This window comes from Macrosteles quadrilineatus, unplaced genomic scaffold (assembly GCF_028750875.1).
Source record: "Macrosteles quadrilineatus isolate MER2022 unplaced genomic scaffold, UCM_ALF_1.0 Scaffold_9__3_contigs__length_116548681, whole genome shotgun sequence".
NCBI lineage: Eukaryota > Metazoa > Arthropoda > Insecta > Hemiptera > Cicadellidae > Macrosteles > Macrosteles quadrilineatus.
Window position 1 is genome coordinate 107,627,952 of NW_026542602.1, and position 72,089 is coordinate 107,700,040.

The following is a 72,089-nucleotide window of genomic DNA, read 5'->3' on the forward strand; positions in this document are numbered from 1 at the left end:
GGTCTTCACCTGCATCAATTAAAGCTTGTTTAAGGCGTGCCTGAAGGGCTGATTTAGTTCCACTAGTATCATGATCTCGTTCTTCTAATTCTCTCCTAAGATCAGCTACTTTTAACTCATCAAGTTTCACACCTTTGAAAGCCATTTTTATGCCAAACAGTTAAAATAATTTTACAATAAATGATTTTTTCCTTTGTAAACAAATTTTCGACAAAAATTACTAATATGTAACAAAGACCTCGAATCTTAAAAATATCTAGTACAACTAAAATTAAACTCAAGATTTTACAATTAAAATCGCCAAAATAATGCCGCTTTCTGACACCAATTGTTGCGGGCTTAACAGGTTCTTTACAATAAAAACTTGGCGATTTTAAAATAGCTATTTTATTTACACTAATATTTTGTATTTACAATAATTACAATTACCTAACACCTAACTAACCCTATCTAAACCTAGCTAAAACCGAGGTAATTTACAATGTTTCTACTTACAGCTAGCCTCTACAGGATTTATCACTTCTGTTACAATACTGTCACTACACTGTCACTAGAGTTACAACACTGTTACTCTCACTGTCACTACACTGTCACTGCCACTAGCACTGGTCACTCACACCGGCGTGCCGTCGCTTCGATGATTCTCGGAAGACTTAACTCAACTCAACTGCCGTGTGCCGGAAGACGGTCCCTTATATAAGTTTACCGTGGAACATTCTGGATGCACCTAGTAGCCCAAACAAAGCTGTTTACAGATCACCGTAGAAGCTTCTGGTGGATGTCAAAGACCCTATTGACGTAGTCCGTTGACATGGGTCTATTGTCTTTCACTGGCACGTAGGGAGAAACCCGTGTAAACAAACAACCCTTTTGAGACGGCGCCTGGCTATTGTTGCGCGGGGCTCCTGACTTGTAACAATAACCTAACCCTCACGCGGCAGCGTACTCCAAAGAGTGGCAGGCGACCATCTGTTGCATATGCTGATAAAAATGGCAGAATATCAATATTTACATTAAATTAAATATTTTAATTGATATTAAATGGAATGCCCAGACTTTCAGGTGAACGAAATGGCAAACAGTTAAGATGTCATAGTGCTAGAGCTGAAAGGTTATTCGTTAGATCATAAAACATATTATGAAGGCTTTAACTGACTCTTACTGTTCATTATCATAGAAACTTAAATAAATAATTCTTAGTGCTTCGCTGTCAACCGCTCATAAAGTGCCTGTGTGGTGATCAAGTGCCTTAAAAGTGCAAGATTTCCCTGTTGCAATCACGATTTGTCACAGGTAGGGACAGTGTTGCTGTACGGAGTGCCGATAGTCTCGCTGGTCATAGAGAACCAGGAGCGACTTTGTCTGGCGCAGATCAGCAACACTCTGCTGAAGGAGTTCAGCTACAACGAGATACACAACCGTCGGGTGGCACTGGGCATCACCTGTGTGCAGTGTACCCCTGTACAGCTGGAGATACTACGTAGAGCAGGAGCCATGCCTGTGTCGTCGCGACGGTGTGGCATGATCACTAGAAGGTAGCACTTCCACTGGTGAATATTATGTTAAGATTATGTTTGAATCTGGTTTCTTGTAATGGCTTGTAGAATCAATGGCAAAAGAAGTCTTTGCTTTCATACCCAAGGTGCCCTGTAAGCAGCAACAAGAAATTATCAATAGGTTTTATGGGCCAAAAAGTAGCTAAGATAACTAATTATTTTTTTCCAAAAACATTTTTTTTAATTTTATTTGTTATATATTTATTAATTTGACAGTTTTTTTATTTGTTTTTTTTTTTCAAAATTAGGCATTACAACTAGTTAATATGTCTTTAAGAAATTCATGTGAATTCAATTAGCAAATAGATATTTGCTAAACAATATTATCAATACAAAACATTTTTTACAAACATTCTATGATATGGACATAGATGGAAGTGACTAGTTTTTCGTATTATACAATATTGTAAATATATTTTACGACCTTTTCCTTCAGGGAGGCCGAGAGGCTCTGCAAGAGTTTCCTGGGAGACAACACTCCGCCCAGACTGCCGGACGACTTCGCGTTCAGCGTCCACCACGAGTGCGCCTGGGGATGTCGTGGAGCATTCCTCCCCTCCAGGTATAACTCCTCCAGAGCCAAGTGTATCAAGTGCACCATCTGTGGACTGTTCTTCTCCCCCAACAAGTTCATCTTCCACTCGCACCGCACCGGGCCCAACGCCAAGTACGTGCAGCCCGACGCGGCCAACTTCAACTCCTGGAGAAGACACATGCGACTCAGTGGCAATCCTCCGCTAGAAGTGGTCCACGCCTGGGAAGACGTCAAGGTAAAAGTAAATATGACGTTTGATTTGATTATTTGTTGTGACAGTAGTTATTTGTTACATTGCAGTTATAATTTTTTTGAGTTGTACCTTTGTGTTTCATTAAAATATGGATTAAGCTTTACCATTAAAAACGTTAGCAAGTTTTGGTTTAAGGAATTAAGTATTTAGTAGATAATGGTTGGACCAATAACGAATGTTAATTAAAAGGATAGCTTAAAAACTGGAGTATTTTGTTCACTCATTATTAATGCAATTATTTTAAAACACGTAACTTAGAAGATTCGGATATCTATTATATTATTAAAGTGATACAATCAAATTTTATGTAAACGGTTAAGGTCATTTACTAAATAAAAATATAGGCATATGGTACATAATAATGAAGCTTAGAGTGTGTTGAATTGCCGAAAAGTATTGATGTGGACGAATTTCTTAAGGGCTCTGTCCCACAGGCTGATTTCCAAAGGCCTACTCCTGGCATGTTTCCAAAGTTTAAATAATGATTTAATTGAATTTAGTTAATGAAACAGATGGTCAGTACAATGAACTGGTGTTTGTTTATTTACTCGAAAAAGATGTTTGTGACGCTTAATGTAGATCGAGGAGGGTTATGTTTGGGTTTAAAGTGAAGTTGTATACGTTTTGTAAAGTACTGCTCAAAGTTTCATTTTGTAATTTATATAGTAAGCTAAAAGAGGCTTGACCAAAATTGAAGAATTATTGTCAAACATGTCATTCATGAAGCATCAATATGAAGCGATTGATGCTATTGCTACACTAAGGTATGTTGTCATATTCTATTGGATCTATTAACATCAAAAGTAGGGGTTTGAAAGTAAGTAGGTAGGGTTACACTTTTAAATCAGTTTATATTTTGAAACTAAATCATAGAGTTGCTGTATTATAAAATACACATCAGACCACTTTAATAGCTCTCTAGGTAAAATTTTCTTTCCGTTGCAAAGCACGGGTTTAGCAGCTTGTCTTTATTGAAAGTACGAACAGCTTACGACTACGAGCTAGGACTTATGTCTAATACTAATATATAAAGGATAGCTATAAATCAATTATTTCTTTTTCCTGTAGCTTTGCAATAATGTTGAAGTATTTTATGCTACTTTAGGATCAAAATGTGAAATGTATTCAATCTAAAGAGTTTGATGGAATAATATCTTTTATACCATTGACTATGTTCTACTCAGTAGTCATATTTTTTATACAATTGGAATAGGATAATGAATCCATCTGGGAACATCTTTAATCGAGATCCATGTAATATTTTACATCCAAACGTTGCAGGGGTTTATATTATTACAGTTTTTTAATACTGTAGCTTGTATGTAAATATTTTGGAAGCTCTACTCTATACTGATATGTTTCTTCTAGGCAATGTTCAACGGTGGCACCAGAAAGCGGCTACTCTCCTCCACCTCCAACCCCCAGAGGTCACCTCCAGTCAAGTCTCCAGGCGCGGACCCCTCACCTCCTCCCTTCCCACTGCCTCCACCAGCACCCACCCGTGTCCCTCCCTTGCCGATCGTCATGGACTACGTGTGGCACAAGCACCCTCTGTCACCGTACTCCGCACTACCCTGGCTGGGTCTACCCCCGACATCGCCCCTACTTCTACCCCCTGGGGAGGGCAAGTTGTACCCCTCGGCCTTCCACCCCGTGTACTCCGCTCCTCGCCACTCCTCTGACACCAACGACGACGAGGAGACTGTGGACATAGAGACTTGTCCTGAAGATGAAGTGAAGCCCTCCTGGAGCCCGGGACGTCCACGTGAAGAGGTTAGATATCTTATTTAGAAATCATGGTTACAACCATTTAAAAGGGGCAGTAAAAGCCCAAGTGTAGATATTTTTGGAAAACACACTTTTGGAAAGCGTAATTACTTAGCCTAGTTGCTGGCCTAGTGAATCTACAGTAGAGTAGCCATAACTATATAACGCAGTAAAAGAAGCATGCAACAAACCTACTTCTACACAGTAACACTAGTATTGAATGACTCAATCAAGATACGTGTATGTTTTGTCTAACAACCAAACCACATCATACAAATCAGTATTAAAACTGATACTTACTGCCAGAGTCCTTCAACATCAAATAGTCAAAGTAGGTTAATCGCATATCCAACGTCAATTGAAAAATCAAAACACCATAGAAAAATCGTGTAACAATTTGTAGAGTTCGTTTCTCATTTGTTTTATTATTGCCAAAATTTGTCTTGATAATATATCCAACAATTTGCCCAAAACATGTTATATACGAATATGAACAATTACTTCTGTTGTTTAGTTAACATTTTCCCCCTTAATGCACTCCAGGCGATTTGTGAAATTTACGCCAACGTAATTTGTACTAAAACTGTTTAAGACACTTCGCACTTTATCTTTAAAGACATGATCTGAAATGCGGAATGGTCTAAAGAAACCTCCAAATGGAATACTTTACACCTTTACCTCACTGAGGAGCCCTCAACCGAACCTAAACCTTCTTTACCGAATTTTCCTCAAAGAGATAACATCTTGGGAGAGTGCAAACTTTCTAAGCTGAAATTGAGTTTGGCTTTCGTTTGAAGATTCGATTAAGTTTTTCACAGTTATGTGAAACCCCTTCCCTCGGATAAGATGATAGCGTCTTTATCACACCACTCTTTTGCTAAATTAAATTAATCATAAGTGAGGATATTAAACAATCTGATAGATGAATACTGATGTTAAAAGTATTTAAATTTTGCTGCTGAATATAAGAAATTGTTGATTGTAATTGCGTTTGTTAAATTCGGTTTCTATATTTGATAACTTCACCTGAACTCTATAAGTACGATTAAGCGAGAAATTGGCTTTAATTAAGTTGATGCCAGTAAAAATTAATTTCCTGTGGGGTAAAACTAGAGAAACTCCACTATACCCAAGTATCCTTTACTTCTTCCACTATATCTAAGTATCCTATGGTTCTTCCACTATATCTAAGTATCCTATGGTTCTTCCACTATATCTAAGTATCCTATGGTTCTTCCACTATATCTAAGTATCCTATGGTTCTTCCACTATATCTAAGTATCCTATAGTTCTTCCCCTATACCTAAGTAACGTATACTTCTTCCACCATACCTAAGTACCCTATACTTCTTCCACTATACCTAAGTAACCCGAACTTCATCCACTATACCTAAGGGGAATTATTTTAAAACTTTTGAAAAACGAAACCTGGAAATTTAAAAAAATAAAATAAATGTTACGCCCCATACGCTATCCCTCTCACAAGTAGGACAGAAGGCGCCGTGCCCTTCATATAACCATTCTACTCCGAGGGCGTGTAATCAAAAACATACCCTCTCGGGAATGAAGCCCTGTTGAGTCTCAACAATAGCATTTGTTTGCGCTGAGTTTAATCCGTGTCAAGATTCTATGAGGGGTTATTTCCCGTGTGTTTTCTTTGATACTCAACCATTAATAAGATACTGTTTACCAAATCAACCAGATTTTTACGGGTGTAAATAGGCCGCCAGTTTGTAAAAACGTTGGTCCTGATATTGGATGTAAGATAGTGTATTATTTTATAAAGTGTCGGATATGGTTTTGGTAAAATTAATGCTATTTGATTAAAGAGTGTTACATTGTTTTAAATCAAGATTAAGGACAAAACGACAGAATTTGCGAGATTTGTTAGGATATGAATTATTCTGAAAATTGCATTAGTTACGATTGGCTGGCATTTCTAGTCAAAGCTATGGTTAAAAACATACGGCATTACTTTTTTTTAATTACATATACAGCATCTCAATTTGGTATTATGTCGGTTACAAATTCCAGTGCGTGCTTATAAGTTTGTGGTGTCGGAGTTATTATATATGTGTACCTTATCGTACTCTTTACTTTTCAAGTACATTGGAAGGCAACATAGTAGTAATGACAGAACAAACATTACCATCAAGTCTGTTATATCACTTGTAACAAATTAGTGAATTACACATTACTTACAGCAACCATCACAGAATATCGCGTCAATGCTATTCCTTTGGGACCAGTTGAAAAACTTTTAAAGGATCGTTTAAAACTAAAGTAAGTTCTGCATACTTAGCATTCAATCCGGTTTGTGGGTCCGATCTTAATCGCTTTTCTAGAGTTACGGCGTCTTTAAGATAATGGGATATTTTATATGCAAAACCGAGTTTTTTTTCAAATCAAGGGATGTTAAACACCGAATGTTGTCCCTCTGTTGCCCGATAATGATCAGTAACATCAACAGCATCAGAGTTTTGTTTCAAGTAGAGTGTTTTTCGAGATATTTTAAGAAAATATATACAACCATCACCACTTTAACATGTCATTATTGTAAAGTTTTCAAACATCTGATTGTTCAAAATGTAACAAATGGGAAAATATGGCTTTAAATTAAACAGAGTAAAAAAAAAAAACAGTTGCAAATTTAGAGTAACTAGTTAACCGCCCGTGCTCTGCCACGGGAATATTGTCAGCAATAAAAGAAATAATAATTAACAATTATTGTTTATCTTTGTATTTTATTTAGGGGTTGTTTAATTTTTACATGAAACAGAACTGATAGTTTGCCTGTATAAACTATATTATGTTAATCAAACCGATATATTATTTTAACCAAATGAATGTTTTATATTAATTCGAGTTTCATTTGAAAAATAAATAGTATACAAACTGGGCAATGCTGATAACCTAATAAGCAGCTATTTATGCTATTTAGATAATTTGCTCAAGTATATTCCTATATTCGTAGTTTTTTTTCATTACATTTGTTGTATGGAATAAAGATAGTCACTTTTAGCCTACATGTAAATCACGCATCAGCAGTTGGTCGTATTTCACGAATCTTTGACCCATACTGTGAGTAAAAGCTGTGTTTACGTAGTATATATAAAGTTGGGCATATGCCTACTTTGTTCAATGTTAGAGGGTATTAACGGTCCAATTTGATGGAAAAGGAGTCGTGGATTTTAAAACTATGTAGACTACCACTACCAGAAAGATGTTGATTCAAGTGAGACTTAGAACTGGCCATTTCAAATGCAGATTTGTATTATATTTTACTCAAATAGTTTTTTGTCTCCTTTGACCCTTAATACTTTTTTTATAGTCGCTGTTGATAAGATTTTCCATAAACTCAAAATGTTGATAAGGAGTTCATTTTACCTTCCCCTTGTGACAACATAAGGAAAAAATATTTGTGTCCCAGTTAGTCTGTTCTGACTAAAAATTCATAGATTTGCAGTAGGCTACTGACAAATCCAATCTAACGACCCCAATTTAAAAAAATTGGTATTTTTTAGAAGGGACTTCCTAAAAAAATAGTGTGTAGGCCTACTCGAAAAAATATAGTGAGGGTAAAGTTCACTGATAAATTGTAGTTCCAAATATCCCAGCGTACTCTCCATCTCGAGAAGGTAAAATGTGGACGTCGAACACTTATCTTGAGTAAGATTAATCACTTACGATAAAATGTTTGTATGTTTACCAATCATTAGCAATTATCTGTACAACTTGCAAGCGGATTTCCCTATGATTGTTCTGGTGGCTATAGAGAATAAATTATATTGATCAAAACAATAAGTTTCCGTCCCCTACTATGGGTGTTATTTCACATTCCATACTCAAACTTAAACTCAATTACCACTTTCCTTCAGATCACTTTGCAGGAAAACTAAAACATTTTTGTGTCCCAGTTAGTCTGTTCTGACTCGAAATTCATAGATTTGAAGTAGTGACAAATCCAATCTAACGACCCCAATTCAAAAGAGTTGGTATTTTTTGTAGGGACTTCCAGAGCACATTTAACACCAACACTGCTCTTTACCTTTTTAGTTCGATGGTTCTCTACATTTTTTTTCGTTCGGTATGTCTCTTTACGCCCGGTTAATGATTACCTTTTCTTTTTCTTTTTGTACTTTTCACACCCTGGGGTTAATGATAAAGTTTTATAACGCTATAATGACCTGAGTCAACATTGCCATTTACACATCAAGTCACATACTTCTTCACCAGAACCGAATGGTAAGTCACAGTTTCTCAAGCAACTTCCCTGTGTACTTGAAAAAAAAAATCACTGATACCTATATTGTAGTTCCACGTATCCCAGCATACTCGCCATCTCGAGAAGGTAAAGTTTTGTACCACTGAACGTCTAACGCTGATCTTGAGTAAGATTCGTCACCTACTATAAAATGTTTGTATGTTTCCCACTCATTAGCAATTATATGTACAACTTGCAAGCGGATTTCCCCATGATTATTCTGGTGGCCGTAGAGAATAAATTATATTGATCAAAACAATAAGTTTCAGTTCCCTACTATGGGTATTATTTCACATTCCATACTCAAACTTAAACTCAATTACCACTTTCCTTCAGATCACTTTGCAGGAAAACTAAAACATTTCAAAACTAAGTTAACCAATACACTTTCCTTGATCAAAATCGTGTGTTTATAAACAGAAACTCCAAGTTTAATAATTGCATACTAAAAGTGAGGTTATAAAAATAATAACAAATGTTTGACAAACATTAAACAGCTGACGAATAATTTATAAACTGTGTATTATATTCTTCAATAAGAATTGTATTGACTCGACCTTTAAAGGGCTGTAGGTCGTAGCCCTTAGGAAAAACGTTAATTCTAAGGAAGTTTGGCAAATCTACACACTATCCCCTTTAATTTGAGACATAAATCTTGTAGATCGGTCCAGTAATTACTGAGAAAACAGTGTTACAACTGTGTATTAAATATATAGATTAAGAAGAACCATTTCCAAAACCCATTATGTATTAACAGGCCATATAAAATATACATTTCAAACAATTCAACATATGACTATGATTTTCAATCAAATATAAATGTTTAAAAAATAAAATGAAAGCTCAATAGAGCAATGGGGGAATTGCGGCACCATCTTCAAATTGAATACTACGAATTTTTCGTCTAGTTCCCCGTAGCCTAAGCGAAACCGCTCGAATGATGGAAAGCTGGCTTTGGATCCTCAACCATCCGATAATTTGGGAGTATGGTTTTCTCCATTTTAAAGCCAGGGCTTCGCTTGTTCTCCTCTGAAACGCTTCATATTCTTTGTGGGGGACTCCTTCCGTGGAACATATTAATGGTGTGAAGCTTCCTCTGATGTCTTCGGCTGCTTTGTCATATTTATTGTGTTTCTGAACAGCATGGTTTCGAGATATTGTTCCCCATTCTTGGTTGGCGTAAGAGGGAGCGTCAGCATTAACAATGCGATTATCAAAAAACGCTACTCTCTCAGCCTCCCAAATACCATTAACTTTAAAATCAGCTTTTAAAGCAGGCACATTGTTTGCAGGGTCAGCTTCTCTCATAATAGGCTCGACTTCAACCCCTTTCCAGGCCATATTTGCTATCGCAGCACAGTGGTCTCGATGTTGATCATGCCCATGTTTGATCAATCCTCCTTTTTTACAATTTAAAGCATGGGTAAGATTCATAGGTTGATCACAACCATCACATCGTACTGGTAAATTTCTTAGTGTGCGGCCATAGCGAATTGACAAAGCATCTCTGAATTGATCCGGGGACAAATCCGTATGATCAGATGCACATGGTGTCACAGTTAACCATTGGCTAAATTAAATTTCCAAAACCCATTCATAAATTGACTTATTTATATAGATAAATAAAAGTATTATTTGTTTGACAATTTTAATTGTAAATAACAATGCACATTTTATTTCAACACACACTTTACTCCCTGGATCGTTCTATTTAGGGTTAAAATAAAGCTTTTCCTCAAAGTTAGTTCTGTAATCTGGCAATCTATATAATTAATACGCGACATGAAACTTTGTCGGTTGAACTCCTCCGCCATTTCTTAACCGATTTTATCCATTGACGTCTCATTGGAAAGAGCGTGTCACGTAGATTTGCAAACTGACCTTACATTTTTGAAAACGTCCCTTGGGCTCTGCCCCAATGGCTTTGAAAGTTCCCATGTTATCCTTATGGAGAACATAATTGTTTACAATTTGATCAGCTGTATAATTTAATTGCTGTCATTTATTTTTCGATTCAATGAAACGCATTGAGTACATTTATTTACTATTTGAGATTGTGTAAACATAACCTCCAAGACGGATCGTGTTAGTATGGTTGTATCTCAAATTTGTGTATTTATCGTTTTTTTGTGTCGCTATGACGGATCGTGTTAACATGATTGTAACCTAAATTTGTGCGTTTATAGTTGTTTTGTGTATAATAGTAGCTATAATTTGTTTATTTGTTGTTTTTTCTTTTAAATGCCTCCGACGCGACGACAACGAAACATAGACAGGAGGCGTAATCGTGATAACGACTGCAGCTACAGAACAGTGGCGTGTAATAGCACAGAAAACATACCATAGTAGTATGTTTTCTGTGGTAATAGGCTTAACTCATCACAGTCAGCACCTGACCCTGGACAATCTCAACTATTAGGTTACAAATGTGCCCTAACACTACCCCAAAAAGACTTTTCGTTCTCAATTGGCCCTCTATCAATGACCTGTGTTGCCTGTACATCGAGGCATTTTGAGAAGGAGAAAACCGGCTGGAATGCTTTAGGTTTTATCAATAACGAAGATAAACATGGTCTGAGTTACTCACCGGTAATCTTTGAGTTGACTCTTTTAAACTAATTGTAAATATGACTGTTATTCGTGTTTTAAAACTCCTGTAATACTTTGCAATTGCTCGAATTCGAGCAACATGTACACTAGTTACTAATTAATACATGTATGGTTAATTGATGATGGTTGATGATTCAATTTATTACTTATCACATAATATATTAATGATTTATTATATAAGTCATAATTTGTAATTTTCCATCGTAATACAATTGAGTTTTTTAATTATTGAAATAGAAGATTTTTCGTATATTTTTATACTTTTGATTTAGTTTTAACACATTGAAGCTGTTGTACGAACAAAAGCTTCATTCTATTCTCCGTGATTATAATAGGCATTTACAAAACAAAAAACGATAAAAGTTCGAAATCGAATTATAATTTGTTGCCCAATTACGCCCCTCAGACTACTCTTATCGCGGTCCATGGTTTGTTATATTTATTTACTGATTTTAAATCTACTGTACTGTTGAACTGCCAATTGCAGAAAATCAATATACTGAACGGTTTGTTAAAACTGCAAAAAGTTGAAACTTACATATTCGCTTAAAAAAAAAAAAAAAAAAAAAAAAAAAAAAAAAAAAACTAGCAAATTTAATTCAATAAAAGAACACTGTTAAAAATTTAGTTAATAATAGTTAGAACAAACATTTCATTCTACAAAATTTTCACTCAACCATTATTATTATTTTTTTTTATTCGTTTGCTTAAAAAATGTTTGAATTATGTATGGAAGACGATGTCAATAAACAAGCGCAATGGTTTGAACTAACTTTTTTTTGCGATTTATCTAAATTTGCATGAGTTTACATGTCAGTAGTTATGATTTTTACACTTTTAGTATTGGGTTACGTTATGATTTACTTCTGGTAGATTTATTGTGTTCAAAACTGAATCAAATTTTTTCTTTGTATCATAAGAACGCTTTTTGTATTTATCCGTTATTCAATTCTTGCCTGTTAAGATTTATCTGAATGCATCAGTCAAATGAAATCAATGTGGAGTAACTCTCATTCTACTAAAAGTATAAAAATATTGTATTGAAAGTTACAATATTATGAATTGAAAACGAAGAAAACACTACTGAATATTGTAATACTCGATCGTCTGAGCTATTTTCATAAAATGTTTAAACAATAGATGCAATCACTTAGAAAATTGACCAATCGAAGGTAAATACCAGCCAGGTTATATTGTGGTGATAATGTAAATGTGTTTGTTTGAGGTTAGGCGACAATCAGCTGTTTAAACAATCAGCATTGACAAACAGATGACAGCAGGAAGACGTCATAATGTTGATCCACTTAGGGTAATGGCCCATTGTCGTATTACAGTGAACAATGCCATTTACTTACCAACGGTGAACGAATACTTGTAGATGAGGAAAACTAGCTGATTTGTTCAAGAAATATGTAGTTCTTATGTAATGTTTTAATGTATGAATTCTTGTTTATTTTTCGTTAGAAGGATTGAGAGGTAATTCAAATGTGTCCTTTCACATTTTTTTTTCAATAGTATTGGAAGTTAATAACATTATAACTTTTAATCCTAATTCAAGCACAAGCACCAATAATTTTTACGGCTACCCTATCTTTACCTAACTTCTATGGAGATAGAGAAGATATTTACAGGGGTTCACAGGTTTTTCCGATAACTTGTTTAACTATCAACGGCCGAAGCCTCGAAGGTACGCGATGTCATTTTTAACAATAAACTATGAAAATATAAAGAAAACTTTATAATCCTCATATAAAAAAGTGAGATCGAAAAAATACAAATATCATGTCGTTCATTATTTCTTTGAGAAATTGTATCAGCCTGTTGACATAAAACCAAGTGAGCTTCACATTTACGTTATGCTTGTTATTGCTCAGAGAGAAGCGTCTTTATTCAAACTTGACAATCAGATTTGACTTTTAGCCGGAACAAAATGCCAAAAACTGATTAATGGGGGCCGCTTATCCTCTCGTTTTGTAATTACAGTAGGATCCCTAGGGACGTCCCCCATCCCTGTGGAGGAGGGGTAAGGTCCGTACTTGACATTTCTCTGGATTAACATTTAGTTGCTGCAGGAGCGACAAAGGTCGACTGTTATGCTTTAATCAACTAACAGCCCTATTACCGTAGCTCTGGATAGTTATAGGACAAGCTCTAAAAAGTCGTCTTTAGTAAAAGTTATGGTCCATAGTTCCTTCCTGACTCTTACTTACTTACTTACTTACTTACTTCTTACTTCTGAAGTCTTCTCCGCAATCGGGTGATTGGGGAATCGTCAAGATTCATCTGTTTGGTTCTCGAAGTGAGTCCCGTTATCTAAGGTGTTGAAAAGTGTGTTCCTCGATATACTCTGCTGTGGTGTAGTAGGGCCTATTGATTAAATATTGTTTAAGCTTGTAAATAAATGTGTTGTGTTTGTCAATGGCTTTTATAGAGTTCGGCAGTAAATTATAGAAATATGAACCAGTGTACAGTGGGGAGTTGCTGAATTTTGTGAGTGTGTGTTGTGGAAGATCAATGTTTGCCCTATTTCGTGTGTTGTAGTTGTGTTTATCTTGTCTGAGACTGGGCGAGGAATTTATGGCCAGGATGATGGTTTCCAGAATATGAAGTGAAATAACGGTGAGGATTTTATTTTGGACAAAGAAGGGTTTGCAGTGTTCCTGATAATCCAGCCGCAGTATAGTTCTGATGGTTTCCTTTTGAAGGATAAGGACTTTAACAATCTTGTTAATAGCTGCTGATCCCCACGCCGCTATTCCATATCTCAGGTGTGATGAGAACAGGGAGTGATAGGCCACCCACGCCGTTTCTTCATTTGTAATATTTCTGATTCTCCTAATTACGAACTGCGCAGACGTCAGTTTTTTACAGAGATAATCAATGTGGTCACTCCAGTTTAGGTTTTTATCAATGAATACACCGAGGAATTTTGTCGAGTTCGAGTTTGTTATGGTCGAGACTGGATCTGTATCAATTCCTGTGCCATGTCTATTGCTGGGCATGAAGGTTATATGTACTGTCTTTGTTTTGTTGATGGTTAGGCTCAATGTGTCACAGATTTCGGTGGCTTTGTCCAAGGTTGAATTTATTGTGTTACTATTGTCAGTTTTGGGTTGGATGGGGGTGAGTATGGTAGTGTCATCGGCGAATAGAATACATTTCTGTTCAGGGTTTAAGGAGTCTGGAAAACTGTTGATATATATTATGAAGAATAGTGGACCGAGTATCGAGCCCTGTGGGATGCCTATTGTACTTCTTCTGAGGGAGGATTGTACACAAACTATCGAACTGAAGCGTTGGTGATCTATTTCAACATATTGGTATCTGTCTGTAAAGTAGCTGTGTATCCATTCTAGAACTTTGTCTTTAATTCCAAAGGTTTTTAATTTGTTGAAGAGGATTTCCCAATTTAGATTATCGAAAGCTTTCTGTAAGTCCAAAAAACTCTTCTTTGGTGTTTTAAGAATATGATTAAAAACCTGAAAATTGTGTTAAAAGCAAATATTTTCAAGTAACACTGTTTAAGGTTTTGACCTCTACTTCTTTATTTGGGGGTTTTGTTTGGAATAAATCACTTTACTGCCACAAAACCGTAGAATAAGTAGATTCATCGTAAACATACGTCTATTTTCTCTAGATTGACAACTTTCCTAAAATTTCATTGGTCTATGCCATTATCGATCGGAAATAATCAACCATGTAGTTTGCTTGTTGTTGAGCAAACAAAAATGTGTAATTTACAATGTGATATACGCAATAAAGTAAATAAACGCTATCAACAAACTGACACTTTCTCCTATTATTTTATTAACAACCCTTAATGTAAGCGGTAAGAGGTGGGAGTAACTATGATTTGTTATAGGTAAAATCGCAAAAACTGCAACAGCTTTTAAGCCGCAATTTTTGTAGCATTGGGTTTTTTGTACCGTTTTGTAAGTTTAGAACTGATTTTGTTATAACCCAATTTTCTGTTATTTTATGGGTTTGTTTGAAAATTTGTAAATAAAAATAAATAAACAATGCCTGAAGGTGTATGGGTGTAGTACCCACAAATTGGATTTAATCAAAATTGGACTACAGGTGTGGTCTGGGGCTCCGTACATATCCATGTACGTGCACTTTTGCACACACTTAGACATCTCTTCGAACCCCACTTTTGGGTTCAGGGGGCCCAAAATGGACATTTCCATTCCAAATACGAACTCAAAAATATTCACACAAACAATACTTTTTCCATTATACTATGTATAGGGGGGGGGAATCCAGCCTTAACTAACACCCAATATAAAACTGGTTTTATTAATTTAAAACGTTGAGTGGTCTAATCTCTCCATTAATCTGATTAACTCAATGACCAGAAGCAGGTGTCGGGTGGTAATATCCCCCCCCCCTACACACACCGGAAGCTCTAAGTGCCCATAAACAATCAGACAGTTGCCGCATCAATCAAGTTATTGCTTTATCTTTATGTTTCCAATCATGGTGTCGCCGACGCCAAAATGTCAACATCGCCCCTAGACACCGTCGCGGTTCGGCGCCCGCTCTTTAATCAAAACCCCTCACTCACCCCTCCCCCCACCCACCAAATACGTACTTTGTGAGTCGTTAAGAGTTTTTTAACAGACTGGCTGCAAAATTATTACTAGAGGAAACAACTCTTTAAGCTAATTCATCTGTCTTAGTTGAGGTAAGAATCGTGTTGTTTATTGACATCCTGGTGTAGGAAGAATTTAAATAAACAAATAACAAAATAATAAATATCGGAAACGATACTCAAAAGCTAGAAAATTGCATCGTGCATTGGTAGTGTGTATTTACTGTAAGGAAATGTTTTGAATAGATATCAAACCTGTGTAAAAATTGACGCTTACCTGCTGGAATTATAATGTAGTAATGTTCAAGCCAAATAGTGGTTGAAGCAATGGGAGTGATTGGATGTTAAAAAACGTCAAACATAAGATATTTTGCACTCGCTAGTAACGCTTCAGAACCTAGTTTGTTTGATATGAAGTTTGTTCGAAATTATTCGAAATAATGTCAAGTGAATGTCGATGAATCATAATATTTTGCCTTTGTACACTTTCTAGGCAGTTAGGCATTACATCCAACCCTAGGGTCCAGGTAAATTAAAGCTTGGTCAGTATCAAATTTCTACAAGCCGTCTCACTCATACCATGCTCATAATAATTATTTAAGCGCAATTGGGTCAATCGCCTCTGCCTTACGTATTACGTAATAAAGAAGATAGAAATACTATGTCATATTACTAGATCGGGTTTCCCAGTCAAAGCTGTTTTGTAAACTATATTTCTACAATTACACCTTATGCACAACACTTCATAAGCCTTTTTTAAATTCTGTTCATTTCATTTCATTTCATTTCATTTTTATTAAACTGCAAACACCATTTTACAAGAGGGTTTAACATAGATTACATCATACATTGTGCATTAAACATACATACCAACGACAGAGCCATTTGAAAATGAGAGAAAAACAGTTACCAGCTTAAACACAAAATCAATAAGACAATCGATAGAAAAATCAACAATAAATAACAATAAAAATAAATAACAATAAAAATAAATAACAATATAAATAAATAACAATATAATACATAACAATATAAATAAATAACAATCCCGTTATATTACAAATTATTACATTACAAGATATTAATATTCGAGAAGATAATCAAACAACAATAGAAATACACAAATAATTGAAAGGAATATATCATTAAAAACTATAGAAAACAACAACAAGGAGTAACAACAATTGATAAAGATTTAAAAAAATTTAACAGGGATTAAAATATTAAGAATGAAAACGATCAGTGATAAATCTCAGACAAAAAGAAAAACTTGAATTGACAGAATAATATTGCTTGGCAGTTGGCACTTCCTCTCACTGATTGTGTGGCCCTTTAGAGGCACCACCAAAAACACACTCACTTCACTGCACATGTGGCACATGTTGACACAATGATTAACATATTCCTAAGAATATGTCTAGAATTGACTCTTTGTATAGTTTAGTAGATCCCTAACGCTGATTTCATAGATTGATTTAATGCCAAGTAGTCATTAAAGTCCAATAAACTTCAACATTTTTTAAAGTTAATTCTTCATGAAACTCTCAAGATATTGTTTACTTCCCAATCAATAGGCACAATCGTCAGTAGCCTAGAGGATGAAGGGATTATGGCGGGGGGGGAGGGAATAATTTGAGAAAAGAAATTGTAAACAAGACGAGCGGCAGCTGTGACGTGCAAACAAAAAACCAATAACATCGCTTGCAATATTGAGGAGCTGCATGGCGGTGCAGCGAAGCTACATGCATTATTAGTGTTGAGCCGACAGACGAGGATTCTGGTGATTACATCCTGTGAATCCAAACTAAACACTGGGAAAAACTGTTACTGTCGCTGGTGGAGATGAGTCTGTGTGGTGAAAAGTTACGTCGAGAAGGTATAACTGGCCCAAAACCATGGAACAAGAGTGACACCATTGACATATTTTTGTAATGAAACTGTAATGGTAATGGAACTTGAGTAGCTTAAAATCGTCAAAGATATCATCTTACCAACCCATTAGAATATAGCAACGTAACTAGAGCACATGTAAAGACTAATCTAGTCAATACACTTAAAAAAAAAAAAAATTAAACATAACTAGGAGTTCAAATTGCAGTAGTTGTTTTTTATCGTGCATCTGTTTTAATTCTATGTATTCGTATTTCAAAGTGGCGATTTTTATTGGTTTGCAATGCAAATAGCATTTCAAACATTTCAGTAATGAAAAATTTCACGTAGCAGACTTATTTTATATGTTTATTTTAATTATAACAACAAGTTGAGGGACTGCAACTATCTTGAATTCATATCAAATTTATGCAAATACTGCAGTTTTTGTCGCTGAATTTCGACCATTGTTTTGGCATCTTGGATTTATATAAACTGTTGCTAATGTTCCAAGACATGTTTCACGTTACAGCAACGTAGAGCACCGCAAAATATAATGGTGGTATCAAAACGTCAAAAAAAATTTTCTAGTGCTGTAAAACAAATAATACACACGGGATCCAAGGTTTATAGTTCTATGCATCCAACTCTGTTCAACCATTAATTGTATGAAAACGTTTGTAACACAAGGAACTTACCCCTGTATTTTTGCTCTAACAAGACTGTTGGTTCCGTTGGGGCTGTTGGACCAACAGTGTCGGTTCACGAATCCTTCTTGTACGTTTGTTCCATGCATAACCTTCTGATGCATTTTACATTAGACTTGTGTGATTTTACAACATAAGTCAATGTCAATATTTCTACCCAACTCAGTCTGTACACCCGTTTTTTAACCACTGACGTCTTTGATCAACAATAATTGATTATTCGCTTAAAGCATTAGGTCGGTGTTGCAAGAGACAGCTTGGCCACGTTGGCATCAAACAACGCCACGTGTGTTTAAACACCATTTATCAATCCAAGATGGCGGCCGTCTCCATACAAACAGTGGCTTCTGTCATTAGATAACGCCACCTACCTGTCAACACCCTACTCTGCTTAACAGCATATTGATTGGAGGATATCGAAGTGAATCTATGTTAATTACTCTTAGATCAGAGAGACTGATTGAGTGGTTGTTACTTAAGGAAACTGTTTCTATCTATATCTAGGAAACTGTTTATGAAACATTGGGAACACATTTTTTTCATGGAATTGATTTATACATTTGTAAATCAAGTACATACAAAATTGTCTTACAGCATAGTGTTTGAACCCATTAAAACAATATTTTAGTTAAAAGATATAAGCAACTAATAAAAGTCCATTAGTATTCAAATTTATTTATTTGAATGAATTAAATTGGAAAATCTTTTATTGTTCTTTTCAAATACAATAGGTACAATAAATACATCTGTATAAGCTAAGGTTATACATAAGTAGTTCATGTTACTGTATTGTATTTATTCTAATATAAACAAAAAACATAAATACTCCTCAAAGCATAAATCTAACTAATTATAATATAATAGAACAATAAAGCCCTGAGGTTACAGAACCTGTGCGGGAAAATTATTTGATTAAATAAAAAAAAAACTTTAATAAAACACCTTATAGGCCGTTTAGTATTATAAAAAATAAAATTTGAATTTATAAAGATCTAATGTATAGATTCTTTTGCAATGGAATCCTCATCTCGATATTCACTCACACTGGTCCAGTTTCCTTAAGAGAATAATAAAGCCATACAAAGACAATTTATTGAAAAATAAGCATATTTGTCAAGAGCTACAATAAAGGAAACATTCTGGAGATTTTTTATGAAGAAATAAGAAGTTTTGAGCAAGCAATAAAGAATTCATATCACATACATTATATATGGACTAAAATTATTATTTCATGAATACTTGAATGTGTTTTCCAACTAAAATTTAAATTAAGTGTAATCTTGAAATGTCAATCAATTTTTTGTGTAGCGTTGTTCGGATTATGAATACCCAATATTGTTATGTTAACCTAATGTTTTTCTTTGATCACGAATTAAATAGCATAATGATAAATGATAACTGGGTCCAGCAATAAATAATCAAAGACTACACTCTCTATTCACAATGGAAGCAATGAAGCAATAGCCTTCTGATAAGAAGTCGAGCAATAGGCTACATGTTAAAGCAACCACTCACTACTACATCTTCCGTACGGTGATGTTTCATTCATTCAGCCCATTGAGGTTAATCTAGGTAGTAAGAAATCTTTCAACCTCAAAGATATACAAATCAGAGAAGGCTAATTTCATGTGTTTATCTTATCACATTGTTTCTACTCGTACATTTCACCTTCTACAAGACGACCTATTAACATTTTCCATAACAATATTCGCAAAGTTTTAATAGCATGACGGTCACCCATAGCTTAGTTTAACTAATAAAAATTTACAAGTGGCGATAAAAATCCAAATCAATCGGCTCAGTATTCGTGATACGTCAGACGCCGCCACGCTCGCGATCGATACATACATTGGCACGCTCGAGTTAATCATAACACAAGCACAGGACGGCCTAGTAAATAACACGCTGGTGGTCACGCATATAGGTGATTTGTCATGGGAAGCTGTTAATTGTTAATGATGTGATCGCCATCGACGTGAAGTGGGCATTGATTTTTGTAAACACGTGATACGAGTGAATCGAGAAGGTAATGTGGGATATTTAAATGAAAATTAGTAGTCATCCAAACTATTATTGTGTTGTGAAACACCTGATTCTAGAATTAAAGCCCTTGGTCATTGTTAGAAATTATTAAATTATTTGGTCCAAAACTAGTTAGTTTTACTCGTCAATTTTTTGCTCAGACGTTTAATAAATAGTTATGCAAGTTACAAGTGCTTGTATTTATTAATTATGTTTATTTGTACCCATTTAGAGTGATAAAATTTTATTTTACTTAAATAGATATAAATAACGTTAAAACATTTCAACAATTATTGTAACCTACAAACAGAAAAACAGGTCGTAAAGTAGACCAACAAACAAGCAGATTTAACCTTCAAGGTTTTCTTTTATTGGACCAAAACGCCGTTTATCGAAATCGAGTGTACATCTAGAGACTAATCAACTTCAGTTTGATCTTGGATAAACGTTCTGTTTCTGTCCTACTACAGTGTGAATAGTTTTAAGATAATTTGAAAAAGCTCATTCTATCCGTATACGTGTTAAATAAATACCTAGAGTAAAATAACATGTTTCTTTTGTATTTTTGAGAAGCCTGGAACACCCACCTCAGAGCCTGAAGTTGACGTAGGATCTGAAAATGTGGAAGGTAAGCCATTGATTATATTCTCATATTCGAATACAATTGTTAACTGGCGTAATGACTATAATTAACATCATTGTGTGTCAGGTGGCTTATATTTATTTTATTATATACGCCATACAAAAAATCTTACGTAATGCAATGTAGGACTCATAGTCATCCGACTGCAAATCTAGCTTTAGCGTTTACAAACGTATCTACAAATGTTAGTTGGACCAAGAGTTTGTGGTTTGCTGCTAGCCAAGTGTTGTATCCCATCTTAGCACGACGAGTGTAACGCCCCTTGTGTATCTCTAGGAACGAGTGCGATCTCCGACATATACAGGGTGTCCCTTAGCAACCTGTACCTCTTTTGTTCCTTGGTTAGGGAAGAACAGATTTTGCAATATAGACTACAAATCAGTGCGAGGAAGCCCACTTTGTCAGGTAACTGTAGGGAAACAGCTATTTCATTGTTCAGACAATGCTATTTATCAGCTGATCAATTGGTAACAATAAATTGAGAAGTAACAGCTGATAAGACTGAATGATGAAACATTTAAATTTTCCTACAGTTACCTAACAATGTACATGTTCTCTCACTGATTTGAGAAAGCAAAGTGGCCAATTCGCTCATCAGTGAGACAATGTTAACATTGTCTCACTCTAATTACTTTGTCTCACTCCAGATTTGCATCGTGAAGGCACGAAATAGTGAGCGCGTAACATGCAGGCAACGTCGTATGCGCGCGAAATACGTTGGCAGCACTGGCTGTAAATCAGCTGGTCAGCTGTTGTACTGTTGTATTTGTCACTTCACGTTAAATGTTATATTAAAAGTTCACTTCTGTGTAAAAATAGGTTATGTTTCTTCACCAATTTATTTGTTTTATGGTAACTGTAGGAAAAGTATAATGTGCAACTCGAGTTCAAAGTACAATTGCCTCACTCGAGAAACCATTCAGGCGAGTGAGTAAGGATTTCTCTCGAGTGAGTCAATTGCTCACTTTCCTCACTAGTTGCACAAATAACTATTCCGTATAGTTTTAGTATATAACATTTACTATATCCATATTATTGATCAATGTTTTAATTATTTATATTAAAACATTGGGTGATAAAAAGTGTCATAACTTTGTTGTTATTCAACTAGTTTTGTTGATTAAAATATCATTAGATTTGTATTACAATTTAAACAATTTTATTATTTCTTGTGTTTTACGATAAAATCCTATGTTTTCGAGATATTAATGATTTAGATTTCTAAATTTCCGCCATTTCGAAATTGTTGAAAATACAAAAATAATTTTTGAAAAGTCGTTTTAGGTAATTTTACATTTATGTACGGAATTAAAAGATTGTATGTTGAAGCGTTAAAAATTTAAAAGGAAATTTGTAAAAAGCAAATACGAGTTGATAGACGGAAAACTAGGCATGGGAGACCCATGGTTATTATTGCAAAATCTGTCTCTATGCAAGGAACAATACCACAAAAGGGATACAGGTTGTTCAGGGACACTCTGTATAAATTTGAGTCCTTCGGACCACGTTCCCTTGAGAATTTTTGCGATTCCTGCACCAAAAAGGAACACTTCAAAAAAGTACTTAATTGTAGCTACAATACCAGACCAACAGATTCCATCAAAACCATCCTCTGACCCCCATCTACGATTTAACCCTTAAAACTCCAGAGTAACATAGTTAAGTTGAGGTAATCATGTTTGCAGTGGTAGAGGCGGATAGATCCAAGGTACCGGAGGATGTCGCTAGTCCCGCCCCCACTTCCACCCCCGTCCAGGAGCCACCCCTCTGGTCCGTCGCCCGCCTCCACCGAGACTGGCCTGACCGCGCACTCTACAGGCATGAGGTCGCCCGACATCTCAGCCTCATGAGAGGTAGGTACAGTGGATGCTGCTAGACAGCATGAAAGTAAGGTTATTGTAGTAAATCCAACGACGGATCTTCAAATATTGGTTCGTTAGTGAGAGAAATAGCAAAAATTTTGTGTACAAACTACAGTATAAAAAACATAAAAGTTGAGGCAATTCGAGACTGTTTCGGAAAACTCAATAAACAAACTTAGCAGTTGAAACATCTGATTTTATACGGCTGATTAGAATAATTAATTCATTCTTTATTGAATCCCCCCCCCGTATTTGAATGAACAACCCACAAACCACTTAAAACGACTGATTAATAGGAGCAGACTAAAAAGATAGAGACAACATTGTTTTTTCTGATACCGTTTTTAATGAATATCGAAAACTATTTCAGAACTAATCAGTTGTCAAACATGTCGAAGTTGTTGAGTCTTTAAAATCTGCAATATTGTGTCAGTTAAGACATTTCAGTTCTCTTTCAACCAAAGAACTGCAACCCTTTAAAATTTATAACCAAAAAAGTAAATTCTGTTATTTTTTTACTAAATTGGCTAGGATGTTTCTGATAGGAAATATCCTACTAAATAAATCTGGTCGAAATCGGATGAAATTATCGGTATCTAACGTGCTTGAACACACAAAATCTACTTCATGATGGTTTCAAGCATCATTCTCAATGTCAAACATACAAAATTCGTTATAGTCCTAAAGCCCATATTTGTGACAAAGTTTGCTGCTATTTTTGATTATTCCTGTTTATGACGTCACACCAATAATAATTTATAGAATTCCGATTCCCAGATATGGAATTAATTCATCTTTGAGCCCTGTGTGGAAAACTCGCTAATTAAAACAAATTTAAGCACCGCCAACCAAACGGTCAAAGGTGATCAAAGGCATTCAAAGTGACATTCGTGTCTGTGTATTTAATCGATGAAAGGCCGGCTTTCAAAGTGTAAAAGACGCTTTCTATAGCGCCTAATGAGAAAGCTGGGTTGACAGCGTGAGGTAATTATGAAGGTTTAAAGGTACATTTCAGTGCGTGTCGCTTACTTACAGACTCATAAGCCCTGACTGATTCATCATTGGAAACAACCATTCACTGCATTACATGGTGAATGTGTTTTATTTTGTGTAATGTTAAAAATAAATTTCAAATTTTATTTTTAGTAAATTATTTGTGTGCAGGTATGTCTTTTTGAACATAAAACATAGGATTAAAACAAAATATAATGTTTTTATTTTACGATTGACTAAAGTTACGTCAAATTCGCGTGTATTATTACTGTAATACGCCTGAAATGCATAGTTTATTGAGCTACAGAGAAAATGAATTTGTAAATATCTTTTAAATTACTTGTTTATGTATAAGTATTGTACATAGTGTTCTAAGAAGCCGAACAATCCAAAATATTGTAGGGAGACACAAAGTTCAAAATTTAGTAACTAAAAATTTTAAAAATTTTAAATTAGTTTTCCAAAATTGAGGCTTTTACACACACTCATTGTTGGATACCAGTGGATCAAGGGTTGATCTTTTTTGCATACAGGGGTACTACTGTTTTATAATTCAAACCCATTTTTAAACGACAAAGATAAAAGAATAAGACTCACGCTTTAACCATCGTTTAACTTTAACCAACGAATTTTACACAGATACATTCAGTGTTTCCGGTAGTAATTTTTTTTTGTAAAATAAGATAAGAGGGTTTTTTTGGCAGTATCCCAAGTATATGATGTATTACGTCTATCTACTTCGTAACTTCCAAGAGGAAACCGAACGAAATATTATGGGGCTTTGAGATTTTTCAAAAATGGATTTTTTATTTCACTCAAAAAACAAAAACATCAACATTCACATAATTTTACATTTGATCATTTTACATTTTATATATATTTTTTGTATTATCGATTAGTTTGAATAAAACGCATCAACCTCTTTATGGTTCATAGTACATTGTCTTTGATAAAGTCTTAATTCCTTTAGAAGTAACCAAACAAGATTGATAGCAAATAACTCTACCAAAACTTGGTTACTGAATGTTAGTGAGATAAGTTGACAAGGTATTACACAATTCTAGAGGTTTTCTCCCCACTCAATGGCAGAGGACCCTTGATATGTCGTTATATCCACCTGTCGTTTGTGTAGAGTATCAGTGGTGGGAGGGGGAGGGGATGTTTTCAATGTGCATCTGTAAGTAGTCCTTCACAGCCCAGTCCTTTGCCTTCAAACAGGCTAGTCATGTCAAAAGATACGTGATTGATGCAATGTCATACATACTTAAGGTTAACTTTGAGGTTTATGGACCTTAGGTAATATTTACTTTATGTATTTATTCAAGCGGTTTTACTTTGGACTGTAAAATGTTATTGAGGCTCTTTGAATATTCTAACTGCAGTAGGTGGTGCTTGATGTGGCTTAGCATGTAGAGTAGAAACAATCCTTATGAGTATCAAATGTTATTTTATATTTATTTTCAAACTGTAATTTAAACAGTTAAGGCTGAAATAATGTTTTGCGTTTTAATAAAAAAAAAGTTAAATGATATTTAAAACTCAAAATTGCGCATATACCATTGAATGGGTTGTTTAACATTTTAAACCAACATTTCTAAGTGATTATAAAAAATGTGTAACGTCTTCAAAAGGGTTTATGTTTGCCATTGTATAATTGATATTCATTCATTTGTTATGTCAGGTATTAGTAAACCCTTTTTTATATGAATTTGGTTTCGAAGTTTAATTCAACAGGACCACAAGGTTTAAAAGATAATTATTTCACGCCTCACGGTAATTGATAGTGAAATGAAACCTTATACCACCTTACAACATGCAAATGTGTACACATCAATCCATTTAGTGAATCTGTAATCAATATTTTTATTTGAATAGTTCACAAATCGTAAGACGAGATAAAAATGTTAACCAAAATGATATGCTTTACAATGTGTATAAGTTTATGCGGTAACACTATCATATATTTTTATGATTGTTAAATACCTGAATTTGCATATAACACAACCTATTCAGATATTTGAAACAGAAGAGCGTTCCAACAACATACAGTGATACATATAAATTATTTTTTTTAACTCGTAAAAAATAAATTAATCGAAGTAGATAAGTAAATTTATGTGTAGAATGAACTTGTAAAATCCAGTATCCTTTCAACGTATGTTTCCAAAACATGTGAACCTGACTTAATTTTCCTGAATGGTCTCTAATAATGTTCCTTTATAGGAATTTTTATAGGCACAATTATATTCTTAAATTATTTGTTTAGCTAGCGTTTTGCCTCGTGCAATATTTATATTCATTTTTCAGCGTAATAAAAGAGTCGACAATTCCAAATACTGAAAATCCCCCCCTCGTCGGAATGTGTGCTTACATTTATAATACTACAAATCCAACCATTCTTCCTTTTACAAAATTTACAAAACGACTACTTGTAACATTAAGTTTATCTTATTTAGGCATATCGATTAAACAATTAATTGTACTATAATGTCTTTAATGTGTTGTTATAAGTATGTAATAATAATTTCTTGTTCGATTCATAATATTTCTTACTTAAACAACTAGCTACGTCACGGAGAGATGATGCTTATAAATGATCCCTCATTCAGCTATATTAACTGCAAAATGTTTGTTTTGTATGAATAAATTAAAAGTGTATTTTTAATTTTAAAAAGTCCAGAAGTTATTTTAATGATACAAATGGTGAATGACTCTATTACAAAGTAAATCCCATTTTAATTGGGACTTTAAGCACACAATTCCGTTTGAGGGAGTATTAGTGGGTCTTTACCGATAAAAAACTGCTAGGGAGGGGGTTGGTTTTAAATAAATAACTGATCATTTATGGAATAGCTCGATTTAACGTCATAGTGAAGAACTGTACAGAGCATTTATTCAGATAAACGAGACCTAAAATCTGTTGATCATTGGGAGTGTTACGTTATAAGAAAACATAAAACATATTAAATTCTTTTAAATAACTGGTTAATTGGTATTGACCATGAACAGATTTTTTACTTTAATTACTCAGACTCCTCAAATTTAACTTCAAATTTGTTATTTACTTTGTCGTATGATGAATAATGATTATTATATCATACACCATAGTAGCCTAGTTGGTAAATTATATTTATTTACATTAGTGTGAAGATGCAATCTGATTCTTCAGATGTACATCAAAATTTAGTTCCATGCATTTTCAGGGTACATATAAGTAAAATTTAAAAAATCTTGTGTGCATATTTGAATTGCTATTTAATTGTTTTTGTTTTTACTATTTTACTAACTATTTTTATTTCCATTTCTAGAGTTGGTAGCACCAGGACCATTGTCGGATGCTGGCACTGGAAATCCTGGATTGTCTTTTCTGTCTCTACACACTCCTATCCAAGAGATTACCAGGACGAAATACAAAGGTGAACTTGGAAATCAGTTTCAAGACTCTCTCTCAAGTGGGGTTGTAAATAGTTTGTTCATCGTTGTTATATTTATGTCATAATGACCATCTTTTTTAACGTAAAGTTTTAGGCCCTAAAGGGACGATTATTTACAACCTATTTACAAAAATTATCACAGACTATTTTTGGCTGTAGTTTTATGGTGTTTGTGGTGAAAATTAATAGATGATTAAAATGAACAGCCAATACCAAACATTGTATCTAACAATTTAAGGCCTTAAGTTTTGCCAAGTAACTATGTCGTTTTAACAAAATAATAAGGAAAACTAAACAAAAGCCTTTAACAAGTTTTTATAATAAGCCATCCACAGTATACTACCAAATTATACAAATTAAGTACAAAGGGGAAAACGTTAGTTGTAACTTTTGAGCAAAAGATTACACTGAATATTACTCAATATGGTGAAAATATTCCGATCAAATACTGATTATTTTACTAAGCTCTCTCCTACCAAAACTGAATCCCCGAAGTACTAAGGCAATTTTAGCAAACTTAGGTTTTAACAGTAAAATAAATATTTGATAATATTATATTTATTTTATGTAAATTATAATTTCAACTACAATTTTGAATCGGTTTTTGCAATTCAAACAAATTTTCACAACAATTTTTATGCATGTATAGACTATACCTATAATAAACAAGTGATTTTTACCATCGTCTGTAAAATAAATTATGTGTTGTAAATTTCCAGGTTAGTATTCCCATCTATAATAAATTGAAATTCCACAGAAACATAAATAATAAAAGCCAAAATTTGTTGTAAATAAAACGTGAGTTTCCTTTATACTGTATTGCTTTTGAAATGGGAATAAACTACACCGAGCCATGGCTATGTCCCCAGGTACAATTATATTATAAGAGATGAACTTTAACTTCATTGGTAAGTGATCGAACACTTTAAAACTATGATTGTTGGTTGAAATAATCACTTGGGTCAGAGGTATTCCTGGAACCGATGTTAACAAGTCTTAAAATTGATTTAGGCCCAGTTTCAGACCCTTAAACTAATTTTTACTTAAGTGATTATATTTGTTTCAGAGAAGAGTACAGTCAACAGTAAAGTGGACTGTACCACTTGTCATCAGATATCGGGATCGTTCAACCCAACCCATCCATCGCAAAACAACAATTAACTAGCTTAGATTAGAACCTAATGCCCACATTAACATGCTATAAATAGTGCAGAAGGGAAAACAAGAAATTACAGTAGATAATACGTATACCAGAATCACAAGGATTTTAAGAAGAACAGTTTATAAGAAATCCAAAGTAAATGAACCAAAGCAATTGTGAAGAATAATTTATATTTCAATATTATAGTATTAATAAACTTCTAAAGGATACAGAATATAATTAATTTCGTTCTCATGTTGAATCTCGTATGTAAAAGTTGTCTTGTATAATTAGGTTCCATACTAAAAATTAGTATGGGGTACATCGAAATATTCAAGCAATGTTCACATATGGTTCTTAGGATTTTGAATGTCTTTCAGTCTACTGTGAATAACATTTTATTAAATAAGTTACCAAAAATTAATTCACTGTTTAAAATATGGTGGAATAATGTTCAAATTGTTAAAAACTGTCATGGTTAAAAATAATTATGAAAAATTCCACAAAGTTATGTCAGTAAAATTAGTAATATAATTTAGTATTGTAAATAGGCTACACAAGCTGATGAAAACGTGTTCGTACGTGATCGAGCTGCTTTATTCTGAGAGCGTTGTAGTCTGTTGGTATGTCCCACAATTTAAAAACAATCCTAACGAATTCTACACATAATTTGCTTGGATGTAATGTTCAATCAAATAGTTAGATATAAAATAATATTATGTTATCATTAAGAAGTTGTACAGTTTATAATAGTAACGTTAGCAATAATATTCAAGTAAATCTTCTAGTCACTCACTAGGTAATATTGTTGATCTTTGTTATTTTTGTTAGCGTTTTTATTAATAGAGATGTAATCCTTGTGTAATACATTTTGTATCAGTTAAGCCCTTGTAATATAGTTTGCCTCGATAGTTGCAGCGAAGAAACTGTCTACTACGTCTTTATAGTGCTTTCGTCAATTGAATGTTAAATAAAGTTACAGCACATTAATGTTCCTGTATAATTTATATATGTAAATAAAAGTTTGACTTGTTGAGTTGGAAGTTATTTGATTTGCACCTTTTCAACGTAAAGCATTATTTTTTTATGAACATTCCTGCTATCGACTTAGTCTTTATCGCAAGGTTATGCAAACGGCTATATTCAGATATTCTCGAAACACAAAATAAAATATTTGTTTCAGCTTTTGCATGTTTTAACAAATAAATGTTCCCTATTGCACTGCGTTATTTATTTAACTCGTAGCAACAACCATACGCGCTATTTATTTATACAAGACATGTACCTAATGCAAGTGTAAATGTTCTGTTTTTGAGAACAGGTCCCAATAAAGTAACTTGATCGCAGCATCCCTCACGTAGTGTGAGGTATGCTGCGACAGGGGTATTTTGATACAATGGTACACAGCCCGATTGCCTCCTATACTTATCAAGTAATTAGTGGAATTTAAAGTCACGACAAACAAACCCTAGGTTTTACTATACTCGTAAAGTTATGTTTACTTATCGCAGAAAGGGTTGGGTTTTTATTCTGTGACTATGTACATCGATCGGCATTCTCACCAACGCTAATAGTGATGGCTAGATTCCAATATATATTAATCAATAACTAATAAGATACTAATAGATACTTCGATGCTAATCCCATCAAAAACATTGAAGGTGGGAAGTAAAATAAAAAAAAAACTCTTTTAATTCACAGCTAAATTTAAAGTGATGGGTCACTGAATCCCTCTGTCTTACTAGTTTTACAGACCAGCTGGTCCTTCTACAGAAGTTGTAGACATTTTTATACACATCACATCTCATACCCAATGTGAAAATTATGGACAAAAGTGTGAAGTTAATGAGTAGAGTGTATGTTTTTTTCTTGTCCTAGGACGCTAGGCACGAGCCTTGGATTGTTTTTCACATTACTTCATGCTATACCTAGGGTTTGCGGCATTATCAAAAATCCATTGGTGACTTGGTGGGGATCGAACCCGGTACCTCTAGGACTTAAGTCCCGCGCTCTAACCACTACGCCAGCTCGCTCCCCGGAGTGTTTGGAGTGTATAGTACGATTACGTACAGTAAAGCAGTTGAAGTCTAATAAACAGTATTTCGCGTTTTTAGTTTAGGCTAAGCTCACTCATTACATTTGAAAATGATACAACACGAAACTTCCGTAACTGTACATTTCAAACGCTCGTCTACAGTATTAATATCTTGAAGTAGTTGAAACAAATGTTTATAAATAAACACGTTTTGACCGTTAACGACTTTTGAAACACAAAAAATGTTGGTCTTAGAACGTTGGTAGTACCAGGATTCTATTGTAATTCTATTAATTAATTATTTTGTAAAATTCTACCTATATTATCGATTAGATAACATGTACTTTATACTTTCTTTATACTGTTATACTTTCTTTTTAAATGGCGGCCATACAAAGTAGGTATTTTAAGTCAAGTCTGAATGGAGATGAGTGTAGGATGAGTGACGCAATCTTGTAGTCTTGTTAGAGACTAAGGCCGACATTCCTTAGACACAGCTGTTAATTAATAGCCCATACAGCTAATGGCAACTAAGGGACCTACAGTTTATAGTGGAATCCGATCCACACTTTTGCCTAGGTATATACGAATTGGTCTAATTATCAGGATAGTACTGCGGATAGTCGCAGTACTCACTAATGCGGACGTTAATCCACACCAGGGAGTATCGCATCCACAGTGCATGCCTATAAATATCCACAATTCGTGACCTCCTAGTAGCTTTCGTACATGTAGGCTTACGTACGACTGTGCAAGTGTTCCTAGTACGAGCCAAGGCTTTATCAGCTCACTACCGTGACTTCCTATTATTAAACTAAGAACAATATCTCGCTCTTAATTCTCTTATTTTTTATTTTTTTATTTATTTTTTTTTTTTTTTTGCTTATGTCTAGACCAGTGACATCCGTCTATATATTAATAGGCAAGCACGTTTCTTTAAAACCTTTTTTCTCAGCTCGTGTGCATCGCAGGGAAAATCTACGCATACTGTTGGAAAGATATTTTCCTGTAGATGTGCAGAATCCCTTTATAAATTAAAATAGGCTCAAAAATAAGCACAAAAAATTAATTTGAAAACTTAAAAAAAAAATAGCATGGGAGTTATGGGTTGCCATGATGGTGACGAAATAACAACAAAATATAAACAGAAAATCAAAACAAATTCCTATCACACGTTTTATTTACAGTGTGGGGTTAATACTGTAGATTACATATAGTGTAAGAAACGGCCATGTGGCCCTAACTTTGCCTGAATAAATAAAGAATTTTTCATTTCATTTATTTTTTTTATTTAATTTAATTTACATATTTTTGGTCGAGTTTTCGACCACTGGATGACCTCTAGTTTTTATAAATTAAGTTAATCCAAACGCTTTTTGGGGAAAGCGATACAAATCCATTAAAGTTTTGTTCTTCAACCACAGATCAATAGTTTTATGCTAGCTTCGGAGTTATTAAAGAACATAGCGTGAGAGGCGTAATTGTAGATCTAGATCCCAGCAGATGCTAGTTGATCCGTGGTATTGAAAGCGAAGACGTGAGGCGGAACCGTGGCACGACACCCGCGGGACTTGCTGTCCAAGACATGTGCTTCGGAAATAAATACTCGACTGTAGGGAGTACAGAGTCAATAATACTCTTGCATGGACCTATATTCTCATATTTGTAGGTAAAAAGTTAAACTAGGCCCGTCTCAAACACCAAATTATACTTACCATAGATAGAACTGGACATTCCTTTCCCATCTTTATGAAGCTAGTTTAAGAGAAATAAACGTAGTTGACATTATTTTCAATTAGGTAATTTATGAGAATTACTGGTTTATATTGCATGCAAATTTGTTAACAAAGCCAAACTGAACTGTCAACTGTTGTTTCGTCTTTTATACTTCGTCAACTATCTCAGTAACAAACACTTAAGGGGGAGAATAGAATTTTATACAGTGTTACACTCTTTAATCCGATAGTTAAACTATTTAATTAACAAATTTGCTACAGCCCATCATTTGCTCATTTGCTCATTTATTTTTCATTTGCTGGCCCATATGGATGGTATGTTTACTACTAAAGCTCATTTTTATGTTTTGGTTCAACTATCGTGATGAGTTTCTTCAGTGTAAAAAGTCTCCTCATCTAAGGAACTAAGTAGACCTACAACTTAGGATGGGCTCCAAACCAACGACACTATAACATAGGTAACAGGAATTAGCCGGTTTTGAACTTGCATCGCGCAGAACAAATGCTAGAACAGCAACTTAGTAACTTGTACTTTTATATGCTAAAGTATCAATTATTAGGTTGAATTCGTCAAATAAATAGTATTATTTTTATTTATGTATTGAATACATACAATGAAAACTGGGATCCAATAAAACAAGGAAATTTTACTTTTCACAGAATAAAAATCAGGCTATATAAGTGTCAAAGACTTATTATTAAATACGACTTATTCATTTTATGACTAAAGGCCTCTTTGATATTTTTCAGAGTCATTGGAGGATAACGGTCATCTTGAATAGTTTCAAACAGCTGCTGAAGAACACAAAATTTTTTTTCAAACACCAATGTGATTTTAATTTGTATGTCTGATGGATTTATAATCCATCAGACATACAAATTGAAAAAGACATAAAACTTATAGTTTTATGTCTTTTTCACTGAGGGATTAGATATTTTCTTTGTAGTTTTGAATTGTTTTCCAAGGGAGTCTATGGAAGCCAACGGAGGTGTCTCCGATTTTTTTAGTGTATGAAAGATAGTTAGTTGTTAATCCTACCACTTAACCTTGTTTCAAAATTACATTTGTGTTCATTAAAGGTTTTCTTATTGGTTTTCAAGATGGAATAAAATATAATTTACAATATTTTCTGCCATGATTTTATACAATGTGGTTTTAATACAAGGACAATTATAGAGTAGAGGGAGCTGGTAGCTTTGTTTTCTGTAACTAGTTGATATTTTTGTACAGTACTTTACTCGCGTTGGTAGATTACTCTTCGTCTGCTGGACTGTTGAGCTGAACTTCTCCTGGAGTAGCCTGTTTCTTTATCTCCATGAAAGTGTGTATCATCTTCCTCCAAATCTCAACAGTACAGAACTTCCTTACATTCTTGTACTAATGGAAACTATGAGTAGTTTCAGAAATTGATTGTGAGAAAGGCTTTTCACTGTTATTTGTTCGATGGCTAATTATAGAAAATACTACTGTAAAGAGGTCCTACTATTCTTTGAGTATCTAGAATAAAAGCGTTGAACATCAATTTAGTGTTGGAAGCAGTCCGGTCGAGATTAGCCTGCTTCTCAACTCCTTGAAGGTGTGTACCTCCTTTTACTGAACATCGCAGAGGTAGAAAAGGCTTACAATCGTTAGAGCTTTGCGTACTTCAAGCAATTGATTCTTAGGAAGGCCTTTCCAAACAATTATGGACTATGGCTGATCATAGGAAGTGTGTGATCCATGGAAATTGCATTGGAAATTGTACGAAAAGTAAATTTTCCCTAAATAAGTTCAACTTACCAAAGATTCTATAATTTTTGGAGTCCAATCCTTAAGTTTACCAATGCAACGAACAGTGTGCAAGATTTATAAATATAGTAATTATATATCTCTTTAATAATTAAGGGACTCTTTTATGGAGTAACCAGTTGGATCATAAAAAAAAGGTTTGGTGGTGTAAAACTTTACCCAGAGCTTTATGATACTAGGATTTTTAATTGATCTGCCTGATAACGAGGTGATCTTAGTCAGTAATATAATTATCAACTCGTTCAATCAAAACGGAATCCTTATTGACTCCCTTACACGCCTCAAACACAGTGTCGTAGTACTCGACTGAAATGATGAATTATCGAAAAATGAATTTTACCAAATTGAATTTTTGATCACTCATCTTTTCAATCGCATCTGATCTTTTTTTATCGTATCGTATTTGATCGTATCTTTTCAGTAGCAGTAAAATCGAGTTCGCATTATGTGGTGTTACCACTCATACCACTCACTCTCACTGAATACATAAATAATCACAAGGTGTCAGATAATCAGGAATTCTATTCAAATGCGTTTTAAGCTACCGGTATCCATAAAAGTTGAAACAAGATCTAACCACTTAAACAATTTTAAGTAGGAAAATCAAATCAGATATAAACCGACCAATGCTGTTGAACATAGACTTGAGCCCCGTGTATATTGCAGTCTCGGTAGATTTGCCAGGACCCACGATACCACTTATTGTGAACGGATCAGGCTCGGTTAACTGGAGACGGTTTTGAGGTAATACAAATAGAGATTGGAGCTCGTGGGGATGGGGCGGAATGAAAAAATCCAGTTTTGTGGGGGGGGAGGGGGCTATATTGAATCACGTACTTCTGACTGATGGGATACAAACCTTGTTTTGGGAAGACGTTTTATTTGTACATAAACTCCTGTTACGTGTCATTATTTCGCTGTTGGTGTAATAGAGCTATTTCCCTTTTAGACAAGGAAGGAGCTAATGCAAATATATCTTGGATATTTAAATATATCTTGTGTGCTAGTGGATCTTGGTGGTTCTAAATATAAGAATTGCTCATGCATATTTTCATTGCCTTTCTGAAAGATATCTAATCTTACTGTCAAATAATTCTATTAAAAGATGGGTTTCAAGTTTATTGCTGATGTCAACAAAATGTTCTTATGGTAGGGCTACAAATTATGCCAAACCCTTTGTCTACAATACCGGTACCAAAAGTGAGTAGTAATTTACCTACAGATCGTTCTATTTGGTATCTTAAATACTAGTAAAATTACAATTAATAAATTTTAACATAGAAACATGAAGAGTGCAATTGTGCCAAAAACATAGATTAAGTATACCCAAATCTTTTCAGCCTATTCATAGCAGACAAATATTAAAGGAACTACGTTTAATCTATTTCTATCAGATTAAAATTATTTGTAAAAATTTTAGTTAATCTGGTTGTATGTGTGTCGATAAATATAATTATATATGAAATGATTCAATGAAAATAACAGTCTGAACTATTTTCAGACTAAGATACAAAAGGTTGCTGTTTAACACTAGCGTCCATCTAATACAAGCCAAACTCTGTCAGGGTGTAAATTCTCAGCAAAGTTTTAACAAGTTTTTACTAAAAAAGGGTAAGCTCTCCTGAGGTGAAACCAGTTTTAGTACAAATTATGAACGCTTTTTAATCATTAACTAGAAAATGTCAGCAACTTCAAGGTCCAATATTAAGTTAGATCACATTAAACTCTTCTTTGTGGGTGGTTTTACAATTTCCAAATTTACTGTCCATCAAAATGTATTTAAATTGTTATCATTGTTACGGACAAAGCTACTACACGTTTCAAAGTTCTTTAGATTATTTCCATTATAAGGCGAATTCCTTCCACCAAACAGTTCCCGTTCCCACTGTCTGTATCATTATTTTGTTTGAAACAAAAATTGGAACGTAATTCAAAACAAATTTTTACATGAAAAACTATGTAGACCATAGCCTTGCAATGGCAAATGCCGCTTCTAAATAAAAAATAATGACAGGGAATAAAACAAACTTGTCGACAAAACTAAGACATACCGATTTATCTTTCAATTTATCTTGATCTTAAATGTACTTTTAGTTATTGATAAATACAAATTGATATCCTTTTCACCCTCCAACATTCACATTTGTGAGATGGGTTTACCTGAGCAACTTAGGGATGTTTAAAGATGGATCTAGCCATAACTAATGGAATCCATTGACAATAGCCGCGACTGCCAGAGGGTACCTTAATAATGCAAGGGGATCTCTACTTAATTCGTGCAATTATTAATCACTCTTTTATACTTTCGAGACAACCCGTAGAGTCTATCGTAATCTTCCTGTCAGTGGTAATTAACTTTTATATTTTTAATTGTCGGCTTAAAAGTGTAGTAAAATTGCGACGTGAGTATTTGTTTATTCACACTGCAAACGACAATCTCAATGTTAAAACACTACAACTTCCTTTGTAATTTATACTCTTCGATAAAGGTGAAGAATATTTTCCACGACTCGCTTTTTTGGAAGATAATTAAAGAAGTAGATTTATATTAATTGCAATTTTTAAATCATCCCTTTACAGTAGTGTATTTTTATCGAACCCAAAACCAATTTATCATTAGCGAATGTCCAACATTGATAAATTAGCACGACCAACACAGTACTAGGTGGCGTTCGCAGAAGCATCCACAAAATTGAGCGGAGTCATCAATGGTTCATATTATATTGTTTTTGTCATACTGAAGTGAAAACAGTCGTCATTGATGCATGCGTTGCGGGTCTAAAGTAGCATTTTTACTCTTTAGGGAATAAAATTCGTTTTTAGCCTCTATGGAGTAAAACTCAGCTGTAGTCAACTCAGTTGTAAATTTATATTGTAAACGATTGAATACGTATCGAATTATGTAACGATTCGTGCTTTATAATCATTTTAACCTACAGTCTACAGTCTCTTCCCATAGCATTTTAGCATTGCAGATACATTAATCCATTCCCACACTCAACACTACCCACCTTTACTACTTCCTTCACCACCCCCTACGTCGTGGACCTGTTTCCGTCTCTTACCATAGCATTTTAGGATTGCAGATACATTAATGTAATTGCCAAAGACAGTTCCCACACTCTGCACGGCAAGCCTTACTAATTCCTTCACCATTTCCTACGTCATAGACATGTTTCCTTCCCTTCTCACAGTATTTAAGTATTAGATACATTTATCTAACTGCCCAAACGGTTCCCTCACTCTGCACTGCCAGCCTTTACTACTTCCTACTTCGTGGGGGATGTTTCCCTCCCTTCTCATAGCATTTTATGATTGAAGATACATTAATCTAACTGCCACAGACGGTTCTCAACATAAGTTCATACCTACTTCCTAAGCCACTTCCTACATCGTGGACCTGTTTTCATCACTTTCCATAGCATTTTAGGAATTTAGATACTTTAATCTAATTGCCACAAACATTGCCCACACTCCGCACTGCTAGCCTTTACTACTTCTTTCACCATTTTCTATGTCGTGGGCATGCTTCCATCCCTTATCATAGCACTTCAGCATTGCAGATACATTAATCTAACTGCTACAAACGGTTTCCAGTTCCCAAACTCCACACTGCTCACCTTACTACTTCCTTCACCTCTTCTTACGTCGCAGACATGTTTCCCTCTCTTCCCATAGAATTTTAAGATTGTAGATACCAAGATACCATAATCTAATCGTCATAAACAGTTCCCAGACTCCGAAAAACTCGCCTTTACCACTTCCTTTATCTTTTCCTACGTCACGGACCTGTTTACCTCCCTTCCCATAGCATTTTAGGATTGGGGATACCTTAATCTAATCGTCATAAACAGTTACCACACTCCAAAAAACTCGCCTTAACTGCTTTCTTCATCACTTCCTACGTCACGGACCTCTTTACTTCCCTTCCCTTAGCATTATTGGAATGCAAATACCTTAATCTAATAGTCATAAACAGTTTCCACAATCCGCACAGCTCGCCTTGACTACTTCCTTCACCACTTCCCACGTCGCGGACCTGTTTTCCTCCCGTCCCATAGCATTTTTGGATTGTAGATACCTTAATCTAATAGTCATAAACAGTTTCCACACTCCGGACAGCTCGCCTTGACTATTTCCTTCACCACTTCCCACGTCGCGGACCTGTTTTCCTCCCTTCCCATAGCATTTTAGGATTGCAAATACCTTAATCTAATGGTCATAAACAGATCCCATACCCCGAACAGCTCGCCTTTACTACTTCCTTCACCACTTCCCACGTCGCGGACCTGTTTCCTTCCCTTCCAATAAAATTTTAGGATTGCAGATACCTTAATCTAATTGTCATAAACAGTTCCCACTCTCCGGACAGCTCGCCTTGACTACTTCCTTCACCACTTCCTACGTCGCGGACCCGTATTCCTCCCTTCCAATAGTATTTTAGGAATGCAGATACCTAAATCTAATCGTCATAAACAGTTTCTCCACACTCCGGACAGCTCACCTTGACTACTTCCTTCACCACTTCCTACGTCGCGGACCTGTTTTCGTCCCTTCCCATAGAATTTTAGGAATGCAGATACCTTAATCTAATCGTCATAAACAGTTCCCACACTCCAGGCAGCTCGTCTTGACTACTTCCTTCACCACTTCCTACGTCACGGACCCGTTTTCCTCCCTTCCCATAGAATTTTAGGAATGCAGATACCTTAATCTAATTGTCATAAACAGTTCCCGCTCTCCGGACAGCTCGCCTTGACTACTTCCTTCACCACTTCCTACGTCGCGGACCCGTTTTCCTCCCTTCCAATAGTATTTTAGGAATGCAGATACCTAAATCTAATCGTCATAAACAGTTTCTCCACACTCCGGACAGCTCACCTTGACTACTTCCTTCACCACTTCCTACGTCGCGGACCTGTTTTCGTCCCTTCCCATAGAATTTTAGGAATGCAGATACCTTAATCTAATCGTCATAAACAGTTCCCACACTCCAGGCAGCTCGTCTTGACTACTTCCTTCACCACTTCCTACGTCACGGACCCGTTTTCCTCCCTTCCCATAGAATTTTAGGAATGCAGATACCTTAATCTAATTGTCATAAACAGTTCCCGCTCTCCGGACAGCTCGCCTTGACTACTTCCTTCACCACTTCCTACGTCGCGGACCCGTTTTCCTCCCTTCCAATAGTATTTTAGGAATGCAGATACCTAAATCTAATCGTCATAAACAGTTTCTCCACACTCCGGACAGCTCACCTTGACTACTTCCTTCACCACTTCCTACGTCGCGGACCTGTTTTCGTCCCTTCCCATAGAATTTTAGGAATGCAGATACCTTAATCTAATCGTCATAAACAGTTCCCACACTCCAGGCAGCTCGTCTTGACTACTTCCTTCACCACTTCCTACGTCACGGACCCGTTTTCCTCCCTTCCCATAGAATTTTAGGAATGCAGATACCTTAATCTAATTGTCATAAACAGTTCCCACTCTCCGGACAGCTCGCCTTGACTACTTCCTTCACCACTTCCTACGTCGCGGACCCGTTTTCCTCCCTTCCAATAGTATTTTAGGAATGCAGATACCTAAATCTAATCGTCATAAACAGTTTCTCCACACTCCGGACAGCTCACCTTGACTACTTCCTTCACCACTTCCTACGTCGCGGACCTGTTTTCGTCCCTTCCCATAGAATTTTAGGAATGCAGATACCTTAATCTAATCGTCATAAACAGTTCCCACACTCCAGGCAGCTCGTCTTGACTACTTCCTTCACCACTTCCTACGTCACGGACCCGTTTTCCTCCCTTCCCATAGAATTTTAGGAATGCAGATACCTTAATCTAATTGTCATAAACAGTTCCCACTCTCCGGACAGCTCGCCTTGACTACTTCCTTCACCACTTCCTACGTCGCGGACCCGTTTTCCTCCCTTCCAATAGTATTTTAGGAATGCAGATACCTAAATCTAATCGTCATAAACAGTTTCTCCACACTCCGGACAGCTCACCTTGACTACTTCCTTCACCACTTCCTACGTCGCGGACCTGTTTTCGTCCCTTCCCATAGAATTTTAGGAATGCAGATACCTTAATCTAATCGTCATAAACAGTTCCCACACTCCAGGCAGCTCGTCTTGACTACTTCCTTCACCACTTCCTACGTCACGGACCCGTTTTCCTCCCTTCCCATAGAATTTTAGGAATGCAGATACCTACCTAAATCTAATCGTCTTACAGTTTCCACACTCCAGACTGCTCACCTTTACTACTTCCTTCGCCACTTCCTACGTCACTGACCTCAAGCTAGTGTCGTCATTTGATTATATTTATGATCCATACCATCCTTTATGTTCTAAGTACCTGGGGACCGAGCTTTGCTCAGGTAAAATCATTAGTTTAATATGAAAGCAGTCTTAGTATTGCAGATACATTAATCCATTCCCAAACTCCACACTGCTCGCCTTTACTACTTCGTTCACCACTTCCTACGTCGTGGGTCTGTTTCCTTCCCTTCCCATAGCATTTTAAGATTGCAGATACCTTAATCCAATCGTCATAAACTGTTCCCGCACTCCGGACTGCTCTCCTTTACTACTTCCTTCACCACTTCCTACGTCGCAGACCTGTTTCCCTCCCTTTCCATAGCATTTTAGGATTGCATATACCTTAATCCAATCGTCATAAACAGTTCCCAAACTCCGGACTGCTCGCCTTTACTACTTCCTTCACCACTTCCTACGTCGCGGACCTTTTCCCTCCCTTCTCATAGCATTTTAAGATTGCAGAAACCTTAATTTAATCGTCATAAACAGATCCCACACTCCAGACTACTCGTTTTGACTACTTCCTTCACCACTTCCTACGTCGAGGCCCTGTTTACCTCCCTCCCCATATCATTTTAAGATTGCTGATACCTTAATCTAATCTTCAAAAGCAGTTCCCACACTCCGGACTACTCACCTGGACTACTTCCTTCACCACTTCCTACGTCGCGAACTTGTTTCCCCCTCCCCATAGCATTTTAAGATTGCAAATATCTCAAATTAATCGTCATAAACAGTTCACACACTCCGGACTACTAGCATTTACTAAATCCTTCACCACTTCCTACGTCGCGGACCTGTTTCCCTCCCATCCCATAGAATTTAAGATTGCAGATACCTTAATCTTATCTTCAAAAACAGTGCCCACACTCCGGACTACTCACCTTCACAACTTCTTCGCCACTTCCTATGTCGCGGACCTGTTTCCCTCCCTTCCCATATCATTTTAAGATTACAGATACCTTAATCTAATTGTCATAAACAGTTCCCACACTGCGGACTACTCGCCTTGACTACTTCCTTCACCACTTCCTACGTCACGGACCTGTTTCCCTCCCTTTACATTGCATTTTAAAATTTCAGATACCGTAATCTAATCGTCATAAACAGATCCCACACTCCACACTGCTACCCTTGACTACTATGTATCGAGTTCAGTTTAATCTTTGCTTAATAGTAACAACTGATGTTTTTCCTTTTGTACTGTATTTTGTTTTGCTAGTATACTGTGGATAGAGAACTTCTGCGCATGCGCAAGCTGAGGTGCCCGTGGGTACAGAACGTCGCGTTATGTCTTAAAATGTAAACAAAATGACAACAATGGCGGAATGTTTTCTCATAAGGCCCATGTTAAATTTTCAAAAGTTTGAGACCCAGTAGGGCGGATTCCTGAGAGACTTTTTTAACGCCATATAGATGTTGGCACTCACCGATATGGTCTTTATCACCATGCAAAATTTGAAAACGATTGATTCAGCCGTCTAGGAGGAGTTTGCGTATTACGAAATGCATAAAAGTCGATGTATAAGAGCTTCGCTCGCTTCGCTCGCTCCGCTCAATAATTAACTTACAGTCAGGCTAGGACCAGGGCTTTAAACAAGTTCATTTTCTGGCCTCCAAATGGCATTTTAAAGGTTTATATCTCATATTTATTTAATGTATTTTCATGCATAGTTACGCTTGAGTGTGCTAATTTTGACAAAATTTGTCTATCCTATACTAGAGTAAGTTCTCAATGTTCGGTTTACCCCAGGGTAGTCAAGTTTCCATTAATAAAATCGTTTAAAATTTTGACAAACTTACAAACTACTTAAAATAGAAAAATCTCAATTTACCATTAGTATCTGGGTATAATCTGGGTCGATTGGTTATACAGTGCTCGCCTTCAATACTAAATTTGATTGTACTACCCCAAGCGGGTCAACTCTGGTTATATATTTCGTTGTACAATTAAATGTCATTTGGGTATCAATTAATGACAGTTTATAAGAAAAAGGTCTACGTATAGTAGCAAGTAGGGGTTTGACCATGCCCTTGAAAAGAAACTCCCAGAAATCCAATGTCATTGAAAGTCACAAGAGTAATAAATACCTTAAAACTGTTTGCAGCTAAAATCAAAATCATAAGAGCTTATGTTTAATCATTAATGTAGGCCTGCTATTGAATTTTAAAATCAAAGAGCTAACCATGTAAACCCCTTAAAACAATCAATAAAAAAATTAAATATTTCATTTTAACATTTATCTTGAATACTTTATATTGAAACTTAAATACCACCAGCTGTTTCTTTTTTATTTCATTATTATTGTTGCCGCCAGTGGAATTTTTATTTAAAGAAAATTTACAGTGCACTTCAAATAATGATTTTGAAGAAAGCGGCTGAACTTATAATGTGTTAAGGAATTGCCGGGAATCAAACCCGTCTGTTGTATCTCTACGTTTCAAATGCTGCATAACACCGTCCCTTCGGCACCGAAGTCCGATACACTAACCACTAAGCTAGCAACAACTAACAGCCATTAAGATAAGTATAAATAAATAGTAGTGCAAAATTATTCTACTGATCATAAAATTAAATAAATCGTTTCTTTAAATAACAATGGAAGGGAATTTTATAAGCCACTTGTGCAGAGCCCCAAATGAATTACTTTATTTATATTTTGATGGCACATATACAAACCAAAACCTTCAATTAGACGCCACTACCATGTTTCTTCGTAAAGCAGTTCTCTCAATTTAAATACAGACTAAATCAGTTTTCCAATTAAATATTTAAGCTATATAGATAGTGATTTTGATTTGGGGCAACAGGACGTTTCTTAATATTTAGTTAAAACAATATAACTCATTCAAAGCTTGACAGGATTTTTCCAATTTCAAAAAAGACGTCTTGTAGTACATCAAGGGGGAGGAAGATACGTGTAAAGAAGACAGTGTGTTTGGGGGAGGGCAACCAATAAATAGGATTTACAAATCACCGGGGGCAGCTGATTGAATCCTCGGATTATTGGTGCTTACCAGCCTAACTCCGACAATAATAGCGTACTTAAATCCCCCATCCATCCCCCCTACCCCCCTACCCACCAGCCTCCCCTTGGCTTACTAACAACCCCCATGACGGACCGGCGTTATGTGGGCTAAATCTAGGGAAAACTGCTATGAGGTTTGTAAATTTATGTAGTGGTGGTGTGTTACTTTCTTAAATTACATATTTTGTTAATAAAATAAATAAAAAGATGAATTGTTGGAAAATAAAGGACAGTTGTATTTATTCGAACTTACAGTTGTGTATATAAATTCTTTACACTCTGTAAATTGTCTTTTGTTTTCACAAATCTTTTTGATGTCCAAATTAGTAGTCTAACCTTGGGAAATACACGTTGTGGGTACATATGTTTGCTTGGAAATAAATTTGATAAAAATGATACGAATGAATGAACTCATACAACCTAACATTACTTATGATTTACACTTTAAAAATTGGTTTAATTGTTTCATGTTGCTCTCTCGTTATATTATAAAACTTGTAAATGTTTGAAGTCACTTTTCATTATTTTCTAGAGTTTAACATATCATGTTAAATTTGTAAAATTTGTATATGTAAAAATTATATTTATGGTACCTACAAAAACTTTATTGTTTACCTTAAAATGTCATTTATAATTTAAATTCATATACAAATTAAACATGTTTATAGTAGTTTGCGCAACGATCGCGTAAAGATAGTGTTGACGACACGAGTAAAAATTTAAACTACGACTTCTACGAGTGTTGTTAAGACTATTTACGCGAGTTGTGTACACTACTTTACCTACGACAGTTTTTTAATTACTAACAATCATTAATCATAACTTCTAAGAGATTTTACGTTTTCCTATAACCTTTCATTGCCACTGATGCGACGAATCGTTGTACCAAACACTAACACTCAACAATTAAATTGGCCTGAACAGCTGTTTAGTTAAAGTTCGAATTAGTAGATTTTTAATTCTTCTCTCTCAATCCTTGAACCTCATTGGTCCGTTACCCGTGTTGTTATGAGTAAAACTATGCTGTCATGAGATGCTTCTCAATTCTAAAAACTGTACTGAAATGGCTACTTTAAAAAATGGTCGTAGGTAAAATAGTTTTATTGAGTTTTGTTTTAAAGCTTTATATTTCATATCAAACCTATCTATTCATCATTTATCATTTATCTATCATTTATATAAACTACCTACTATATTTTTCCGATGTTTACCTCCAAGATGGATTGTTTTTTATTTGCCTTAAATAGAATCCGTAAAAGGCTAACAAAATACCAAGAAGATATAGTACATAATAGGTCTACATGGGGTGTACGTATATTTACTGGGGACTTCTATGATTACAAAGCAATTAAAACCTCTGAGTTATAATTGTCTAGGTTCGTTAAATGACCTCGCTTTTATTTTATTATTATTTTTTTACAGTACTTACCTCCTTTTCTAAATATTGTGATTAAGACAAGATGTTGACAAACAGTACAACTAATTAGGATCTTACCTAGTCTAATATTAGTGTAAATCCACATCAAATAGATGTAATCCATTATCAGATTCTGCAGTCTAGCATCAATCAACACATGATACATCAGGTTAATAGCCATTTAACAAATGACAACTCGATCGCATTACTATGGCGAAGGGAGACGAACAGAAGTCAAACGAGAGAATTAGCTACCTGACTACATACTAATACGTCAAAGTGCCTTCGTCACTGACTCTGAGCATTAGGAATTAGATAATGATTTACATGCTAAGTTGACGGTTTACTTCGCTGTTTCAGAATATAATACGTTAAAGGGATGTAAAGCTAGTTTTGATGTTTGTGTAGGTTGATTTAGATCACTTGAATATTTCATGAATAAATTAATTGTCTGACTGATGGTATTCAAGGTAGGCGATAGGTAGTATATGTTTTATATTGCTATCAGGGAGCGGCTAGACTACAAAGTAGAGCAGAAAAGTATTCTATCTCCGTCCTATTGGAGTTAGCTGCGATATAACCAAATAACCTGGTGGTTAGAAGCTCCTATTAGGATGTTTTCCCACATATTTGAAAAACAAATAGGATAAGATACAATGATTTGTATTAGGAAACTCCCTACACCAAAAGCTATTAAAAATTGGAAATTTGTTATTAAAAAATAATGAGTTTTAAAATGGTTTTAAGCAGTCGCAAAATCAAGAATCCCAATAATACCACATTTATTTAGCCCTAACTCAATTTTTGCTGTCGAAGGAGTGTATAAATACAAGATTCGCACACACAAACCATTCTTAATGTTGAGGTTTTTGTGATTGAAGTCATCGCGTATAAACCATTCTTTTGGTAGGCTAAGGACTTTTACCGTGAAGTAGTCATTCAATGCCCATATCAACGTTGGAGACAGGTTTAGAATACTGTACAAAGTCCTGTTGATTATTTAGTCAGGATCATGACTTGAAAGTCACTGATCAAAGATAGCTTAGTGAAATGCGAGCAATAAATAAGATAAATGAATATGTCCCTAGCTTTATAACTAGAATCTCTGAAATCGGTACGTAAGTGTCAGATTAGATCCCCAGGTTACCTGCACAATTTTGAAGGGCTTGAACCGCTTGCCCTGAGCGTTCGTGTATTTTATACAAAATTATTGTTTAAGTAACCGATTGATTTAAGAGTTCACTTTCACATTTGTCACTGGTTCGGTTCCATGCTAGATCAAACCCAGATTTTTCAGTGAATTAATGATGTTTGTAAGAAAATGTCAACATTAAACAGTACCAAGCCCAGCTTTTCTCTTCAAAACTATTTATAAAAAAATAGCATAATTTCCTTTGATTGCAAACACAAAACACCTAAAACGCTTCCACTCCTCCCTTTACTTGGCTGAACTACAAAATCTTCTTGTTTGTAGATAAACTTAACTACTTGGTGAGTGATTTAGTTATTAGTTTATTCTATTTTATAGACGTTATTATGGTCAGTAGTAACAGGGGTGGTCCAGCCCTGACAGACAGGGTCGGTTTAATGGGTTAGGGGAGGGGGAGGGGTGGTTCTAGTCGGTTCTCAATTGATTACGTTCAATTCGGAACTGCCAGCAATTAAAAGGTGTTAATGAAAGCCAAAATACGAGCGCCAAAACAGCGGTGAAATAAATCGCATCAACTCTCCACGTAGCCTGGGTGGCTTTGATCAAATTTATATTTATTTTTAAAATAATACTGTATTGTTGAGTATCGTGGCTACGAAAATGTGTGTTTTATTGTATTAGTTAGTAAAAGTCTGCATTATTTTTTAACTACATAATGCTAAGATTAGAATATATTTATCATGTGCCCAAGGGTTGATGTATGAAGATTGTAAGCTTAAAGTAGCATAGTTATTTTGTTGTTGTTATTACCCAAGTAGTATCACTAAGGTTTTACAGTAAAGCACACAATGATGATATAGTTAGACTATTGCATATTCGTGGATAGATAATATTCATATTCAACCAAATATTCCTTCTGACATGTTTTAATTTTAAAATTCCATGTTTAACCTGTACACTTACTTGACTCTGTGAGTAATTTGTTTTTTAAATAATCATTCTCAATTTGTAATTGAATAAATTTTTATAATAAATTATATGTCTTTTTTATGACTATATGAGTTTTCCATTGTATGTGGATTACATTGTGTAAATGCTTTATTTTAATAAATTAAAAACTGCCAATGGTCAAATCAAATAAAATTATTCTTTGTTGCCATAAGACTTGACAAAATCATTGGCACGAGTCAAATAATTATTAATAACAAACTTCGTTTTGTTTCTAAGAGCTTTACTTAAAACAATAACATTTCCCATACTTATTTAATAATAATTAATAATTGTTATTTTAGTTATAATTAAGTAGGTAGAGCCTATGTGAACTGATTTAGGTGGCATTGATACATTTTTAAGTGTATTTTACAGTTTTCATATTATAATATACATTAAGGCTTTACGAATGTTACCTATCTAAAATGTCTATTGTGCATTAATACATAGGTGTAGTTAATTAGGCAACATTGAACATAAGTGAAACAGAAAAGCTAAAAATGTACACGAGGCTTTCCACTGGGCCATTTCGGTGTGGAGTGTACGTTTATGTGGTTAAATTGAATAATCAAGTTTTAAAGACAGGAAATTCATTGGTATTACAAATAAAGGAATGCCCTTGTCTGGGTTACAATACACAATAAACCAAAGATTTGATAATCTTCCGCTATGAAATTTCTGCAGTTGTATAATACTCATACATTAGCCTTTAGTCCATCCGAAAGAGTACATTTTAATATTTTTAGTATTCAACAATTCCTGGAATTTAAATTCACTGTTTCTTTTAATTTTTCTATACAGAGAATAAATAGTATTTTCTCTTATTATACAGTTGTTTTATTCTGTTATTGGGAAATCATACTTTTGTATCATATCTTTTAGTCGGTATTGTTTTAGTTTGAAATTTTTTTCTATATGTTTTATTGACTTTTCATTGTATAAAATTTAGTTTAATCTTCTATTTAAAGGAAGTTCGAGTTATGAGCGTGGTAATGTTATAACCGAGCGTGGTAAGCATAAAGAGTGTACTGCACTACCGACATCATTGACAGTCAAGCAGCAACCCCTATCTATTGGATAACCTTGGAACTACCATGAGACAACCCTGCCAGCTATTGATTTTAGCCACCTGTTAAAAAAACAGTTAGGGGGTTTTTACTCTCCATAGAGTAATTGACAATTCATTTTTCGTAGAATATTAATTAACGTGTAAATTTATTTTTAAAATGTTAAAAATAAAATCCTCTAATATTTTTTTATAATCCCAAGAATCTATTGTGATTGTATCATTTTGGTTTTATACTGTCCCTAACGGCACTAAAATACGTTAGTTTGGTGGATCGTATTTTACTTGAGCATACCATTAAAGTCTTAAAAAATCCACAATCATTTATTAACTAATAACTATTAACATGGTCTAAGTAGTGAATATATATTTAGCAAATACGTATTGTATTGTTATTTATCTGTATAATCATTAATTATGTAAACCAAAAATAAGTTATTGATGTAAATTAAAAATATCCTCGCCACAGCAAACCTGTAGACAAAGCGAATTTCCATTTGCCTGAATTGATTTGAAATTAAATCTATTTAAGTAGCATTATGTTTAAAGAGTACCTAGGTTTGATGCGACAGGGAAGCTAATAAAGTGTTTTATGCAATAAAATATTAGTAGGTTAGTATAAAATAAATAAATTTGCCAAGTTTGAACAAAATATTTCCATAAACAAGTAAAGTGAAACATTTTGCAATATTCTCCAAAAGAATAACATGGGAATTTTAAATTTGCAATATTGGAATTTTCTCCGTAACCAATAACTGTACAAAACACTTTGGTATACTAAATTGTATGTTTTTTAAGCACTTTAAAATGGTTTAGAGAGAAATTGGGAAATTTTCTGTTTTGAGGGTTGGAAAATATAAAAACCTTTTTTCACCCCATAAAACCCCCCGTAATAAAAACCCCGTTCCCATGCTCCGATCATGCTGGTTCGCGAACTCATTCAAGTTTATCCTGCCTTTCACCTTAAAAAAAAATCATTCAAGTTATCGCTTTCACTGACGTATATATATGTAATTTGAATGAATAGTGATTTTGGCCTCTAGGAACATCAAAATGATCAAGTATATCGGTCCCGGCTCCAGGTCTTACCGTGCCACATTCGGTAATAGCTACTTCCCTATAGGGAAATTCAGTAATAACAATATATTCAACTGTGATTTTTGGATTTATCGACTAATCAGTTCAGATTGAGTGAAAAACTGAATCCAACAACTAATTTCGTTACATCATTGACTTTATATCTGTTACATATAGCCAAACCTTTAACAAGCAACACTTACCAAACTAAAACTTTAAACATTTTTTAAATTTCCGAATATAAAGTGTATTCAAAATTATTTACAGTATAAGATTTACATATTTCTGACGTTTACAGATTATTTACTGCATAACAACTTAGGTTAGTGGTGGTTTCAGATTTGGTTTCTGTAACACCCTAGCTTACATAGTCTCTACTCAGAAAAAATTATCACTTTTTTATGTTTTATTTTATTATATTCATTGTTTTGGCAGTTATGTGTTTTTACATTAAAAGGATAAAAAATTGTGTAGACGTAATCCCTACTATGGACAATGTCAGTTCTGTCTGGGGCGAACACAGGAGTTTTTCTCTGTACCGTGCTGCTGACTATCGGGACTTGTTGAAAGCTATAGACACTAGACAGTACAGAATTATGGAGATCTCTATAATATACGACAACGACATTAGATGTTTTCCAATTATAATTGTGTATTTTAGTCCTAGATTCGACTATAGTTAAAATTGTTGCTATTTTAAATCGAGATAAAATTATACTCATACGTTCTGTTCGTAGATCCAGTTTTTAAACCCCTTTTAACATTTTCTTGCATTCAATTAAGAGTTTTGTTAAGTAACTATTTGGCCTTCAAACCCAGTTTTGGAATAGTTGAAAACTGTATTAGAAGAAAATAAACTTAAATTCGCGTCTTAATAGCACTTTAGGTTTGGTTGTACTGTAACTGTGTCCATAACAAACCTCAATGAATAAAACCACTCAGGTATTTTTTCCTATCACTCAGTTTAATAATATAACGTGTTTTAGTAAACAAACTGTTAACCAACCTCTCATTTTACGAATTTCATAAGTAATAATCTTCGTGGTTTAAAATTCATGTTACTGTAAGACGTTTGTAACTACGAGGGGTAGTGGGTTAGATCTCATTTTGCTTTTAAGGACATATTCATTACCAACGGATAAAGACTTATTAATTACGTATAGAAATTCTATAGCGTCAAATAAATTTCCCAATGTATTTTAATAGTTTTGATGCAATTGGCTGTTGGATCGGATGGACTGTGAATTTGTTTCTACCAAATTGCAAAATGTCGATCATCCAAGGTATTATAGACATCTCATCTATATGGATCAGCTGTCGCAATTTTTTTGCTAAAAAAGAATGTCGTTGTGTGAGCCAGTCACAGATTGCGCTACTGTCTGAAACTCTATTTTGTACCTTATTTTTCGTTACTGACATAGTTGCTGGGTCACAACAGTTGCTATAGCTCACATTAAGTCATTCAATCAGTTTGACTTGGTAAAAACCATCATGTAATCGGCATAAATCAGTAATTTAGATCAGCGCAATCTGTAGGTGGCTCACATCAACTAAGAAAAATGTTATTAAAAAAATCAGGCTACAACTGGGGATGGTATGTCTAAAAGGTATTATTCGAAAGTGGTTGTTCTGTGGTCTGGCAGTGATGAAGTAGTTTCGACTTTGCTCAACAGACATCGCTACATATACGCTGAAAGCCATCGACATAACCAGAGATATTCTGGGTGATTGCCTGTAAATTTTATATTACATAATTTAGTATATTAACCTATTTTCCTTTCCTTGTACGCTGATATTAATCTCGTTGGTCTGTTATAAACTATATTACATGATGATAAATATATAAAAACTTGTTTAAAAGAAATAAAGAAAGTTTTATCAAAAGAAATGTTAGATATTCGAAACTGTTAAACTTGGTATATCATATCATTCTTTTATTTATACTGGTATGTCTAATACTGTCCTTTAGATTTATAAAAGGCATACCAATACCATTGTAAAAATTAACTACTACATTTCTAGCCTTACTTTCCCATTTTAAGCAAGGCAAGTTATGAGAAGTGTTTATGGGTGGTAAATGGTTGTGGTTAAATCACAAAAGTATATAGACAAAATATAAAGGCCCCTTCTTTTTGTCACATAGTCGTAACTGTTGTTACAATAAAATAGTAAAAGCAGATATTGTAATATTTACTTAAGAGTCTAAATAATGTCAAATATACACTGTAGTCGTAACCAGTGCACTGAATCGTTGCCTGTTATCAAAGAGACTTCAGATATTTTAAATCCTATGATCAATCTTTATAAGAAGATAAATACCCCAACCGCAGCAAACCTGCAGACTACTTTTTCATTTGCCTGATTTGATTTTCCATAAAATATATTTCAATAACATTTGGTTTAACGAGTACCTAGGTTTGTTACTACAGAGAGGGTATTAAGTGTGTCTTTAGTAAAACATTAATAGCTTAGTAAAAAATAAATAAATTTTGTTTCATTTTTAATATTGTTAAGGGAGTGACTTATGCATTTCATTGTGAAAAAATAAAAATTGTTCATATGAAATAAGTTTTTAAATTAAATATTCCTGGAACACTCGAGTTTGAAACAAGTTTTGTTTATCATACAGTTCCCATATTACATTAATATTAATCTAACTGGGGAAATGTGAAGAGCTCTGTAGACTTGATTAATCTTAAACTCTTGTGTTCTTCAAATTTGTTTGTAATGTAAACTTCATCTTTTAAACAACATAGAAAAAATCGCTTATCTTATAATTTTTCATACAAGTTAAATTTATAAAGATCGAATTGTGTTTGGTCATAGCTAACTAATGCGTCTATTGGGGTTTCAATAATTTAGCATTGTCACCCAAACGGACTTCACATTTAATTTGCAGTGTGCAATGCCTTAAACTCTTGAAGATTTATTCTAAAATCTATTGGTAAATATTGTTTTGTAGTAAAAAACCTATTTTTTCGTACTTAGCTTAGATTGTATAGGCTAACATTTTTGAGTGGTGATGTTTGTAAAGTATTGTCTATCAAATTTGGACCTAGAGTTGTATTCTCAAACACCCTATCGAGCGTGTTCATAATTATCCAAATAGAATGGGAGTGTGTGTGTGTGTGTGTTTTTTTTTACTTTATAACTAGCAGAGTACACGTCCATCGTACGGGATTGGCGTATAAGTATAAAATGCTTATTGCAGTTATGTGCTTTGTGATTGCGTTGAGGACACGGTTCGAGAACATTTGGTTCTGTAAATTTACGGTATGCTATTGTATAACACATGTACCATAGCCATACTACCACTACACCTAGACATTTTTCAATCCTCTCGCACGACATCACAAATTATTTATTAAATTAAAAAAATAAACATAACTGTAAACAATCCTCCTTTGACAGTTCTCATTGTGTATTAAAGCTTTTTGTTGATGCTTAGTTTAAACATACAAACGAATCTTATCATATCTCGCAAATAATGCAATGGCGGCCAATCAACCCATAAGGCCCATGTTAAATTTCTAAAAGTTTAAATTGGAAACACCGTATGGTCTGATTTGAACCAATTTCAAATTAATACCTTACCATGGTTGGTTATGATGACTGTGCTAAATTTCGTAGAGATCGCTGCAGCTGTTCAGAAAGAGTATTTGTAAAATAAAATCAGGAGTGTAGTACAAGAGCTTCGCTTCGCTCAATAAGAACATCATGGCAACTTTAAACCCCCGTGGGACATAACTTATAGGTTTTTCACAACTTTAATATGCCTATGTGTTTCTCAAGACTATCAAGTCAAGTACGTCTCTGCAAAATGTCAGCTCAATCGGTCCAGTAGTTTTCACTTGATGGAACTTCAGAGTTATACACAAACATCCATACTTTCACATTTATAATGTTAGAAAGATAAGATAACAGGTAAACATATTGACAATAAGCTTAATTTGATAGCACAATTCTTAAAAAATACCGTCTTTACCGTGGCTTAAAGATTTTATATAAACTGCGCACAGTTCCGAATATACATAGAAAGTACATGAAAATAACACCAACAAAAAGAGATTGGAATAAACATGGTAACAGAGTCTTTATACATTGACCACGGAAATCAATATTAAAACTAGTTTTTATTTTAAAAAACCTATTTACATAGAAAAATTGAACTTTTTAAACTAATACTCTCACATATTATCATCAAGAATATTAATTTAAAAATAAACAATCCTAAGACCTATTGGCGTATTTCAATAATATTGAACTCTTTTTAAAAATTATTAAAAACAATTCTTTCAACAGCTATACTAAATAATGGACTGTGTATATAGTTATATATGTTAACAGCCCTGCTAATAACGGTATACATTATTAACAATTGTAAGAAAGCCATAACATTTCTATAGCAAAAAGTCCTTTCTGATAACAACAAGAAATAATTTATGCATAAACCCTAATTTTTGTGAGGGTGTTGTATTCACATTCATCAAAACCAAAACCAGTCACAGACGACACAATCAGAATCACCTTTATACACAATAAAAAAAATAAAACTGAATGGGAATATTTTGTAGTCGTGCATGACAACATTTGACAATGTAAATAAGTTAATACGAGGTGTTAGCCCGTCCAACGTACGGGAGTAGTCAGTTAAAACGGTGTAGGCCTATAATTCAGAACAGCTAGTTTACACGTATAAAGACAAATTTTATTGCAGCCTACAGTAGAAAGAGTAATTATCAATTGAGAAGTGTATAGGCCTAGTCAATGATATCACCTTCAATCACATACCTACCTCTTCCATAATCAATATCACCACAATACAATTACTCGTACTATACACAATTTCCAGTAGGTCTGAATTGAAACTCCCTAAAATAAAACAAAAACATCCAATAAAATTCACAGTACACATAATTATAACGTTGGTGTCCTAACATCACTAAACGAATCGTCCCACACACATCCTTTATGTCAATTTCACTGCATCAATTGCTAAATAAATAAGTGTAAACAAAGAAAAGTAAACACAACAACATATCAGTTTGTTTTGTAAACAGCTGAGTCAAAAATAATATTCATTTGAACAAAAGACCTGGTCACATGTTGAAGGAATTTAAAAAGTAAAAACGCTAGTAAAGCTAGTGACGTAATTAATTGTCTATGTTTATCATCCATTCCGTTATCAGTTCCAATATCCTTGATAATTAAACCACCCTCAATGAATCAATGTACATCGTAATTCCCTATATTCATTTATTTAAACTATAAAATATTCAGGGCCTCCAAACGTAACCACAACTAAACACACGCCAAACAACTTTTTTAGATTTCATAAAAGGATGGTTAGTCTAATTGCAGTATCCTAGGGTCAATGATGACGTTGTGTTCAATCTATGTCATTCATCTGTATATCTTTGGATAACACCCGTCTGAGGTTGTGGTGGTAATTTAAAATCGTATTCCTGCGGATTCTTGATCTCCATCTTTATGACATCAGTATTTCCGGGCCTAATCCAAACAAAGTTCAAGCATTCAAAAACATTGATTGTAAACAAAAAGCTGCCAAGATAAATTGAAACATGTAAAAATTGTGATTTTCCTACCCTTTTTAAAAAAGTTGAGCAGTAACATAATTTGCATATCTTTGGTGTTTAACTCGTGTACAGAGCCTCGACTTGTACACATCGATGGTGTTACTTATCTCGGTGGTCTACTAATCTTACTTAATTCCTATAATCAATGACAACATCAGAGTAAATAACCTCATAGTTTTATAGGCCAATTTTATAACTAACCAGCTGTAGGTTAAAACAAATTATATTGCTCTAAAACAAATCGAAGATTACAAAGATTGCTTTAAAAAATAAGTTGAATAGTCCAGTCAACGAAGCTGAATGAGTGGGAAAAAATGGTGTAGTCCCGGATTTTTGCACAGTTGTAGGGGATACCCTCCTGAACAACATACTAAAAGTCCTGACTGATGGGGTGTGAGCTATGGGGGGGAGGGGGGTGTAAATGCACAATTTTTCGGTTTTCTGTAAATATCTCGAAAACAGTGCCCTCTAGCGGTAAAATGTACTTATACAAAAATGAAGAGCACTAAATTTCCAACAATAATGCTCATTACATCGTGTTCCTAAAATCAACACTTAACGAGATACATGGGTCATAAGAAAAAAAACATTCAGAGCAACTAGTATTATTGTGGTAAAGTGATTGTTTTATACTACATCAAGTTATATAAACTGATAAAAATGTGCTAAATACTCGTCTATGCAGTACAGCTGTTGAAAAAATTGAGGGGAGAGGAAGTCGGGCCGGACTGGAAACCGAGAGACCAAACAGTGGTAACCATAATAACATACTGTAATATTAAAACTAAAATAAACTTGCAGAAAATGTTATTACACTTGTCTTTTAACCCAGTAACCTAACACATTTTACCTTGCATGAAATGGGGTAGTAGGTTTCTTACGTTGTTTGCAATAGTACCGAGATGCTAAATCCAAATTTTCGACCTCGGCAACCTCCCGGATCACCTCCAAAAACCTTAAAAATTGGCGGAATTTTGCACTATTTTTACGTTTGTCCGATTTTGACCCTGAAGCATCACTTTTTCATAGAAAACTACCGTAACCATTTTTAAAGTACATTAGATTACCTATCATTTAAGACCAAAATGGTTAATACAGGCCTAATAGTTTTCAAGATATGGCACAGCAAATAATAAATAAAATTACCAAATTTTGAACTTTTTTAAGTTTGGTTAACGTTAACCCTTAAGCATAACTTTCTCATTATTTTTTATTAAAACAACCATAATTACTTTAAAACTACATTAAATTGCCCACAATTTAAGACCAGAAGGGCGGGTATTATTTATTATTTGCTGTGCCATATCTTGAAAACTATTAGGCCTGTATTAACCATTTTGGTCTTAAATGATAGGTAATCTAATGTACTTTAAAAATGATTATGGTAGTTTTCTATGAAAAAGTGATGCTTCAGGGTCAAAATCGGACAAACGTAAAAATAGTGCAAAATTCCGCCGATTTTTAAGGTTTTTGGAGGTGATCCGGGAGGCTGCCGAGGTCGAAAATTTGGATTTAGCATCTCGGTACTATTACAAACAACGTAAGAAACCTACTACCCCATTTCATGCAAGGTAAAATGTGTTAGGTTACTGGGTTAAAAGACAAGTGTAATAACATTTTCTGCAAGTTTATTTTAGTTTTAATATTACAGTATGTTATTATGGTTACCACTGTTTGGTCTCTCAGCTTCCAGTCCGGCGCGACTTCCTCTCCCCTCAATTTTTTCAACAGCTGTACTGCATAGACGAGTATTTAGCACATTTTTATCAGTTTATATAACTTGATGTAGTATAAAACAATCACTTTACCACAATAATACTAGTTGCTCTGAATGTTTTTTTTTCTTATGACCCATGTATCTCGTTAAGTGTTGATTTTAGGAACACGATGTAATGAGCATTATTGTTGGAAATTTAATGCTCTTAATTTTTGTATACGTACATTTTACCGCTAGAGGGCACTGTTTTCGAGATATTTACAGAAAACCGAAAAATTGTGCATTTACACCCCCCTCCCCCCTATAGCTCACACCCCATCAGTCAGGACTTTTAGTATGTTGTTCAGGAGGGTATCCCCTACAACTGTGCAAAAATCCGGGACTACACCATTTTTTCCCGCTGAGGGACATATTTTGAGCTTCGTTGACTGGGCTACTAGTATTTTACTATGAGGTGGTATTTAATTAATCAGACATCCTCTTATAGAAGAATTGAACGTATCAATGATTAGCATTACACATGGTATAAATAAGTCAACCCTAAGTATGTCATTACATTTTTATCCAAATGCTGAATTTGTGACACAAAAGCTGAATGTTTACAGCTGTTATGTTAAGCAAATTATTTTATTCCAAAAGCTAGTTTAGAATCTTAGCGTCGGCTGCTAGACTTTTTAAAAATTAAAACATAATTTCTAAAAAACTGGGACCTTAAACTAAAATTATGGCTTCGACATTCCCTAGTTCTCAAAATTATCTTTCTTTCAACACAAAAATCATGAAAATCCGTCGAGTGGTTGATTCAGAATCGTGAAATAAAAAAACACTGTTTCGTTTTAATATTATAGATAGATGTAACGCTATCAAGTAACATATAAGTACAATAACACATAAGTAAAATCAATCTTAAAATTACATTTAAAACTAAATATTAGAGAAACATAATTCGGTTCCTACCATTTTGGTTACTGATATCTTCGTGTGCTATGGTTAGTGTATAAATGGAAACACGAAATATATAGCATACCCATACATCTGATACCCTCAGAAGTAAAATAATTCACCTATTATATGAAAATACTCAACAAATTAATTTACATGTAGGCCTACTACAATATTAAGTTTATTAATCGGACAGGTAATTTGAATGAATTTGAACAAAACAAACTATTATGTTACTGCTACAAATACCCGATTAATTAATTTATTCTGTAAGTGATCAATATTACAGTACAGATCAGCACATTAGTACATGGTAATCATGTTCAAACTTTAACCAAGAATTAATTACCAAGACATTACAATAATACATAACAAGATTATTAACAAGAAGAATTTTATAATAGAAACCGTATTGGTCATAAACAAATGACTTCACTGGCCCAAAAGTAAATTTTATTTTAATGATATTAGTAAGTAGCCAGTGATGTAATTTGTTTTTTAATGATCCATACCACTTTTGATCTATTATCCAGGATTGACAGTTACAATCATTCTATCAGATGTTTTCTGATGTACCGCACTAAGTATAAGTCAATGGCTGAGCCTTTAGTATTTATCAAAACCTGCTTCCATGAGGACTACATTGAAACTTTGATACCTCGTGTTAGCAGATTCCTGGGAGAACTATTTAACGCCATTTAGATACCACTAATAACTACGCACTAATTTTTACGCACTAATTGATATCTAGTCTTTATCACCATGCAAATTTTTAAAATGATTGCTTCAGGCGTCTAGGAGGAGTTTGCGTATGACAAAATGCATAAGAGTTGGTGGATAAGATCTTCGCTTCCTTCACTCGCTGCGCTCAAACATTAAAAAACATCGTGCGTTAATTGTGGCCCGTCTTTTAATTGAGGGTCGGCTAAAACACAGAGTAATTCCATGTGTTCTAAAAACAGCCACACACATTAAGGTGTGTTTCCAGCTACAGAATCTAATGTTGCAAAGCCAGTTACAGTAGTTGACACTTCGCAAACATCGAACGAAAAGGACTTGTTTACCATCTAAAATGAGTCGAAATTCGATTCAGCAACATTTAATTCGCCCCAAATCTGTATTCAAAGTTCGTTGACTGGTTGGACAAATATTTACGAAGGAAGCAGTTTCCTGTTTGTGACCACAGCTGGTCGAGTTAAGCCAGTCAAGACGACCCCTCTAAGTCCTTGTAATCTCTGATCTCAGCCCAGATCCCATTCATACCAGTTACCTCTCAGATTTGCCGTTTTCGATTTCCCTTGGGCCTCTTTGGATGATTCAATTAGTGGTTTCGCCCCCCCCCCTCGAGGAAGGGCTTTTGTTGCGTTTTAGAAATATTTATAAGGCTTTCGACCCTAATATGATGCAGCCTTGTTGAGAGGTAGTGTGTTAGGTGGTCTCCGGTCTCAGGAAAAATAAAGAATGGGGCTTTTAAAAATTATTAGCTATTTTTAAGAAGATTTAGTAATATATATGTTTGAATTGCATTTTCTACTATGTTTTTTGCTACGATTGTCCTAGGTGATGTGCTTTGTACGTATTATCGAAATGAAGGCTCGAGATCTTGAAGAACACAATTGGAAATTAAACTCATGACTTGGCTGAAATAGTTTGTCATACTCTGTAGTCTTCAATTTTTATAAGTGATCTTTTTTGTAACCACTATTAACAGAACAAAATACACATATCAATTTAATGAATGAAACTAAAATTGATAAAGCTTGGAAGTCACGTTTTTACAAAATTAGTTGTAAATCTGGATGATAAAAGTAAATTCCAGTGCAAAATAAGAAGAAAGATTATCTGTGCGGTCGCGTAGAAATCTGTTTGGTGGTCTATATTGCTGCACTAAAAAGAGGTTGTGAGAAATCTCTATCTCAATTGCAGTATTGTATTCCTGTATTTTATTCCAAAGGATTTTTTTTCAAGCCTTAACATCCTTTGCTAATATAGCATGCGATTAAAAGGCAAGTACTCTTGAAATCGAAAGTACTTAAATCATTAATAAGATCATCACTCACTCAAATGAAATAATTTCACTGATCTCTTAAATATAAATCATAAAACCACACTTATCGCCGGTGTACCAAGCATTAGGAAAATTCAACTATCACATTTGAATGCACCAATTAATACATGTTAACACTAACTGGGACAGCATTGTAATTACAGAATCCATCTACAATTTCACCCCTTTAACTTTACTTACAAACTCACAAAAAGGACTGATTGCAATAAACTTGGAAACAGATCTAGAAGAAAGCCGATACGATACGAGTATAATCGGGAGCAAATCGGTTAAACATACGGTTTCTATGGTTACTTGAGTCTGTAACAGAGTTATCGAAACCCGAGAGCCCCTTGGGGAGAAGGGCTAGGGGGGGACAATGGAAGGGCTTAAGTAATTGAGGGGGGAGATGTCGCTTGGATATAGCTAAGGGATTGGATTGGTCACACACTAGGTCTTGTGGCAACTGTAAGCTACCTTTGTTGTGGTATTAGTGGTCTACTTAATGTATATCATATTTGACTGAAGAGCTAATCAAAAAAGCCAACCATCCATCAATTTAATTTAATTTAATTTTGGGCCATGAAAGCTAACCAACCATCTCCATGAAAACTTTAGAATTACAAATAATTGTAGTCGAATTACCATTGATAGAAAGTGCTGCTATATATTTTTGATTCCTGTTCTGTCCCATCCTTTATGTGATCGTTGGTCCCATCCACGAACTTTTTAACCAATCTTAACTGAAAAGACAACTATAAATAACAGGTGTAACAGTTATAATTAATTATAACAGGTAACTATAGCATATTTTAAGTCATAAATTATCAATTCATCGGAAAAAGATAATAAATAAAATTGTGACGGTAGTAAAATCTGTAAACGGCTCCATTTGAAAAAAAACATTGGCTACAACTGGTTTATGATGGTATGTCGACTTCAGTATAGGAACGTCAATAGTTCAAGACATGCCTTCCACCATGTTCAAGTTGTAGATGTAGAATACAAATTGTGCGTAGTTGAATTCCGCTGACAAATTGCTGATTAATATCATATGAACATTCTTTTTGAAGGGAAACTTAGTTTAAACTAAATAAGCTTTAAGTCGTAAATAATTTAAGTGCCGAAAGCTCACACATGGAAAACAATATAATAAAAATAACTGTAGTGCACACTGTGAGAGGCTATTTCAAGTATTTTATGGTTGACTACAAAGGCTACAGCTGATTCTTGGTGGGATTTTTACTTCAATGACCAAAAGTCAATGGTAGAATACATCCCATTTCATGCTGAAGTCGTAGCCAGTGTAAGAACAAAAGAGGACTCCATCAACATTTTGTTCTTTCCTATGCACATAACTGATAAATATCTAAACCAAAAGGACTACTAACTTACTTATAAACTGTAGCGTCTCTAATGTCGTAAATGATCGAATTATTAAAACCTAAGAAAGAAAACCAGAATGTTGACAGCTGGACTTTCTGCGAGTGGCTCTATCAAATATTGAATTGAAAATTGGCTTAATCCATATCTACATTTTAGTAGGCCTATCCAAAGACAATGATGCCATACAATGGTATATTGCATCTTAAGCCAGAATCTATCTACTGTGTACACTGCAGTATAATACCATAGTCGCGTAATCAGAAAGCTAAGAAGGTAGGTTTCAAGGGTTTAGGATATTGCATTGTTACAAACCTCCATCAGTGGTTGTAGGTTGGCAATGTGTGTTGACTATAAGCCATCTTTGTTGTGGTATTAGATATTAGTGGTAGGACATAGTCTGTGTATTCTGCATTGTACCAAACGTACAAGAGGGGGTTGGATATGCCTAAGGGTTGGGTGTGGGAGGGGTTCGTGAATAGTAAGCTACCTTTGTTGTAGCATTGTGTGAAACTGTATGCCCTAAGATGGTTAGCATTGTTGCAGGCTAAACCAACAGTGGCTTGAAGGAATTTAGTTTGATTTTCAGAATGGGTTTTACGTTATAGTGATGTAAAGATAAAGGAGAATACAACCTTTAACTGACTCATTAACTTGGTCAGCAAAAAAATCAGATAGAAAAAGGAATTTTAGACCCTAGCGCAATCTGTGACTAGCTCACATAACTATGTTCTTTATTAATAAAAAAAAATTGTGACAGCTGGTTTATATAGATGGGATGTCTTTTTCAGTATCCAATAGTCAATATTACACATACAACCTTCAGAATAACATGCATGTTGTACAGGATGTATGTTATGTTTATTGAGTGTTATGTATAGTATAAACAAACTGCTTTAAGTTGATGTTAGCTTCAAAATAACATCAACCTTCTCAACTGTCTACGAAACAAAAACAAATTAATTTGTGTAGTAAGTGCATAGTTTAAATAAAAGTTGTGGTTACGTAAACTTATGTTATGGTACTGGCTGGTTGGCTGGTCTGATAAGTTTTGTACGTTTTAAGTCCTCAAATCCTAATCTGGAGGTGCATCGATTCTACAATCGCAATTTGTGATTGAATTTTTTCAATATTAGTTATTGAAAAATGTTTTTCCAACAGGCCGACATTGGATCTTAGCAATGTTAGGGCATCAATAACAAATGTTTAAATACCACTGCCATTAAAAAAAAAAAAAACACAGACTTGTGCCTTAAGGACGAAAGCTTTTCTCAAATTTTTACTATTGGGAACATTTTGAATGTACTTTTGTGTGTATACGCCATTACAGTGTATATAATTTAAGGCGTAAATAAACTATCAGTTTGAAATCTGTAAGATGCATAGTGTAGCTGATTTATACCATCTTAATATCGTCTATGGTAACCTGAATACACCGAAATGTCTACAAGATAAACTGGCATACCCGAGATAATGGTAACTGTATTAATAAAATATAGTATTCGATCTCGAAACAGAAATGTTTGGCTTAACACTTCATCAGCCCAAGTTGTCACAACCAAGCACTGCGGTATCGGTGAATTTCTTATATGTATTTCTTCTTTCTATGTATCAAGAGAAAACTTTGAATCCATTTCGCTTGAATTACACTCGATTTCTTCAACTCTAAAAGAACTATCCCTACCATATGAACAAACTACACCGATTTAGCCGCAGTCCAAGATTTCCAACTCTTTCAAGAACCGTTTGACAGCACTTGATGGTTGTTGTCGCAGCTACCTCTTGAGCCACAACAGTTCGGGTTGTCTGTCAATCACCATTGTTGATGTTGTAGTTGTATCTGTCACCGCCAGGAGCGCACCTGGGCAAGGGTTGACAAGCTGTGTTGAGTTGACATCGCTCTCGGTCAGATAAGTACATAAACTGGACAATAGCCACACGTCCTCCAAGAGTGGAGGGAGACAAACCTGCAGCTACATATAGACATTGTCCGGTCGTTGAAATGAATAGGTTTCATACCAATTTATATATTTTATTTTTTTAAGATGTCTTTTGTTTAGAAGATACACGACAATGCTTCTTTGGAAGTGGTGGTGGTAGGGACAATGTAGAGTTATTTTCACTAACTATTAAAGAAGTTCCTTGAGTTCTAATAAGACAATGTGGTTCATTACAATTCCTAATAGTGCCCATAGAAAATAGAAGCTGAAGGAACACAAATGTAGACAGAAAATGAAGTTGAGATGAGATATAAATGTAATATAAGCGAATCGGTCTCTGTATTAAGAATTACATCAGTACCAAAATTTATAGCCTATTGTATAACGTGTTTTTTATGAATATTGAATAATTATTTCAAAACATTCGTCAAGTTGCCTTTTTTGGGACGATACGGGAGCAAGCCGTGGACAATGAATAATTTAATATTTAATGTTTTAAATGTTACCTAGTTTAATCAAGCGTACCAGCGTCATAATGTTTTTTTTACAATTATCGAACGGATTTAAATTAAGGGAGCTTTCTGATCAAGTTAAAGTTCTACTCGCCCAAGTGACTTTATTCTGTTGTGTTTTCTCGATACGAAGACTTAAAGCTTGACATCAAGATGGGTCCAGCTTGAACCAGCTTGTATCAACATGATCATGTCACAAACATCAATTTGTCATCGGAGACATTTGAGTTTATAGTTTATGGGCTCTTAGGAGAGAAGCAGTCCCTTGCTCAAACCCTAACCAGGACGCACTACCGTTCTGATTTCCCTTCAAATCAATCCCGCCTCCCACCGAAAACCTCTAAAATTGAATCAAATTGGTCTAACTACAGCTGGTAAAATCTGGAAGACCTATTGAACTACTTTTACAGCCCTAAACGACTGAGGGCCTTCTATTACATGGGGTTGTTTAAAATAAAAACAGGCTTTTCACAGTGGCCGGAAGTTGCTATTATTCGCATACAACTGTATTAGAGAGTGTGTGTTTCTAATGCGAGTTGGAGGGGCCCGTTGCCGGAACGGGACGATGTATGTTTGTTTAGGTCTCCTTGCTAGGCAGCTGCCCATAGAAATCAAAATGGCACCGCGAGGCGCTAAGATAATATTTGTCGTGGTCGCGCGACTATGAATTATAATTCTGGGATAATCGCTTTTTATTAGACAAATGATGAAGTGGTAACGTTATCGTTTTTAATGTCAAAAAGAACTATGCTGAAGAATGGCCATCTTTTTTAAAATCTATTATACATTTCTTACAAAAAAACATGCTAGATACCATAAGAATTTTTAAATGCTTATCATTTCAATATTGGAAAGGTTCTCCACGCCACAAATTGTTTTAGTAACTAGATTCGGACTATCCAAGGATAAAGATACATAGTACGAAAGGCGAAAGTGCGTTAGACATGATGGATAATATTTTTATGAGATTTTCCAATGTTGATCAAATCCGTTCTTGTTGAAAATGCAGCATATTTAACAATATTGCTATTATATATCTATTTTAATTGTGTTATCATGTAGGTTTATTCTCTATAGCCAGATGATGAGCATTTGTTCAAGAACGCTAAGTGAACAAGTTTATAAACTAGCTCACTCCCTTTCCACAACCATAATTATCCCCGTTTGTTGTGCATGGAAGTAGATAATATACGAAGTGCTATTTCAGCAAGAACAGTTTTACATATCCTAATTACCCCCCCCTTGACAGAAGTTCATGAACGTAAGTTGTGCACTTGTTGAGCCTGCAGCAACCCCAACACGAGTTCTCCATGTCCACTAATTGTTTTGTTATCTAGATCCAGACTGAGGATATGTTAATGGACTCTAGGAGGTGAGAAAGCCTGATGGCCGGGTACATCGCGGCTCTTTCCTCTAATTATGTTATTATGTTGTGATCGCGCGGCGCTTCACTTTGCCGCCAATAAGCCCATGACTCAGCCACTTGCGGTTTGGAGGTGTGTCTTCGTTACCGGCGCGGGAACCTCTTCCATTGGCTGGGTCACACCTGCCGACGAAAGGTTACACTCCCTAGCCAAGACAGTTCTTCAAGGGGGATGTTATCGTATGAAACAGTAGATGAGCTTTGGAGGTTGAGAGTGTAGATAAGTTTTGACAGTTGATCAAACTCGGTTGAAATTGTGGATGGTAAAATAAATTTATCAGATAATTTTATTAAGTTCCCATTTCAGTGCTCTGAATGTCGGTGGTTCTACAACATCATTGTTCCCTTGTCTGTCAAAACCAAAGACTAATGAATAAAATGTTGTTCTAATCATCTAAAGAACTCTTGGTCACTGGTCAATACCGCTCATTAACTAATAGATCAATGTGATATGGCAGTTGTGTGCATATATAGTTCTCTAGAATGATAATATATTATCTTCACTATCCAACTATAATGGTTCAAAGAAAAAGTATCGGACTCGAATGAATAATTGGTTGGTTGGTTTATGTGTGAGCTGAAATTAAAATTAACAGATTGGTAGTAAGACAGGAGGATGACTGACAGAATTGTTACTGACCTATATCGTGTTATGGAAGGCCGAACATAATAGTATGTGACTCATAATTGAAGAGTGTATAAATTAATATAGTCTGCATAGCTGAGCCTCATGCAGTCGCTAATCCTGACACTGTTCAACTACTGTCACACCAGCTCTAGGGCATGGGCTTAACACCATCTCTAGGGAAGACATGTATCGAATACAAAAATTTGAAAAACTTGTTCTATTTTGGTCTAAACAGATTTGAACACGTCACGCCATACATAGCTGCAAAAGAAATGCCTTAAGTTGATATAGTTTGAAGGATAAGGCGTGTGCACAAGGCTCTTGCCAAGGTGGTAGGTTAGTTCCGCAGATAATGACCCTAGGGCCATAAATGGGTAGGGTAGTTCCGCATTTGAATCTGGTGGGTCCCTTAAGTAGGTAGGTTAGTTCCGCATTTGAATCTGGTGGGTCCCTTAAGTACGTAAGTTAGATCCGCATTTATATTGACAAAGGTGGGTTACACTTCATTAGACAAACGTAATTAGCTTCACTAAAAGCCGACGTAGAATGAATATTGAACATATTAAAGTTAAATATCCAATGATTGGATACGCTTGTAGCCGATAAGTAATTCGGAATATTAATTATACAAACTCTACAAATTTTAGGTTTGGGATGTAAGGAAATTCGCCTGTTTCATAAATGTTAACAAAAATTACCTTAGTTTACCATATCATTTTTCATAATCCTAAAAAAATACTGATTTGACTTTTTAGTAATAACGAGTTGTTGGCCCGTCCTACGTACGGGAATCGAGCAGTCCATTAAAACTGTATATAGTGTATCCATTACTAATTCAGGCATAGTTTAAGCAGTTCAAAATTGATAAAGAAAAAGCTTCCAAGATGAGTTAAAACATGTGATCATTGTTATTTCCCCAACCTTTCCTCAAAAAGTCGAATAGTAAAATAATTCTCATAAGTTTTTTTTTTAGATTCGTGAGCTTCGATTTGTATACAGCAATGGTTATAGAAACTTACTGATTTCCTATAATCAATGACAAAATCTCAGAGTAAATAAACTAACCTCATAAATCTATAGAATATTTTTTATTCAACCAGCTGTTAGTTATAACTAATTATATTTCACTAAAACAAACTAAATATTTTAAAGACTGCTCAAAAAAATAAATTAAAACATCTATTATTTTACTATGTATATTTAAATAAACTTTCATTCTCTTATCGATTACATAAACCTATCAATGGTTATATCATTACACATAGTATAAATAAGTCAATTCTACGTATGTCATTTCATTTTCATCCAAAGGCTGAATTTGTGTCGAAAAACGCGGAATGTTTACAGTGTTGTTATTATACCAAAAGCTAGAGTATAATGTTAGCGTCGGCTGCTAGAATTTTTAAAATTTAAAACTTAATTTCCAAAAAACTTAAACCCTAAACTAAAATATGGCTTCGAATTCCCTAGTTCTCAAAATTATCTTCCTTTCAACACAAAAATCATGAAAATCCGTCAAGTGGTTGATTCAGAATCGTGAAATAAAAAAAAACCCTATCACGTTTTAATATTATAGATAGAAGATACTGCACAGATACCGTACACACTAGGAATAGTTGTGATAATAGCCATATAAAAAATCTATGAACATCTATTTTATGTCGTTTAAAAAATTAATGTTATTGTAGCAACCAATCGAAGCAAATTAAACTGTGACAGACTGTTAGTGCAGGATATCAGTAATACTTGATGAACAATTATATCTCCTTAAGAAAAATGACTCCAATTTGTAATCAGTATAGGTTTAGGCTATGGGTAAGACGGGAATAATTTTTCGAAAACAGTAAAAACAAGGTCAGCTTCTGAAATATGATACAATATTTACAAGACGTGTTTATTATAATTGTTATTATTAGCGTAGGTCTTTCCATGAGTTGCATACGCTTTTAGTAGGGTCTTTTAAACTCATAGAAAATTAAGACTACTAGTTTTAATATAGCTTCTGTAGTAGCGGTACTAGAAAACTGCTCGATTTCGAGCAACAGGTGCACTAGTTTTGTTTTATATTTTTAATTTGTTATAAGATGCTTACAAAGTTTAAAGTTTTTTCCCTATGACAGGTTTAGTTTACCATCGGGGCCTGTTTCATAAAAGTACTAATATTATAAGCTAGTAATATAAGCTAATACATTTTTATTTTATAAGTTGGTAATTTTCTGTTTCATAAAAAAATCTACAAACTAATAAATTATGACACTGATACTAATATAAGTTATAAGACAGCTGTTGCATTATTTTACTTGTTTATTTTATAAATTGTTTGATTTTTAAGGTTAATTTTTACTGCAATATTTTAACTTTAATTTGATCAAAATATCAAGCAAACCTGAAATGAAGAATTTAATAAACGTAAACTTTTTGAACATGTAAGAGGCATGCCAGCGATATTACTGACTGAATGCATTGATTGTTTCTCCTACATCTTCTGGCTAGCAAACAGTGTCATTCATTAAGTTTTTATTAATAATTGCATTTATTTTAGTTTTATTTTATTTTTTATGACGCGGTAAACTGTCCCTTTTGACACGGCGTGCCTATCTGCTATGTAATGGTATTGTACACCACTACCAAACCAATGAGTGCAATTTGTTTTTGTTCTTTGGGTGTTAATGAATGGTTCCTATTTGTTGGGTGCTGTAACGCAGGCTTGATTGTATTTAAATAATTTTGAAATTTTCATAACTTTAATGAATATAATTCATAACTTATCCTATACCTTTCATGAAACTCGTAAGTTTATTGAATTTGAAAGTAAGAAATCCTTTGTATAAATGTTCTTGGTCTTCTAACCATCACTATGTCTATTTCATCACTTGATCCGCTTGATTGCATCTCTATTTTGATAAAATTATTAATATATTTTTCTTTACTACATCTTACTAGAAGATACACGTCACAAGTAAAAATTCTATGGATCAAAAAAGGCTTATAATACAGTATATTACTCAAAACTTTTGGGTTATAATATAAGTTTTATATGAAACACAATACCAGTATTATAATTTAATATTATCAGGTAAATACTTATATTACAAGCTTACGGTATATCATTTTATGAAACAGGCCCCTGAGTTATTAGCATTTTGTAGCATATACGTATTTAAGCAACAGCTGGTGTAGTGTGATTTTTAGTTTTAAGATTGCGGCTTCACAGGACAGGTTGCTGGCAATACACAGTTTAATGGTACATACCGAGTTGATAATGATTTGACTGGCTGGGATCGGTGAAAGAAATATCTGCATCAGCTTTGGTACAAAACTAGAGACATCGCTACAACTGAAACATCCTACTTTAACTTTAACTCATTCAGAACTTGCTTATTTTTATGGATTATTTCGGTTGACTGGCTTCACTGCTCTTTAGAATTTCAAGAGATCTATTGTTTAAGCCGTCAAATGCGGAACTAACCTACCGGATTATAACCCACCCTACGGGACCCGGATTAGTGTAGGTAGCAAATGCGGAACTAACCTACCCCCCTTGCCCAAAGTCCCTTCCAGATAAATTCTCTAGGATCTTTCAGCGCACTAGCGCAGAACCCGCCATGGAAGCTTCACTTTCCTAGAGTGAGGTTTGGGTGGTTTTGTCCCTCCCCATACGTTGCTTAAATGTCTTCATTGTGGCCTCAAAACATATTGAGATGTAAAAACATCTTAGGTAAAAACTAGAGAACTGTACTCGCCTCCTTGGAAGGTATGGTTAATCGTAGTTTGAATTTATTGGGTTTTTAGTTGTTCATATAATTTATTTGTTATGTGTTAGGACGATATTTGTTCAAAAAGCAGTATGTAGTGATAAACCCAGGATATATAAAGGCATAATTTATAATAAGGCGTATGAGTACATATAGCTAATTGCCATAAGTTATCTATTACTAGCAGAGTACCCGTCCTTCGTACGGGGTTAAATATAAATATAAAATGCTTATTGCAGTTATACCCAAGCTTTGCGTTTGCAATAAGGGAGAACACAGTTTGATAAAATTTGCTTTTTTAAATTTACAGTATTCTATAGTATTACACATCTATCATAGCCATAATGTTCTACCACTTCACCTAAACCATAGAGAAAAATAAATTATCAACAATTCGCAAAATATCACAAATTATTCATGAAATGAAAAACATAAACATAACTGTAAACAATCCTACTTTGACAGTTCTCATTGTGAATCACAGTTTTTTGTTGCTGCTTAGTTCAAATTAGCTGTTTTCATAAATGCAAAAAATATAGTGCTGCGCCCTGTTGGTAAATCTTATAACTTTTTAATGCTTTTCCATATCATAGAACCAACTTTTTTAGTTAAAACAGCTGACTAAATTCTTTAATTCCCTTTAAATATGAATACTCATAAGGTTAACATGGTAATTACAGAGCCACTGGGGCGGAGCCCGAAAGGATTTTTGAGATAAGAATATGCCTATATGTTAATCGGGAATGTAAGCTATCATCATGCCAAATTTCAGCCCAATCCGTCCAGTGGTTTATGCGTGATTGAACTTCAACACACACAAACAAACAAACACACAAACTTTCACATTTATAATATTAGTAAGATTTATACTTATTTATTTATACTGTTATTTATTTATACTGTTATTTATTTTTACCGAACATATTGTGTAATTAAACGTGTCGTCACCGTATTAATGTTTCCTCTTTCCACAAACACGGTATAAACCAAAGATCAAATAATACTAATAAGGTTTTAAGTGGTCGTTAGAATAAACCATCAACATTCACAAAATAAATATCTCAAACCAGAATCACAAAGTGAGTTTACAAACGAGAAGAAACTTTTGAGATTGTTCCAGTAAAATGTGCAATCTTATGATGTTCCTTTTATCGTCGTGAGCAACAAAGAAATTACATCGAAGAATTCAATTTGTAAGGGAGAACCGAAGAAGCTTTTGCTGGGGGGGGGGGGGGAGCGGCGCATGTATATATACAAGGTGGGGCTTCCTTCAATCATTCTTGGTGATTAATTTTTGGTACCGGCTCCAAATCGGCTTAACGGCTTGTACGAAGCCCCAGTGAGCGGCTGATTAGGTCTTTGTGGCTTGGTTTGCTACACAGCTACTAACAACCAGAGTACACAAAACTGAATACTCTGTGATACGTATTGTCCAGACACACAATGGATAATATCTACAGTTTATAATGCCTTAGTTTAGTTCACACTGAATTATTTTACCTTGTTGTTGATTATAATGTTAAATATGTTATGAAATATTTATATTATATTGTTTGTGATATTAATTCTTTAATGCAGTAATGCACTATATGGTGCAGATTATAAGGTGAAATTAATGCAAGACGAGGGTTCAAAAGTTAGAGATATTTTGTGTAGCTATGATTCTACTGTATTATCTTAGAAAACCTCTGGGACAGAGCCCTTAGTGAATATCGAAATTGGAACAAAGCTCAAACCTCCCCTGCCGATAAATCATCGTCACTAAGTTTTAATAAATTGAAAGATTCAATTATGCTTTTTTTGAGATAAACATGCAAACAAATATGGTAAATGCTCCCACCGTAACAGAATTTAAGACTGAGCCCACTTTCATCTGTGTAAATATTTCCTCGGATATGTCAAGTTTATTCCCTATTTAAAGGGCATATAAGCTTTAAAGAGTACCTTACCTAGGTTTGCTGCCACGGGGAAAGAAAATTAGTTGTTTGTGAAACATGAATAGTATGGTAATAAATAAATGTGCCAAATTTTGACTAAACTTATCCATAAACAAGCTGACTACTGTACATCAGTTTACTTTTTATAAGAATAACATGGAGATTTTACATGTACAGTTTTTTGACTTACTCCTTCAATGTGCAAAACTATTACATTTTTTTACTTTTCTACATAATTTTTATCGTATAAAACAATGCTTAACTATACAATTTTTTTCTCTCTAAATGGATGGTTGGAATGGAAATTGGGTATTTTCATGTTTAAGGGTAAAATGTTAAAGTATAAAAAAGACAGCTATGACAATTCGTTATACCTTTGACCCACAGTACATTTAAGTTATCATTTTCACGAACACACACACAAACAGACACAAATACACGGTGTAAATATTATAAACTATATATTATAAATATATCAGTCCCGGGTCTAGGTCTTACCGTGCTACCTACGGCAAAAGCTTCTTCCCTGTATAGTGCAGTAAAAATAAGAGTAAAATTCCATAAACCTAAAAAAAATTAGCACAACCAGGGAATTCGGTACATATGTTGGGTGTACCTTCCTTTTAAACATACTAACAGTCCCCTAAAATTGAAGCTGTGCTACGGCCGCCAAATTAGAAAATGGCGGCATATTTCTGTATTTTTCGCTATAGCAAATTTATTATTAGAGATAAAGAAAAAAGCTAAATATACAAAATGTAGTGCATCTAAAAATACACATTTTTTGTATTTACCATTTTTCTCTAAACCCAATGATTTTGAGTTATTTGTGATTAAGTATATTGAGTTTTTTCTATTTATCAAAAATAGGTGAAACACATGGAAATTGACTGTTACTTTCAAGGATTATGATAATTTATCCCATTTAGTAAAATAGTGTTATACTATAAAATCTTGAAATTTAAGTTTATTTCATGAGTAAAACAACTCCTCCACAGCAAACCTGCAGACTCAGCAAATTTCCGTTTAATTGGATGTTTTATTAATTGTATTTAAATAAAATTAGATTCAACAGGTACCTAGGTTTGCTGCTACAGGTAGGTTATTATAGTGGGTTTTATTTTAGTAAAATATCAATAACTTAGTATAAAATAACTAATTTTCCAAGTTTGATCATAATAAATCTATAAACAAACTACAACAGTTTCATAAGAATAGAATGGTAGTTTAAGATTTACAATTTACAAATTTAAATATACAAATTTTGTATGTGTTTACTAAAAATATGGTGATTATTCGTCACGATTCGAATACTAACCGAAGGGGTTTTTCAAAAGGAGAT

General features: G+C 34.5%; 1 protein-coding gene across 1 annotated transcript; it reads left to right on the forward strand.

The window, feature by feature from the left end:
* Positions 1-1,041: 1,041 nt before the first annotated feature.
* LOC129003713 (SKI family transcriptional corepressor 2-like) lies at positions 1,042-28,270 on the forward strand. Its single transcript, XM_054432010.1, has 8 exons — positions 1,042-1,062; positions 1,294-1,535; positions 1,993-2,326; positions 3,713-4,117; positions 20,748-20,805; positions 22,506-22,673; positions 26,984-27,091; positions 28,176-28,270. Exons 1-8 carry the CDS (start codon positions 1,042-1,044, stop codon positions 28,268-28,270), a joined length of 1,431 nt encoding a protein of 476 aa, XP_054287985.1.
* Positions 28,271-72,089: the final 43,819 nt, after the last annotated feature.

Excerpts from the sequence above, each read along its gene's own strand:
- LOC129003713 (XM_054432010.1), top strand. The coding sequence starts at position 1,042 with ATGGAATGCCCAGACTTTCAG. Across the intron at positions 1,536-1,992 it reads TGTGGCATGATCACTAGAAG|GGAGGCCGAGAGGCTCTGCA; the intron begins GTAGCACTTCCA and ends CTTTTCCTTCAG. Across the intron at positions 27,092-28,175 it reads TACCAGGACGAAATACAAAG|AGAAGAGTACAGTCAACAGT; the intron begins GTGAACTTGGAA and ends TATTTGTTTCAG.